General features: G+C 39.2%; 1 protein-coding gene across 1 annotated transcript; it reads left to right on the forward strand.

Moving 5' to 3' along the window:
* The first annotated feature begins 828 nt into the window (after window positions 1-828).
* Window positions 829-58,161, forward strand: LMNTD1 (lamin tail domain containing 1). The gene is made up of 10 exons (XM_066360245.1): window positions 829-951; window positions 8,019-8,134; window positions 10,325-10,560; window positions 14,102-14,300; window positions 16,375-16,555; window positions 17,059-17,178; window positions 22,727-22,941; window positions 23,554-23,724; window positions 54,958-55,096; window positions 58,045-58,161. Exons 1-10 carry the CDS (start codon window positions 829-831, stop codon window positions 58,159-58,161), a joined length of 1,617 nt encoding a protein of 538 aa, XP_066216342.1.
* Window positions 58,162-72,089: the final 13,928 nt, after the last annotated feature.

Genomic DNA, 72,089 nt, shown 5'->3' on the forward strand with positions numbered 1-72,089 from the left:
TACCTCGGTCTTGGTCTCTGGTTTGAATCCTTCAAAGTCCCTGTCTGCAAACAACATCAGGCCATAGCTTTTCCATGCCCAGTTCAAGGTTCTTCTTGTAACCTCTTGCCATGCCAAGTCAATAATGCATAAACATATCACTATGTTGTACTGATCTTTCCAAAACTCTTGAAGGGTTAGATTTGCATTCTCAGTCACCTGAAAGAAACGGCGGAACAAGTGCTTTGTGTAAAGCTTTTTAAAGTTGGAAATGGAGTGCTGGTCCATAGGTTGCAAGATTGAAGTTGTGTTGGGTGGGAGGTAGAGGACTTTCATGCATTTGAACTCATCGAGAATGTCATCTTCAAGACCAAGTGGGTGGGCTGGAGCATTATCAAGGATTAGTAATGCTTTCATTGGGAGTTTATTTTCTTGAAGATATTTCTTCACTACAGGACCAAAGACGAGATTTACCCATTCAATAAAAAACTGCTGCGTAACCCATGCCCTAGCATTGGCACACCACATAACCTGCAGTTTTTCTTTAAGGATCTTGTGAGTCTTAAAGGCTCAAGGATTTTCAGAATGATACACTAGTGGCTTTACTTTACAGTCACCACTAGCATTTGCACACAATGCAAGGGTGAGACAGTCCTTCATGGGTTTATGGCCTGGCAGCTTCTTCTCCTCTGTAGTGATGAAAGTCCTCCAGGGCATTTTTTTCCAAAACAATCCGGTTTCATCACAGTTGAACACTTGTTGGGGAATGTAGCCTTCCTTTGTGATAAGCACAGCAAAACGTGCGATGTACTCCTCAGCTGCCTTAATGTCACCACTCGCAGCTTCACCATGCCTCACCTCCGAGTGGATGCCAGATCTCTTCTTGAAATTTTCAAACCAGCCGTGACTTGCCTTAAGCGTATCTTCTGCTACCTCTTGAAGTTGATGGTTCTTCCTTCTTTTCAAGTCGCCGTAAATAATACGTGGCTTTTCGCATATTACAGACTCCGTCACTGTATCTCCTGCCAGCTCTTTCTCTTTCACCCACACCAGCAGAAGCTTCTCCATTTCTTCATGGATATTTGTCCTTAATTGGGACAGAATTGTAGTTCCTTTCACTGGATTTGCACTTTTGATGGCATCCTTTTGTTTAAGGATGGTACAAATTGTAGACGTATTGTGGTCGTATAGCCTTGCCAGTTCAATCACTCATACACCACGCTCATGTCTTTCTATTATTTCTTGCTTTACTTCTATTGACGTCATTCTCTTCTCATCACTGTCCTTTATACTCACTTTCTTCAGCCCCATGATAGCACACAAAAAAAATTAGTGAAGGCCCTGGCCAGTTGGCTCAGTGGTAGAGCGTCGGCCTGGCGTGCAGAAGTCCCGGGTTTGATTCCGAGCCAGGGCACACAGGAGAAGCGCCCATCTGCTTCTCCACCCCTCCCCCTTTCCTTCCTCTCTGTCTCTCTCTTCCCCTCCCGCAGTGAGGCTCCATTGGAGCAAAGATGGCCTGGGCGCTGGGGATGGCTCCTTGGCCTCTGCCCCAGGCACTAGAGTGGCTCTGGTCGCAACAGAGCAACGCCCCAGCGGGGCAGAGCATCGCCCCCTGGTGGGCAGAGCGTCGCCCCTGGTGGGCGTGCCGGGTGGATCCTGTTTGGGCGCATGCGGGAGTCTGTCTGACTGTCTCTCCCCATTTCCAGCTTCAGAAAAGTACAAAAAATAATGTTAGTAAAAAATGCAAAAATGATGCAAGAACAAGTACAGCACATGAGATTCGACTTAATTCTGTGGGTAACACGTGAGAAAGAATGAGATGCTGGTGTTGTGCTGCTGATACTGGACCTGTGCGCCAATGTGCCAACTAGTAACAGCTTTCTGAATCACAACTCACATCTCGAAATTTCACTCGGATCTCGAACAAAAATACGAACCAAGTCACAGCTTGTATCTTAAAAAAAAAAAAAATTGTATGTTGGTCTGCTTGTATCTCAAGGTACCACTGTACTTAACTCAAGTAGGAAATGTGGTAAGTGACAGCTAATAGTAGCAGCAGTAGTAGCACTCACTGTTGATTATGGCTGACTCTGAATTGTAAAAGCATTGACCCAGATACCTAAGAGAGGAACAAGCACAAATACGTAACAGCAACAACTAAATCAAGAATAATACAACGGCCAGGGAAAATTTCAAGCACATAAAAATGCCCAGTTTGTAGACTAGTCTACATGCAATCCAAGGTCTCTCAGAGAGTTCTGTTTCCCAACACTGCATGCATTTTCTCATTCCATCTCATATGTCTGGTTTCTCACCTTTTCTTAATAGAGAGGGTTTCAAACAAATGACACAGAGTTACTTTAAACACAGTATTATTCACCCCAGTCGTTTCTTTTCCGTTCCTAGTTAAAGGTTAGAGGTATTCTTCTCTTGCAAAAGACATAACTTGAAACTTGGGGTCCTTAATTGCTTTTAGAAGCCTTCCAATTTCTTCTGTTCTCCCATTAGCACATGAGGAGAAAAGCTGCTAACCAACTTAAATTAAATTTACCAACTTAAATTTGCATATACTTCAAAATCAGGAGATTAATGAAAACAGTTTCATTTATGTCCATAGTATAAAATTTCTCACAAATTACAAGTCCACCCTAGTGAGCTGTACTCCTCATTGTCTCCTATTGCCATCAATAATGAAGAATAGTAACAGTAGCTACCAGTGATCAAATATGTTATGTGTGTAGTAAGCAGAGAGAAAGAGAAGCCTGGGTTAGGCCCCTCCTTACCTGTTGCACTTCTACATTGAGCTTGGCTGGGCTCTAGGCAGTCTATTTGTGCCTGAAGACATGGGTAAGGCTTATGTGCAGGCTTCTAATAACTCTTTTTCATACTCCTTTCATCCAGTGCTTCTCACACAGTGTGCCTACCGGGCTCTAGTATTTCATAAGCTTTCGAGAGGGAGCGTTCAACTGTAATATTGAATAATGATTGCCTTTACCCTGTTTGCAGGGGGAAAAAGTTACTGGATGCTATTTTCTCAATTCAAATTCTTCTCCAGTAATTTTTTTACAAGTCTTTAGCTCCAGATACCACTTTTCTGCTAAAGGCTGCCAGTAGATGACAGAAAAAAAAAGGTTTCCAGTGGATAACAGAAAAAATTAAAATTGCAAATTCGTATCAATAAAAAAACTGAAAACCAATCATTTGTTCTTGGCTCAACAGTTTGTTGGGTGTTTTATTTTGTTTTAAGATGTGTGAGCTGTTAGTTGTGAATTTATATGGTGTATAAATAATAGAAGGTGGATTTCTCTTGACTAATATAAATATATAAAAATAGTAAACAGATGAAATAAAAATATATTGATTTGTATTCTAGAAGATATTCTGCAAGGATATGGTATTCTGCAAATAAGATCATGTGTTCTGGACCTCTGCATACCGAACAAGTCTGAGATGTCCTGTGTTAGAATAATGAATATTAAATCCCTCTAAAGAACATGGATTAAAACATTGATAGTTAAAGGCTAGGCCTAAAATGCATGTACCCCACATGTAAAGTAGCTCTCTATGCAGTTATTTATGAACCATTGCTAAAATTGTTATGAACATCTGAGGATTCAAACCACTGACACTTGGTATCACATATGGAGATCTAAAATGTTAGCATTATATTGTAACAGAATTTTTGATTGGGAAGTCTGCTGAATGTATTTGAACAAACTATCTGAAACTTGAACCTCCCAATAAAAGGTCCAATATTCTCTCTGTGAACATGTTCAGTAGGACCTTACCATGACCCTGACTTCAATGTAAAATAATAACATCTATGTTCGAGGCTGTGTTAGTTACTTGTGGATCTGTGTGAAGAAAATTAATAAACCTAGTACATTTTTAGACGGACAAGATACTTTACAACAGGAATTTATAATATATTTATGTGGGTACAAATGTGAAACTATATTCTAATATATACAAAGTCTTTGAATCTTAGATAGTGAAACATGTCATATTTTAAATTGTAATTCTCAACGGCATATTACTCAATTTCTCAATTTGGAAACTCCCACCATGGCCTGAGAAGAAGGGAAAATTCTCTTTATATATACAGCGTTCATTCACACAAGACATTTTATTTATATTACTGATTTAATAAAATCCCCGAGTGAGCAAATGTTCTCCATATGTGGAGACAGAGGACTAGAATGCATAAAGCCAGTTCTTTGTGTTTTTCAGTTTTTAAAATATTTTGTACATATAATGTTTTGCCTGTTTTATTTTATTGCTGAATATAATATTTTGCCACTTTAAACTTTTCTTAATCAAGGTAAAAGATTATAATACAAAACTTAGTTTTCAGAATCCTATTTTAACCTCTATCCACTTTAATGGGTCTTCGATTTCTCCAGCAACATTCTGGTGTGTATAGTGAAAGGTCATCATACCAAAGGTATATGAGACCAAGTCCTGGCTGTGCCACTTATTAACTCTATAACTGTGGAAGAGGTATTTTTCTCTGAATTTTCATTTCCTCATTTGGGAAAATGAGGAAATTCCCATATTCCAGAGATGTGTTGAAAAGACCTTTATAGAGACTATCCCACCCTATATAAGTAGTATTTCTGCTTATCCCTTTTAGTTGCTTGATCCAGTCTTTCCTGAGCAAGAGCCAGCCATGATGATGATGCTCTCAATATTGGAAATTTCTACATCCCAAACTGATTCTCCTTTTCTTAGTCTTTTTACTATGGAGAATTTCAAATGTTTACAGAAAAAATAGAACGTATAATGAACTTCCATGTACATATTACCCAGCTTCAAAAGTCATAGGTTACAGCCACCATTTTCATCTACATTGACTGCCCACCCTCTGTGTTATTCTGAAACAGATCCAGATGCCATTTCATCTATATGTGTTTCAATATGTAGCTCTAACCTACAAAGATTCTCTTTAAAAAAATAGGTGGTGCTATAATATACCTAAAATATTTAACAGTCATTACTTAATATATATTATCAAATACCAAGTATGCTTAAGTTTCTAATGTTTTTTACAATTTATGTGAATTAGAATATAAATTATATCCACAAATTACAAAGTTTGTCTTATATCTCTTCCTTCATTAGTTAACATGCTCTTCTGTTTTCTGCATTTTATGTAAATTAGAATATTCATCAGATTCAGGTTGATTTTGCTTTTGTTGCTACTAGTATTATGTACGTTAGATAAGTTACATCAACCACATAAATACACCAAGTAGTTTACTATTGGTGATGTATTTTTTTCAAACTGATAAAAAAACTCTTGGAAAAGGTCTGAACAAACCAATATAAAATTTCCATTCAGTGTAAACAGTAAATGGTTACTTCCTGGAAAATTAATATATAAAAAGCATGTAAAAATATTTTGTATTTATTTTATAAGTAATAGGGAGTTCAGCTTTAGGCTCAGAAAATTATAAACTATTCTTCATCTGTATGAATCTCTAGCAAATCATGTGATAGATGGGAAAATCCTTTCCAACTAAGATTAACTGCCACAGTACAGGAATCTAGCACTCTGGCTCCTGTCCACTGAATGCTAGTAGCACCCCACCAAATCTTTGTGACTATTACTGTTTCCTCATACTGACAAAATGCCCCCTATGGTTCACATCATCCCCTGTTAAAACCTTGGGCTTAACCCAAGTAATAGGAAAAGAGGAAATTAGTTTTAGTTGCATCTGTGCTATAATTTTGCAGAAGGAAATAAGGAAAATATCCTGTATGGGGAAGGACTACTGAAACATTCACACATTTAAAGCTTTGCAAAGTGTTTTTCTCAGTTGACAGAATTTTGTTTCTTCAAACTATGTTGGGAAATGTGAATAGGCTCTCTAATAAAACACATCTGGTCATAATGACTTCATGCCAATATATGTAGTTCAAGTACAAAAATTTTAACAGCTAGGAAACTACCCAGATAGGAAGAGTTAAAGGAACTGGGATAGTGACAAGAAATAAAAAATTCTTTTTTTTTTTTTTTTTTACAGAGACAGAGAGAGGGATAGACAGGGATAGAGAGATGAGAAGCATCAATCATTAGTTTTTTGTTGCGCATTGCGACATCTTAATTGTTCATTGATTGCTTTCTCATATGTGCCTTGACCCTGGGCCTTCAGCAAACCCAGTAACCCTGAGCTAGCGACCTCGGGTTCAAACTAGTGAGCTTTTGCTCAAAGCAGATGAGCCCTCGCTTAAGCTGGTGACCTCAGGGTCTCGAACCTAGGTCCTTCTGCATCCCAGTCTGACGCTCTATCCACTGAGCCACTGCCTGGTCAGGCAATAAATCCATTTTTAATTATTTTCTAAAAACACCTATGAATTTATACATCTCTGTTTTATTTTATTTTTGTTTTGCTTTTCATTCTTTTTTAAATTATAGTTTACTATAAATTTATTTGTGCTATGTTTACCTACTTGGCTCATAACGCTGATAAGAAAGTACACTTCATCTCTGAGGAGAAAATATAGACAAATGGTTAACCTCATCTAGCTTATTTGCTTTATTATGTGATACATTTCCTGTCTTTAGACTTATTAAAATAGTTAATTTCTTCATTGTCCTTGGTATTTAAATACTGTCTATAATTCTAAGATGAAAGTCATTTTCTAACTAAATTGGAAGATGTTTTATTCTTATTCCCTGCAGCAGGAACTGTTTATTCATAATATGTTGCTTGTCCCTGGTACATAGTAGATGCAATTAACTCATCCAGTAATCATTATCATTAATATATTGTATCATTGTGTACAATGATGTATTTTTATATATGTTCGTTTTGGGGTTTTTTCGTATTTTTCTGAAGCTGGAAACGGGGAGAGACAGTCAGACAGACTCCCGCATGCGCCTGACCAGGATCCACCCGGCACACCCACCAGGGGCGACGCTCTGCCCCTCCGGGGCATCGCTCTGCCGTGACCAGAGCCACTCTAGCGCCTGGGGCAGAGGCCAAGGAGCCATCCCCAGCGCCCGGGCCATCTTTGCTCCAATGGAACCTCGGCTGCGGGAGGGGAAGAGAGAGACAGAGAGGAAGGGGGGGTGGAGAAGCAAATGGGCGCTTCTCCTATGTGCCCTGGCCAGGAATCGAACCTGGGTCCCCGCACTCCAGGCCGACGCTCTACTGCTGAGCCAACCGGCCAGGGCCTATATATGTTCATTTTATTTTCATGCCCTCATTAACATGAAACATTATGTGTGGATCTTTTACTCACTGTAGAATCTGAATTCAGTGATTTCTTCTCAATCATACTGCTGGCATAGCTAGGGGAAGAATTTAAGTCTCCTGGCTTTAATTTTCTTTTCTACCAGTAGCTTTATTTTTGCCTTGAAAGTGTATGCTTTCTGTTCCTGCTGCCTGGCTCTTTCTATGTGTTCAGAAACTATTTGTCGAAACAAAATTTTAAAAAAGTACAAAAATTGTTTAGAAACAACATTTAAAAACAATAATTAACTCCCCAATACTTATTACATACTAACCTTGACCCTCAGAAATCCAAATTAGGATATTAAACATTTTAGTGACATAGTTTGTCTGGTGGGAGATCTGGCTCTCCTAAAAGCAAGTTACCTTATTTCATGTCTGCAAACTACAGAACAGGTGCAGCAGCCACATGTAACTGTTCAGAGATTGGAACTTTGTAACTATGGAGATGTTACCTCAGTGTTCTAACAGGCAGCATCGGCCAGATGAAAACAGTCATCAGGATAGCTAGACTGGATTCCACCTGCCTCTTGAGCTGTTTCCTACGAACGCTTCACACCTTCACCTTGGTCTCTCTGATAGCCTTAGCCAATATCAGTATTGGCTAAGTCAGGACTTACACTTTCCCATTAGAATCCTGGTCCTGGCACCAGCTTGGCAAAGAAATCATTAAATTTAGTAGGTGCTTTAAGGTAGTTAGATTAACAGGTGAGGTCAATTGAAAAAGAAAATCTGACTTGAGTCTCAGCTATATTGATTCCAGTTATATTCATTGCCTAATGTTATGATCTGTTTTCCCAGGAGAGAAAGACTTTTCTTCTAGTCAAGATGGAAGACATACGGGCCACTGGAGTAACATCAGCAATCCTGAAGAATCAAGTCCCTGAATACGAAGATAAACTAGAGGAACAAACCCAGTAAGAATAGCACAAATGAGTGGAGAGAAGGGATTGAGTTTTAGGGTTAATGATAGAGTACCTGACCTCTTGTCTCAAAACATCTAATGAAGTAATTAGAACTAAAATTGATTCCACACATTTTCTGAAATCAACTGTATCATGCAACTATTTTCCCAACCACTGTTTTAGAAAGGTTCAGTCCTTGAGTAATATAAAAATACACCCAGACAGATTTCCATCATATCAGACCTGGCTGAGGGTCCAAAACTCATACCTAACATGTTAAGGCAATTGACAGAAAATTTCCTTAAAACTGCTTTGCTGACCTGGGGAAAGAATTGCTAAAGAATTTTAGTTTAAGAAATGCCTGTGAGGATGTTAAATAAAAACTGCAACTCCCTACTTTCACTACTAATATACATTGTTCTATCAACTAAAGCATTAGCATTGGTTTTTCCATCTTTTCTTTAAAAAATGATCTATTGTATTGAATAGACACAATTTAAAACTAATGTTGCTTTGGATATAGATGTCTTATGTTTATTATTCAGTTCAAGTCCATTTTTAAAATATTTTATTGATCAAAATAAATATTTTAAATTATTTCTCAGGTCAACTGAGAAATTATTGTTGTTAGTATTACCAGTACAACATCTCCCAAAATAACATTAAAATCTGGAATTGAACTTTTATAGCTGCCTCTGGTTTAGTGTTAATCAATTACAGAGGGAGCAAAATATCAAGAAAGGGCTTGGAAAATTCCATATCCAAAGCACTAGGGAAAGCTAAGCACTAGGCCAAACCTCTCATCTTCCCAAAAAAGTCTAGTGGGTCTGTGAGTGCAGGGTTTCCAAACAATGGCCTGCGTCATGCACATCTCTGCCTGAAATGTTTCAGCTCTTCCAAAGCTGTGTGTAGCCATTAGAAGTTTCTTATTCAAATACAAAAATAAGAACACCCTGTGGTCCTAGGCCAAATTTCTTTGGTTGCAACATTTGCCAAGGCTCATTGGAATCTTTTGCAGAATTAAATTTATTTGGGAATGCTATTCTTTTACTGACGAAAAGAAAAAATTCAGACCTTATAAAATGAACATGCTGAAAGATAGATCCAGTTTGTCTGTAATGAAACCCAGATGTAAGGGACTTTGAAAGAGTAAAGGACTTTTGCTGTCTATTATAGCCAGTGTCAGGGAGAAATCATGTCATATGAGCCTGTCTCAGGTTGGACAGAGATGACATATTTGTAATTTGACAATCGATCTCTATCGTCTCCATTCCACTCTATAGTCACACTTGAGTTTTTCAGAACAAAGATGAGTGCTTGGAGTACTTGTGATGTCAGGGGAATGGCAAATGCTCAGGCTTAATAAATACTGGGCCAGTAAAAATGCAATTTTCAAAGCCAATGCTATTGAATTATAAAAAATAAATTGCCTAAGATGTCTGTACCTTCTGAAAGGTACACTTAGGGAAGTCTGGTTTTGAGTAAAAAAAAAAATCTCCAGGTTAATATTTCTGATGAAAGAACTTACAAATTATATAATAAAAAGATGGTGACTACCTCTTGATAAACAGAGAAATTAAGATTGACACTGGCAAGATGGCAGATTAGTAAGTGCCAGGTCTTTGTTTCCTTATAGAAACAATTGGTGGAAATAAACAACAACAACATAAAAGTGGCTGAAATAAATTTATAGGAACTCTGGAAAACAAAGGGACCGAAACTGAGACAATGCATGAGGGTAAAACACTTAGTTTCTAAATTACTGTGGATATGTGACCCTCAGAAAGGGTGTGTTTAAGGTGCCTGACCATTTATCCAGTGTTTGAAAAATAAGGTTTTGAACACCTCAGAACTTTGTTTACAACTTGAGCATTAAACACACACACAAAAAAAATAGCCTGGGAAAAATGGTACAATTCTTGTTTGATTTTTATTTTCTTTCTACTTTTATACTTTTTCAAAACTACTTAGAGTAAGAATTTAATTTTAAATAGAAAATAAAAGCAGGTTTTAACTTGATACTAAAGTGTTCTTCTAGATTGTTGAAACTAGAAATATAGGATCTTCTTGTGCTTACATCAGATGCACAGTACCTTTGAAGAGCAGAACTCTGGGTAATAATGATGGTTCATGCTTTATGTGTTTCTAGTCTATTCATTTTGACTTTCTTACTTTGTTTATTATGCTAATTTTTGTACACAGAGGAGAAGATACACAAGCTGCTCTCTCAAGGACGCCACTGTCTTTCTTCCATTGTACCCCAAATACTTCAGATTCAGGTAGCACAGCACTGCCATCACCACCGTGCTCATCCGTTGACATACCTAGTAATTGCCGTCTGCCCAGCCCTCAGATTAGTAGAGTAACTAAATCAACAATCACACCAAAGTCTTCTAGATCAACTGGAGTGGACCATTTCCAATCAGAAAGCAGGTTAGGTAAGCAAAATATATACCGATTTTTTAGACTATTTTTAAAGTATATAGTTTGATAAATTCTCTGTGTCTTGAAGCCAGAATGATGTTTTATCAATTGTGTCTATTAATACTAATTTCTTGATGTCCTATGTGGAGTAACTTGACTATGCTCACTATTGATCTTAGCACTGGAGTCATATTCTGGTCACATAATTTATGTGGCCAGGTATATAATCCCCATGATTAGAATATCTTGAGTTATCATAATAGTTAATGGGTTCACTGCTTAATTCTTCTGGAATTGCTAGATAATTAAAAAATTCTAATGTAGAACATTAACTGTCCTTCCTTTTAATGCTCCCAGAAAAATTAAGCAATGTATTATGTACTGTATTGTGCCTTTAGGAGGTTTAGAGCTTTGGTAAGGGAAAGACAGATAAGAGAAAGAAAAAAAATAAAGTAGGCAAAATGGTAGCTAGAGAAAGGAGAAACCATAAAGAATTTGTAGGAGGGGAAGATAAAAACAGTACAATGGTAGGAAGAAATAAAATTTTAACAGTTGCCAACAATGCACTTAGCAATACTTATACTGCAGGGTATTTGTTCCCTGTCATATACAGGAAACTAAGGTTGTGTTATCATAATTTACTGAAAAGACCACTGGCCTTGGAACAGAGGACTGAAGTCATAATTATCTTTCTACTGTCTACAGTGTGAGACATTAAGTAAGGTATTTAGCATCTCTGAGTTCCATCTTCCACAACTGCAAAATGGGATTAAAATATCAACCTCACAGGGCTATCCTAAGGATTAAATAAGATATTTATGAAAATAACCTAGTTCATAGAAAGTACTAAATAAAACTTCATTGTGAATAGGACCATATCTCTAAGCACCTTCTCATAGAATGGACTAGATTAGGGTTTATATCACAATTACCAGTCAACCAACAGGTCCTAAAACTGGTAGCACAAACACATTCTACTATTTGATTCCTCCATTTTCCTCTGCCATTCTGTGGACATTGATAGTCTGTCTGCTTCTCTATTTGGTCTTGTTTCTGGTATTTATGTAGGATTTTGACCTATAGCCATGGTTGTCATATTTTCTATGTTTCATTGTTTGTATACCTAAGATATATTTTTAAAGATGCCTCCTAAGTTCACACTGACCTTTAACAATGACCAAATCCATATGGTTGTCCCAGTAGAGCCTGAGCTCTATGTTGATCAGGCGTCCCAGATTTGACTTCCCTGCACAGTGGGACACTCCTGCTTAACAGCAGGGCTGGTGGCCTCTTTGGAGATTACTCTTGAGGTGACTATGAGAATTCTACTTATCAGTGCCAAGACCACCTGCCACCGGAGGAAAGACATGACCACATACAAGTTAGTTGCAAGAATCACACAGGCAGTTTATTACTCACAAATCCTTTTGAGGTGCCTGGGTACAGCTTAAGGGGGCCCTGTCTATGTGTCCATATTGGTTGTCCTTGGTCAAAGCAGCAGTGTGGAGACAGTCCACGTTCAAAGTTGGAGTCTGGCTGACTACCTCAGCAGGGGGCCTTTTCTGGTTTCTGCTTTCTAACAGGTGTCAATCTACAGGATTATCACCTCAAACCATCTTTTTGGGAGTTTCTCAAAGAGAGCCCTTTTTATGTTAATTTACTGAAATGTTATATCAAGCCACTTTTAAGGTGTTCCTAGGGAAGCCTCTTGTTTATGTTAACCTACAGAGTTATGATATCAAGCCACTTCTTACCTATGTATAACTTCACACACACACTAACTGGGCCTTGCATGAAAGGCAGAGTCTGTTTATCATATCTGTACACAGTATATTAATTCCTATCCAGATGGCATAACTTTATTTAATTTTCTTAATTACTTTTAATATTATATCCTAATTATTTTTATATATCTTCCATATATTTTTTATATTTCTATATATTTAATTACTATAACCTTATATTAATACAACATGTTTAAATGTGAAAACACAGATTTTAAATCTAGGGAGGGAATATTTTTTATCCTTAAGCACTGTATCATTGTGGTATATGTTCTATATTTGGGATAAACCATGAAAAAACCAAAAATATAATGGCTTCCTCTTGCAAGATGAGATTTGAGCAAGGATGTAGTCTTCTCCTTCAGTTACTGTAAATTCCACTTCTGTAAATAGATGTCTGAGTTTGCTGTGACTTGTTGCATTTGATTCGTTCTCATCTGTTCCTCTAGATGAAATAATTACTGGGGCTGAAATGAATGTGTCGTCTTTCCCTTTAGAATACAAAGGCTTTTATCCCTCAGGATGAGATATAAAAAGGGCTGTTATATAGTTTCCATCCCCAAAGTAATTAAACGATTAAGTAAATACTCACTTGACTGGGAATAAACAAATTGAATTCTAAACACTTCTTTAAAACAAAATATTTGTGGAATCCTTTTTAGGAACTCTAAATTTATTCTTGTCCAGCTTTTACCTCACTTTGGTTTTGTTAAAGAGATAAATAGATGATGATAGATAGATAGATGATAGATAGATAGATAGATAGATAGATAGATAGATAGATAGATAGATGATAGATAGATGATAGCAAACTCTAGATTGTGTTAATCCTTTGAGGATTTTTGGACCTAGGGTCACAATAATAACCATCATTTATTGAGTACCTGCCAAATACCAGACACTGCTAAACACTTTTCGACATTATCTTCAATTCTCATGTCACCTTAAAAAGGTAGTATTATTTCTATTTTATGTTCAGGAAAACTGAGAATTGGAAAGTTTAAATCAGTTAACTTAGTAAATGACAGAATTGGAATATAACTGCAAGTCTGTCTAAATCCAAGACATTGTTCTAGCCACTCCATCATAATGCCTCTCTGTCATGTTACTTTCTTTGCACTTATATTATTAGATTGATTCAGCATTACTTTCTATGCAAAACCATAAAACCTTATTTTGTTTGAATCTTAGTAGTGAGAATTCTAAAGGAGCATATTTCCAAGAGGATACTAGCAGTTGATTAAGCACTACTTTATCTTCTTTATAAAATATTTTAGTCAATGAGAGAAAACTTAAGTCTTTACCTGGCAAAAATACTAACCATTGGTAAAAAAGAACTCATTTGAAGATTTAATTTATAGATCCCAATTTGGAGAAAATTGATAACATAAAACATAATAAAGTTGTACTTATATATGACATTATTTAAATTTGAGAGACTCAAATGTTTTACCTACTCAAAAACATACAATATTTCTAGTAAAACTAAATAATCAAGTAATAGTCATTATGCTAATGATATATTTTATAGTTTAAGATAACTGAAATAATCTCTAGGAATAAAATATCACTAAAAAAATCACTTATTGGCTATTTTGTCAACTTTGGTTTAAAGCTTTTAACTATCTTCATTTAGTTTGACAGTAAGAGTAAAACTAATAAAGAATATAGTATTGTAGAAAAAAAGAATAAAGATAATGGCTTTGGGTCCCTTTAACATTCTTTTATTTACTTCTCTCTTTGTTGCTTCCCTCTTTGGTTTCTTTTAAAGGAGTCTACAGCTTCATAGCTTCAAAGAGAAATACCCTGTCTGTCAATGCTATTGAGCCAGCTGTGCTTGGGGAAGGGGAAGATTATTTCCTATCTTTGTTTGGTGATTCAAAGAAATTTACTGAACACTCATCCCATACCAAGAAAAATTTGAATAACTTTTCTATGTATCTTGAAGAACTGGCACAATCTAGATCCTGGTACGTATTTTATTTTAATTATTTACTGTCTTCTATTGGGATAAGAGCAAAAAGTCAATAGACAGCAAAATTCTAATCTGTTGTGCAGTCTATGATTTCATCTAAGGAATTAGATGGAATATAACTCTTTCATGTACTTAGCAATTAATAGGAATCAATATAACTTTTGAAGGAACCAAATAATGAACATTAATTCTTCAAAGATACCAGAGAAAACAGCACAACATTATCCCTACAAATAAAGTCAACTCCATTATTCAAGGACTTTTTTTAGTATTGGCAAGTCAGTTAGATGAACTTAGTATAGTATTTTTTTTCTTCTTCTAGGATCTTGAGTTCAATACAGAAGGGTAAAGGTGGATGTTTAACTCATTGATTAATATTTATGGTTGTTAGTACAGCTTAGATAAAGGACCAATATCACAGTGGCCAAGATATGGAAACAGCTGAAATGTCCTTCAATAGAGGATTGGATAAAAAAGATGTGCTACATATATACAATGGAATTCTACCCAGCCATAAGAAATGATGACATAGGATCATTTACAACAACATGGATGGACCTTGATAACATTATACAGAGTGAAATAAGTAAATCAGAAAAAGCTAAGAACTGTATGATTCCATACATAGGTGGGACATAAAATTGAGACTCATGGACATAGGCAGGGGTGCAGTGGTTATCAGGGGGAGGGGAGGGGAAGGGAAGAGAAGAAAGAGGTGGGGGAAGGGGAGGAGCTTAAAGAGAACCAAAATATAAAGTGACAGAGGATGATTTAACTTTGGGTGATGTTTACACTGCATAATCGACTGTCCAAATGATGTGATGTTTTCTCTAAATCCATATACTCTGGTTGACCACTGTCACCCTGTTAAATTTGTGTAAATAAATAAATAAATAAATAAATATAAATAAAATCATTTCTGGATGAAGAAAATGCTATAAATAACCTTAAATTATCTCTGCAATTTTTAATCTATAATAATAAACACTAAGTCAAAAATAACAAGGCAACAAATTATAAAATTTGACCAAAAACTAAGATTAAAAATACACGCACTAAAGCAGGCATAGATAATCTAGATATTACAGTTATCAGACAGGGATTTTAAAATAACTAAAATATTCAAGGGATTAAATAGCAAGATAAAATATTTAGCATAGAACTGAAAGCTAAAAATAAGACTGAATAGGAAACTTTAGGAATAAAAATATCTAATAATAAAAATTACTATTTTAAGTGGGTTCTCTATTTACTTGATGTGATGCTGCCCAATTCATGAATTGTTGAATAAAGTCAATTAGATATTAAAAAAATAGTTGGTTTCAATAATGTATTTGATGCAACAGAAAAGAAAATTATTGAATTGGAACATTCTCAGAACAAAATACACAGACTGAGAGCAAAAAATTTATAAAAATAGAAACAAGCATAAAAAGAAGGCAAGATTAAAAAAAATCTACTTATAACTGAGTCACTCAAGAAAGGAGAGAAAGACTGAATAATACAAAATTGGTGAAAATACAGCAGAGAATTTTCTCAAACTAATGAAAAGACATCATGCCACAGATATCAGAAGCATTACCAAATCCCAGCAATATAAAAGGAAAAGAAAACCCAGGTATATTATAAAAAAACAACAGCTTCTAAAAACAGAATTCTTTTAAGTACATAGTTGCTAGTCATTTTCATAGTAACTTTAGCAGACATAAACTAAATAATTTAACTTCTTGACCTATTTGAACTTCGGATCTCAGTGGTTTTGCAAACAGTAGGATTTAAATAATGATGATCACACCTTCTTATGGCATTTGTACCTTGATACCTAAAGTACTTTTAAATTTTTCTTTAATAATCTGTTGTAAAAGGACATTTTATTGCACAGATAAACAGACAGAACTAAGAATCAAGGCATTTGTCATAGATACCAAATACACTATCTCTACATAGAATTTGTTCAATAGAGTAGACAGTTTAGGAACACCTTTCAAAGCATATTTATTACTTAATTCTTAAAGTAATCTAAAGATGTGCTTATCTGAAGACACTTTATAGTCTTTATGTTTTTCTAGTGCTTTTGGACACATTAAAATAACTAACATAAAGGATTTATTCATGAAGCTCATTAACTCTTCCCTGGACTTAGCACTGGAGATTGGAAATCATACTCTCCAGCAAAATGTGAATGGAGAAAGAATTTCTTTTTACCAATTCCCTCCAAACATCTTAATGCAGGCCAATTCCACAGTAACAGTGAGTATAAGATAATACATACTATGAACCAAAAATGTACAGGAATGTCTCACTTACCCAGGTCAGATGTGGCTCAACACAGTAGTTTCTTCATCACTAGATCTCTATGCAAAATGTGGTATTTTCTCAGTGATGGCTAATTGATCCATGCGGTCCATCTCTGTGTGTAAATTAATACCCATAATTAAATTTCCATAGCTTTCTTCAATTTGTTGTACAATGCCTTTTGTTTTTATGACTAAACTATTAAAACTAAATGCCTAAAAATTAAGCAAACAAAATTCATAAAAGAGATTGTTTGCCTAGAGAACAGATAATTAGTTGATACTGGTGTGTTTTTACTCATTCTTGTGCTTTCCTTTAAACCACACAGAGTATTTCACATGATATATTATATAGTCATTATATTTAAAAACTTCATATGTTTGAGAAATTACCCTCTGACATCTACAAAACTGTTGAACTCCAATGACATTTGTTATTAATAGACTATTTTCTTAAAGGTCTGGACAGCAGCATCTGAAGCAAAGCATCAGCCCCCATCAAATTTTCTTTGGAAGGAAAACTATAAATTTAATACAAGCCCCAACTGTACAACAATCTTGTGCAAACCTAATGGTGAGGTGAGTATCTGGTTCTTCACCATAGTTTTTAAATGGATAGTCTCCCTGTGTTCTCCTTCTACCCTTAGCTCACTTAATTATTTTTTCATCCCTAAAATCTCAAAGAGAACCATCACTGACTGTCATAACAAATCAGCAAATCAACAACACCTTCTTCCCAAAGTGCCAAAGCTGCTTACAATTTGGCAAGAATAATTTTGATATTCCAAAATTGAAGCTACTTCAAATTTTAGAGTTAAGGATGAATTTTATGTATGGTATGTAGCCTGAAGAGCAGGATAAGAAAGGAAGAAACTATGTACAAACACTTTCTATTCATTTTTCAAATGTTTGTTGAGATTTTTTTATTCCAAGGCTTGTAATAAGTATCAGGAATATTATATAGAGTATCACACTTGTCTATCTCGTAAACAACTCTGGAGTTTCTACCTCGTATACACAGTGTTCCAGGCACTGAGAGTTGAACCAAACAGACTAGGTCTCTGAGCTCCTAAATTACACATTTTGTTTGGTAAATTGTCATTCACTGCAACTCAACTGAATTAGACTTTGAACTTACACTACCCTTTTATTGAGTGATTTATACTATTGTACCTTGTCCATACAGAATCAGATCATTTCTACAGGATGGTGCAAACATATAATTTTGTTTGCCAATAAAAGAGTGAATCTGACTGATTGATTCATATAGGAAATATTTACATATATTTAGTATCTGCCAAGCATTATGGGGAAAAAAAAGAACATAACTATTGCATAACTATTCCTGTCCACAGAAATTTCAGACTCTAGTAGTAGAAATTGATATGTAGCAATAAATAATTGCATTTGAGTAAAACAATGCTTTAAAAGAAGTATGTACAGAGAGTTTAGTAGCTCAGGTTAGAAATATCAACTCTGTAAAAGAAAGTGTGAAGAAAAACATTAGTGGGGAGGAAGTACTTCCTAGCCTACAGGAGAGCGGGAGTTCAACCAGTTGACCGGAATCATAGTGGTCTTATCCCTTTACTCCTCCCTCCCCCTCCCCCTCCCCACGCTTTTCTGTGCTCTCTGCTCAAACCACACTAGACTTCTTTTATTTTTCTTACATTCCAGAACTTCATTTCTCCCTCAAGCTGCAGGGCCTTTGAACACGCTCTTGCCTCTCCATAAAGTCTCTTTCCTCACCCTTTTTGCCTATTAAATCTTACCATCCTCAGACTTCAGCTCAAGTCTTTTTTTTTTTTTTTTTAATTTGAAGTCTTATTGGAATTCTTACCCAATGGTAAAGCAATCAGCATTATTGAATGCAAATAGAAAATATTTCCATTAAATACACTGAAATGTGACTTTCCATCAACCTAAAACCTTGATGTAAACATAGAGCTCTCCCTCACCCCTGTTTTTAACAACAGATTCATTTTTCTTTTCACCTCATCACTGGGCCTTCCTATCTGCAGTTGTCAGACAGATTGTCTTTGCAGAGATGGGTTGCTACATTCCACAGACATGCCAAAACACATAGAGACCCATGGTTTCATCACGATTCTGGAATTGCTTTCTATTTATGTAACTTGTAAAAAGAAAATAACCCATATCTTGTAGAAAAAGTTACAAAGCCTGCAATCTTCCACCTAAAACAATAGCCAGTCACACAAATTAGTATAAGTTCTGTTTCTGGACTAGAGTAACAAAGTTATATTATTGATCATGGGTCATTAAAAAAAAACTAAAATAAAGTGTGACAGACTAATCTTTTTAGTCATCACTAATAAGGCAATGGTTAATATTCAATATAGCTACAAATCATGTGATGTAATATAAAGGTAGATTTAGTCCTGCTCTGCCATGAGTTAACTATGTAATCTTTATTCTATTTTCTAATATACAACATAAGGGCTTATATAACATAATCACTAAGATTCTATGAGTCTGTAGATTTTTAAACAGGATTATATATTTTTTTCACCAGTTACATTGCTGTCCTATAGGATTTGTAGCCTCTGTAGTATATGTCAAAATAATTAATAGGTATATTATATTTATTCAATGCTTGAGACCTTCCCAATACAGGGGGGTCCTCAGGTTACTACACAGTTCTGTTCCTACGACAGTGATGTAACCTGAATTTTGGTGTAAGTTGAAACACACCCTAGCCTAAATCACTTTCCTATCCTAACACAGTTTAAAAACATAATCTAGAACATAAAAACAACTAAGCCACCGAAAAAGAATACTGTGCATTCTTCTGCCATGCACAATCAAACTTGTTTGCCCACGTAGTCCGTAAGTACGATGCTAACAACATAAGCCAAAACAATCATGTCTCCATTTTTTTTTTTTTTTTTTTTTGTATTTTTCTGAAGCTGGAAACGGGGAGAGACAGTCAGACAGACTCCTGCATGCGCCCGACCGGGATCCACCCGGCACGCCCACCAGGGGCAACGCTCTGCCCACCAGGGGGCGATGCTCTGCCCCTCTGGGGCGTCGCTCTGTCGCAACCAGAGCCACTCTAGTGCCTGGGGTAGAGGCCAAGGAGACATCCCCAGTGCACGGGCTATCTTTGCTCCAATGGAGCCTTGGCTGCGGGAGGGGAAGAGAGAGACAGAGAGGAAGGGGGGGGGTGGAGAAGCAAATGGGCGCTTCTCCTGTGTGCCCTGGCCGGGAATCGAACCCGGGTCCCCTGCACGCCAGGCCGACGCTCTACCACTGAGCCAACCGGCCAGGGCCATATGTCTCCATTTTTTAAAGTCTTTATGGGAGTGAGTGTGGTAAACTCAAAACGTTGAATGTCTAGACTGTCATAATCTGAGGATTCCCTGTACATTGTTTTGCATTAAAGATACAGATATGGGACAGACTGATCCTATGCTGTAGGGGCTCATTGACAGGCTGTTTATATGTGCATTATCTCATTAGATTCTTGGATTGTTTAAGTATTTACAAAGGAGGAAATGGGGGCTTGGAAAGTTTAATGGCTTACTCTAGATCACATGATTGGTAAAATGGCAGAACTAAAATAAAAACAGACATTCCAACTCCAAGAATTTTTTTGTGTGTGTGACAGAGACAGAGAGACAGAGAGAAGGACAGATAGGGACAGACAGACAGGAAGGGAGAGAGATGAGAAACATCAGTTCTTCGTTGCAACTCCTTAGTTGTTCATTGATTGCTTTCTCATATGTGACTTGACTGGAGAGCTCCAGCAGAGCAAGTGACCCCTTGCTCAAGACAACAACCTTGAGCTTCAAGCCAGCAACCTTTGGGCTCAAGTCAGCAACCATGGGGTCATGTTTATGATCCCACACTCAAGACAGTGACCCCATGCTCAAGCTGGAGAGCCCATGTTCAAGCCAGAGAAATCCGGGTTTCAAACCTGGGTTTTCTGCACCCCAGTCTGATGCTCTATCCACTGTGCCACCACCTAGTCAGGCTACAGAAATTTTTTTATTATACCAAAAATAGCCTGTAAGGTTTATGTGGCCAACTTTCCAAAGATATAATTAAAACCAACTCATTTTATTTTATCACATTGTCTTAACATTGATTTTTTGAGAGAGAGAGAGAGAGAGAGAGAGAGAGAGAGAGGAAGGGAGAGAGATGAGAAGCATCAACTCAGTGTTGTTCATTGATTGCTTTCTCATATGTGCCTAGGCTGGGGGCTCAAGCCAAGCCAGTGACCCCTTGTTCAAGCCAGTGACCTTTAGGCTCAATCCAGTGACCAGGGATCATGTTTATCATCCCATTGTCAAGCTGGTAACCCCATGTTTAAGCTGATGATACTGTGCTCAAGCCAATGACCTCGAGGTTTCGAACCTGGGCCCTCAGAGTCCCAAGTCAACCCTCTATCTGCTGTACCACCACTGTCAGGCTATCACTGAATATTTTTAAGTCCATATTATATAGGGGGAAATAAAATACTGCTCTTGTCTAGGAATATTTTACAACCTAATTAAAGAAGATTGCACTAAAAAAAAAGGAAAGAAAAGAAACATATTTTCAACACAGATGTCTCTGTTTGAGCTGCTAAAAGAGGAGAATCCCTAACTGGTGACCTGAAGACAAAGTGAAGCTTTCCTGCTATGATCCATGAAATTAAACTTTTTAGAAAAGAATTAATCTTCCTCTTTTTCTGCCATAAGCCTAAACTAGATGAATTTGCCTGGCATTGTCTTTATGTCGAGTTAATTTGTTAATCCAGTCAGAACAATATAATCAAACTTAATCAGTTTTTCAATGATAACACATACACTCAAAACTTCTATTTTATAAACTAAAAACAGATCACTTCGTATCATGTTATCAAGATCCCACCATTTTGCTGTAAATGTTCCGATGTCATCATTTCTTATGGCTGAGTAGTATTCCATAGTGTATATGTGCCACATCTTCTTTATCCAGTCATCTATTGACGGGCTTTTTGGTTGTTTCCATGTCCTGGCCACTGTGAACAATGCTGCAATAAACATGGGGCTGCATGTGTCTTTACGTATCAATGTTTCTGAGTTTTTGGGATATATACCCAGTAGAGGGATTGCTGGGTCATAACATGATACGAAGCGAAATAAGTAAATCAGAAAAAACCAGGAACTGCATTATTCCATACGTAGGTGGGACATAAAAGTGAAACTAAAACATTGATAAGAGTGTGGTGGTTACAGGGGGGAGGGAGGAATGGGAGAGGGAAAGGGGGAGGGGGAGGGGGAGGGGCACAAAGAAAACTAGATAGAAGGTGACAGAGGACAATCTGACTTTGGGTGATGGGTATGCAACATAATTGAACGACAAGATAACCTGGACTTGTTATCTTTGAATATATGTATCCTGATTTATTGATGTCACCCCATTAAAAAAATAAAATTATTATAAAAAAAAAAACAGATCACAAGAATAGTAGAATATTAGGACCCACTTTGGTGCTTAATATTCTAATGTAGAACACAAACATAATTGTTAATCTTACCATGATTTTCCTGAATAATTTATATATATATATATGTGGTACACATGCCACATATTCAGGAAACTAAAGCAAACTCTAGCTTTAGTGGTCATGGGCCTCTTAAATAGTTCTACTTAGGATCTAACCTGAAGAATGCAGTCTCCTCTCTATGTCTCTGGCTCTGGTTCTACTGCCAATTTTCCCATCTCAACTAAGATTTATACATATACATATAAATATAAACACACATATATACATATATATGCATGTACATAGTTTCTTAAATATTTAAGGTTTTAACTTAATATTATAATAACTTTTTGCAGTTATTTATAGTTATGAAATTTAATAACTTAACTAAATCTCAAAACACCTTCATATAGCAATTCCCCACCACCAGCTTCCTTATTTGGTGTATGAGGCCATTGGTAGATAGTAAGTGACTAACCTATCTGAGGTTATGTGGATTCTGATTTTTAGAATTGGAAACTAAGGCCAGGATGTTTTACTAAAATAGGTAAGTGACAATACAGTTAGACTTTGAAATTTTATTGCAATAAACCGATGACATATTTTTTTTAACTCTAACTCTCATAGTATTTGATATTAATGAATCATTTTTGTTAGGCTATTGCCTGGTACACTCCTATTCACTGGAAGCAAGTATGGGAGAAATTAGAAATGGACAATAAATTTGGCAGATGCTCAAGAGTACATCCAGTACCTCAAAGACACATGTTTCATTGGCCAAAAGTTACAACTGCAACTAAAGAAGAGCATAATCAGTTTAAGAATGATATCTTAAACTATCAGACGGAACCAGTGCCAGTTTTGCCTGAGAGGTAAAAGTTGCTTGTTTTTGTCTGTGTGGTTGTTTGTTTTTAATTGAGCCCTTTCCACAATTGCTAATGGAGTAGGGAGGAAGGACTGAGTGACAAGTAAATATGTGATGAATCGGTAAATGAATAATGACAAAAAAAACTATTTTGAATAAAACACATAATAATTTTCATACACAAAAACGCAGAGCAAGCAGGGATGGATGTGCTAGTGGGACAATAAAGCCCAGCAATTTCTAACAGGCAGTGGAGACGCCACCCCTACCTTCTGGCCATTTCACTTCTCCGCAGCACTGCTGTCAGAGTCAATGCTGTGGAAAGGTGAAGAGACGAAGTTATCACCACATCCTTAGCAGTGCAGAGGTGAAGGGACAGGTGCAATTTCTAGGGATTTTATCTTGGGTCAAAAGCTGGCTGTGGCTGAAGATGCAGAATATGCTATTCATTTGTACGTAAATGCTTCCAATGTTGTGAAAAAAGTGCTGACCACAAGGTCTAGAAAAGCTGTATTGTCTGGTTTTAAAACATGCTCTTTTTTAAACTGGGTCTTCATTACTAATGCCACTGCATATAATGCTGTTTGAATTCAATTTGGGCTTCATTTTTCTTGTACAGAGAAAAAGAAATCCCACCAAGGTATCTTCCCAATCACAGCCCTTGGTGCCGCAGTCCCAATGTCCCTCCACATCCCTACTGTTCCCTGATTGACCCTGAGAGCACCAGCATGGCTGAAAGCAGCTTAAAGAGACAGGCCAGTTCCTGTCAGCGAGACCTGATCCAGCCCTGGTAAGTCAAATAGATATTCCAGCAGAGAGTAAGGGTGTGTGTTGTGTGTGTGTGTGTGTGTGTGTGTGTGTGTGCACGCAACTGGTGAAAAGGGGTTATGTGGTAAAATATGCTAAGTATTAAAAACTATTCATATCCTCAAAAATGCATAGCTTCTAAAGGAAATATTGTAAATCATTCACTTACATTTTTTCTAGCAGTGTCTTTACTGTTCTTGATAAATATCTATCAAATGAATCAATAAATCAAAAGGACAAAACCATGTGGCCAGCAAAAATATGTAGTTCTTGAAGTTTAGTCTAAAGAACATTTTGTTTTTTTATTGGGCAGGATTAAGTGGTCCTACAAGTTACGCTGTGTTAAAAAATTTTCAAATACACTCTAATATTGATCCTAAATTTTATTATTTTTTCAACCAGAAGTTTCTTATTTAAGTCCTTCCAATAAAGCCTTTTTTTCATTGATTTAAATTTATTGTGTTTACATAGATTCAAGTGTCCCACTGAATACATCCCCTCCATCCTCTTTCCCCTCACAATCCTCCCGGTCCCCCTCCCCCAATGCCCTTCCCCCTTCTCTCCAGGATTTTCTGTTTTGCTTTCTATAACACTGTGTTATTTATATATAATTTCACTAATCTCTTTCCCTTCTCTGATCCCATCCTCTCATCTCCTTTCCCTCTGTATGCTTTCCCTCTGGTCCCTTTGATCCTGCCTCTCCCTTTATTCCTTTCCTCAGTTCAAATTGTTCATTGGATTCCTCAAATGAGTGAGGTCATACGATATGTTTTTTTCTCTACCTGGCTTATTTCACTTAACATAATAGTTTCGAGTTCCATCTATGTTGTTACAAAAGGTAACATTTTCTTCTTTTTCATGGCCCCATAGTATTCCATTGTGTATATGTACCACTGCTTTTTAATCCACTCATCCACTGACAGAAACTTGGGCTGTTTCCAGATCTTCGCTATTGTGAACAATGCTGCCATAAACATGGGGGTGCATTTCTTTTTTTAATCAATGATTTGGTATTCTTAGGATATATTCCTAAAAGTAGGATGGCTGGGTCAAAAGGCAGTTCGATTTTTAATTTCTTGAGGAATCTCCATACTGTTTTCCACAGTGGCTGCACCAGTCTGCATTCCCACCAACAGTGCAGGAGGGTTCCCTTTTCTCCACATCCTCGCCAGCACTTATTCTGTGTTGTTTTGTTAATAAGTGCCATTCTGACTAGTGTGAGGTGATATCCCATTGTGGCTTTAATTTACATTTCTCTAATGGTTAGTGATGTTGAACATTTTTTCATCTGTCTATTGGCCATCTGTATGTCCTCTTTGGAGAAGTGTCTAATCCATTTTTTGATTGGATTATTTATCTTCCTGGTGTTGAGTTTTACAAGTCCTTTATAAATTTTTGTTATTAACCCCATATCAGACATATTGTCGAATATGTTCTCCCAAAGTGTAGTTTGTCTTTTTATTCTGTTCATATTGTCTTTAGCTGTGCAGAAGCGATTTAGTTTGATATAGTCCCATTTGTTTATCCTGTCTTGTATTTCATTTGCCTGTGGAGATAAATCAGCAAATATATTGCTGTGAGAGATGTCAGAGAGCTTACTGCCTATGTTTTCTTCTAAGATACTTATGGTTTCACGACTTACATTTAAATTTTTATCCATTTTGAGTTTATTTTTGTGAATGGTATAAGTTGGTGGTCTAGTTTCATTTTTTTACAGTTAGCTGTCCAGTTTTCCCAACACCATTTGTTAAAAGACTGTCTTAACTCCATTGTATGCTCTTACCTCCTTTGTCAAATATGAATTATCCAAAAAGGTGTGGGTTTATTTCTGGGTTCTCTGTTCTTTTCCATTGATCTGTATACCTGTTCTTATGCCAGTACCAAGCTGTTTTGAGTATAATGGCCTTGTAGTATAATTTGATATCAGGATATGTGAGATTGCTGAGGCTATTCATGTTCTTTTTTGGTTCCATATAAATTTTTGGAATATTTGTTTTATATATTTGAAGTATGTCACTGGTATTTTAATAGAAATTGCACTGAATTTATAAATTGCTTTGGGTAATATAGACATTTTGATGATGTTTATTCTTCCTAACCATGAGCATGGTATATGCTTCCATTTGTTTATATCTTCCTTTATTTTTTTTTATCAATGTTTTAAATTTTTCTGAGTATAAGTCTTTAACCTCCTTGGTTAAATTTACTCGTAGGCAGAGTACTTTATTTTGTTGTTGTTGTTGCAATAGTTGAGGGGATTTTTTTCTTAATTTCTCTTTCAGACAGTTCATTGTTGGTACATAAAAATGCCTCTGATTTCTGAGTATTAATTTTATATATTGCCACCTTACTGAATTCATTTATCAAGTCCAGTAGTTTTTTGACTGAGACTTTAGAGCAGGGGTCCCCAAACTTTTTACACAGGGGGCCAGTTCACTGTCCCTCAGACCATTGGGGGGCCAGACTATAAGACTATAAAAAAAACTATGAACAAATTCCTATGCACACTGCACAGATCTTATTTTAAAGTAAAAAAAACAAAACGGGAACAAATACAATATTTAAAATAAAGAACAAGTAAATTTAAATCAACCAACTGACCAGTATTTCAATGGGAACTATGCTCCTCTCACTGACCACCAATGAAAGAGGTGCCCCTTCTGGAAGTGCAGAGGGGGCCGGATAAATGGCCTCAGGGGGCCGCATGTGGCCCTCGGGCCGTAGTTTGGGGACCCCTGCTTTAGAGTTTTCTATGTACAGTATCATATCATCAGCAAACAATGATAGTTTTACTTTTTTCCAATTTGGATACCTTTTATCTCTTCTTCCTGTCTGACTGCTGTGGCTAGGACTTCCAGAACTATGTTGAATAAGAGTGGTGAAAGGGGGCACCCTGCCTTGTTCCTGATCTTAAGGAGATTGCTTTAAATTTTGTCCATTAATTATGATTTTGGCTGTGAGTTTGTCATAGATGATCTTTATCATGTTGAGGTATGTCCCCTATATTCCCACTTTGTTGAGAGATTTGATCATAAATGGGTACTGGATTTTATCAAATGCTTTTTCTGCATCTATTGATATTATGTAATTTTTCTCCCTTTTGTTTATGTAATGAATTACATTGATTGATTTGCAAATATTGTATCAGCCTTGCCTCCCCAGAATAAATCCCACTTGATCATGATGTATGATTTTTTTCATGTATTGCTGGATCCAGTTTGCTAACATATTGTTGAGAATTTTAGCATCTAAGTTCATCAGGGATATTGGCCTATAGTTTTCTTTCTTTGTATTGTGTTTGCCTGATTTTAGAATCAGAATTATGCTTGCCTCATGAAAGAAACTTGGAAGTCTTCCCTCCTCTTAAATTTTTTGAAATAGCTTGAGAAGGATAGGAGTTAGTTCTTATTTGAATATTTGGTAGAATTTGCCTGTGAAGGCGTCTGGCCCAGGGCTTTTGTTTCTTGGCAGTTTGTTAACTGTTTGTATCTCATTTGTTGTAATTGGTCTGTTTAGGTTTTCTGATTCTTTCAGATTGAGTTTTGAAAGATTATTTGTTTCAATGAATTTGTCTATTTCACATAGGTTGTCTTACTTTTTGGCATATAGCTCTTCATAGCATTTTCTTACAATCCTTCGTATTTCTGCTGTGTCAGTTGTTACTTCTCCTCTCTCATTTCTAATTTTATTTATTTGAGTCCTCTCTCTTTTTTTCTTGGTGAGTCTGGTTAAAGGTTCATCGATCTTGTTTACCTTTCCAAAGAACCAGCTCTTGGTTTCATTGATCCTCTGTATTGTTTTTTAGTGTCTACGTCATTTATTTCTGCTCTGATATTTATTTCTTTCCTACTACTACCTCTGGGTTTCACTTGCTGTTCTTTTTCTAGTTCTTTTAGATGCAGGGTTAAATTGTTTATTTGAGATTTTTCTAGCTTCTTAAGGCATGCCTGTAGTGCTATGAACTTCCCTCTTAGTACTGCTTTTGCTGTGTCCCATAAATTTTGAGTTGTATGTTCATTTTCATTTGTTTCAAGGAAAATTTTTATTTCTTCCTTGATCTCATTGTTAACGCATTCATTATTTAATAACATGCTATTTAGTTTCCAAGTGTTTGAGTACTTTTCAGTTTTCCCATTGTACTTGATTTCTAGTTTCATGCCACTGTGATCAAGGAAGATGCTTGATATGATTTCAATCTTCTTAAATTTACTGAGACTTGTTTTGTGTACTAGCATTGGTCTATCTAGAGAATGTATCATGAGCACTTGAAAAGAATGTATATTCTGCTGCTTTAGGGTGAAAGGTTCTGAAGATATCTATTATATCCAGTTGATTAGTGTGTCCTTTAAGACTGCTGTTTCTTTGTTAATTTTCTTTCTTGAGGATCTATCCAGTGATGTTAGTGGAGTATTAAAATCCCCTACTATTATAGTATTGCTGTTGATATCGCCCTTTATGCCCATCAAAATCTGCTTTATATATTTAGGTGCTCTTATATTAGGTGCATAAATATGTATAATAGTTATATCTTTCTGTTGGATTGCTCCCTTTATCATTATGTAGTGACCTTCTTTATCCCTTACTATAGCCTTTGTTTTAAAGTCTATTTTGTCTGATATAAGTATTGCCACCCCAGCTTTTCTTTCATTTCCATTTGCATGAAATATTGTTTCCATTCCTTTATTTGCATGAAATATTTTTTCCACTCCTTTATTTGTATCATTTGTTTTGAGGTGTGTTTGTTGTAGGCAGCATATGTATGGGTCCTGTTTTCTTATCCACACAGCTACTCTATGTCTTTTGATTGGAGCATTTAATCCATTTACATTTAAGGTTATTATTGTTATGTAGTTGTTTATTGCAATTTTATTCTTTAAGTCTACATTCCTCTTTTACTATATTTTTCTCCCTTTGTTTTGTTTGTAGCAGGTCCCTTAACATTTTTTGTGGCATTGGTTTGGTTGTAATGACTTCCTTGAGTTGTTTTTTATTTTATTTTTTGCCTAGAAAGCTTTTTATTTCTCCAACTTTAAATGATAGCCTTGCTGGATAGAGAAGTCTTGGTTGTAGGCTCTTTTTTTGCATTACTTTGAATATTTCTTGCTATTCTTTCTGGCCTCTCATGTTTCTGTTGAGAAGTCAGATATCATGCTTATGGGTGCTCCCTTGTAGGTGATAGACTGCTTTTCTCTTTCACTTTTAGTATTCTTTCTTTATCTCTTAGTTTTTGTATTTTAATTATAATGTGTCTTGGTGTTGGCCTCTTTGGGTTCATCCTTAATGAAACTCTCTGTACTTCTTGAACTTGTGTCACTTTTACCTTCATCAATTTAGGGAAGTTTTCAGCTATGATTTCTTTAATCAGATTCTCTATCCCTTGTTCTTTCTCTTCTCCTTCAGGAACCCCTATGATGTGGGTATGATTTCTCTTCATATTGTGACAGAGCTTTCTTAGAGTTTCCTCAGACTTTTTGAGCCTCTTTTCTTCTTACTGCTTTGCTTTTGTGCTTTCGTTTATCTTGTCCTCTAATTCGCTGTTTCGATTCTCAGCTTCATCCATCCTCCTTTTAATTCTTCCTAGTGTGTTCTTCATTTCTGATATTGTATTTGTCATTTCTGACTAATTTTTTATTATTTTAATGTTTTTTTTTATGCTGCTATCTCTTTATTTAGGTACTCATTATATCCATTTATTGTTGCTCTAAGTTCTTTGAGCATCCGAACAATCATTATTTTAAACTGCATTTGGTAATTTGGTTATTTACGTCTCATTCAGATCTTTCTCTGGGGATTTCTCTTGTTGAACCATTTGGATTGCATTTCTCTGCCTTCCCATTTTGTCTCTGTATATAAGGGTGTGGCCACAGTAGTCCGATAAGTGTGGCCTTTGTGTTCCCTACATGTGGTCTGTCTGCAGGCCCACCATTCTGTCTGCCACCTTGGGCATTTGGGCATGGGTATTGCTGGAGCGGGGTTGCTGCAGCTGTCACTGAGGCTTTCGCCTCAGCTCCATGGGTAGACTGTGTTTGCGTGCCCAGGTTACAAGCCTTGGCCGGCCCAGCCTCAGCACCACCCCTGAGAGTGGGACTGTGCTCGTGCACTTGGGCTGCAAGCCCTGACTGGCCTCTGTCCTTCTCCCAGCCCCCATGAGTGAGACTGCATTCATGCATTTGAGCTGCAAGCCCTGGGCAGCCCCCTACCTCCACCCCACCCCTGCAGGCAGGCCTGCTCTCCTGAATCTAGACTGCAAGCCTTGGCCAGCCCCTGGCCTTTGCTGTGCCACCATGGGTGAGACTGCACACTGGGGCTGCATGCCTCGACCCTGTGGGCAGGGCTGTGCTCCTGCACCCAGCCACAAGTCTTAGCCAGTTTTCTGGGTGGGGCTGCACTCCTGTGACAGCCGCAAATCTCAGCCAGTTCCCCAGCTTTCACCTTGCCCCTGTGGGTGGGACTGAACATGGGACTGCTCTCGTGCACCTGGCCCACATCCGCGGGTTGGATTGCTTTTGTGTGCCCCTTCCACAGCCGTGGTCGGACTCCAGCCTCCAACCCACGTACAGGACTGCACTAGCACTTGGCCACAGTTATGGCCCGCCACCAGCTTCTGCCCCCTCTGATGGGACCACACTCCCACATCCCGCCGCTGACCACCCTCCAGCAAGCACTCAGCAGTTTGGGGGTAGCAATGCAGCTCAGACCTTAGCACTCTATACTGTATCCCTGATGGCTCCCTGCTTCTAAGCGATTCTTTGCTCTAACTGCAGCAGAAGAGCTTCTGTTTGGCTGGTGACCTGCTTCCCTTTGCTGGTATTGCTGGTTCCAAGAAAAATATTCACTTTAGATTTGGGGAGTGACTCAGCCCAGGGGTTGGAGTGGCTGTCCCTCAAAGTGTTTCTCCCTGTGCCTCCTAGATTATACTCTCTTCCTGCTACTCCAGTTGTCTCACCTCTTCCTGTTCCCTGGAGCCCTGGGTGAGTGGTCATGAAAGAGTTTTTCTGCACAGACCCTTTAAGATGAATCCTGGCTCTGAGAAATCTCTTTCTCACAAACAGTATCCTGGCTTATTTCGCAGCTAAATACTGTTCGTATGGCTCTTCTAGGCTCTGGGTCTGTTGTCTGGGGCTTTGTTCCTGGGGCCCAGGACCCGCCCTCTCCAATAAATTCTCTTCTCACCACATGAGTCCCTTCATGCTGCCACTTGCTCCTGGGAGCTGGGCAGCCCTCTCTGCATTTCTGCTTTTCCTACCAGTCTAAATGTGGCTTCTTCAGTGTTCCTTGGTTAAAGAGTCCTCTTAGTTTAGTTCAAACTTGGTTTTTCCAGGTGATTTTTCTTAAAATTAAGTTGTAATCCACTTTGGTTCTAGGAGATGGAAGTTGGAACATCCGCCTACTCCACCGCTATCTTTCTACCTCTCACAATTAAAATTTGAAAAAATAAAAGAAAGAAAAAGGTATTGGGTTAGGAATAAGTTTGCAGCATTTTTATATTTCCTTTTATTTTACAACGATTTGTTTGCTATTTGGCAAAGGGTAAGTATTCATTCGATAAAACTCTTTCTGCTCTACAAAACTATGTTAATTGTATTTTTGAGTTATTTAATTTTTTATTAGTTTTGAGGCTTAGAAATGGAATACCCAGGAGGCAAAAATCAACATTTTCGACACCTGCTCTTCTTTGCTTTTCATCGAGGTCGAAAAGCTGCTGAAGCAGCCCGGGACATTTGCGACATGTATGGAGAAGGTGTCATAGGCGAGTCTACAGCACAGAAATGGTTTGCAAAGTTCAAAAATGGCGACTTTGACGTCGATGACACGTGCCGCAGCAGAAGGCCTTCTGAATTCGATGAAGAACTGGGAAATGCTCGAAAAGAATGCCACGGTCAACAAGGAGCTCTACATTGCCCAGCTACACCGCATGAATGAGGCTATTCGACTGAAAAGACCTGATCGACATGGTCAAACCATACTCCTTCACGACAACGCCAGGCCCCATGTTGCACAAGTCGTCAAAGCCGCACTCCAAGAGCTTGAATGGGAGGTCCTTCAGCATCCGCCGTATTCTCCGGACCTTGCACCAACCGATTACCATCTTTTCCGCTCCCTGTCAAACCATATGAAGGGCGTTACCTTCGATAACAAAGAGGTCCTTAAAAACTGGCTCAACAACTTCTTTGACACCAGACCAGGCGATTTTTGGTGGAACGGCATTAACACATTGGTCGAGAGGTGGGAAGAGGTTGTAAACAGCAACGGCGAATATATAACTGATTAACTTATTGATATAATTATTTTTTGTTTAAATAAAAGTCTTCGGTAAAAACACTACAAACTTATTCCCCAACCCAATATTTTTTGATAGAATGTAGGATGCATTTGGAGCTACTCGTGGACAGAGGCAAAGTACTGACTACAGCATGAAAATAGCTCTTGGGAAGGTTAAGGACTTTTCATAAAGCAATTGTATTTGCATTTTGTTGGCACTATTGTTCCTAGACCTAGAGAGAAAGTACTTTCTTCTTGCTGAGATTAGCTTACAGATTTTGATAACTTTTTCAGTCTTCTTCTGTAATTCAAGTTAAATGACAGAAACTAGTCTGAAGATAGTATTCACAGACATAGTTTTAAGCTCTCACCATAGTATGTGCACACTATACTGCACATTGTCTAGTGCAGTGATTTTCAACCTTTTCTGAGCCATGGCATATTTTTTACATTTACAAAATCCTGGGGCATACCACCTACCAAAATGACACAAAATGACACTCTTAACACAGTACATATTATACATATAGTTAATAATATAGTTTCTAAATGTATTTATATTCACACCTGACCATGTCTCATGGCACACTAGTGTGCTGTGGCACACTGGTCTAATGCATGTTTTCTATATCTATCATCCATAGAGCACCTGCAGTAGGATTCATTTTAACCCTGAACTTCACAGTTGTTGCTGTCTTTTATGCAAATTATAGTAATGATATTAATAATATTGCTTTGTTTCTAAATGTTAAAGAACCACTCTATAAAAGCCAGCCTATTAATAAATAAATGAAAATAGAACATTGATAATATTATTCAGAATGAAACATTAAAGTCCCATCAATGTAAGTTATCTCTTAAGATCAATTTATGAAATTTTATGTTAGGCAGACTATAGTCAGTTACTCACTATAGTTCAACAGATCTGGTTTATCTTTCCTGGAGTCAAAATATTTTTTTTCCACAAGAACATGTTTCCAGGAAAAAACAAAGATGGTGAAAGAGTAGGCAAGTGTTCCAACTGCCACCTCCCATGACCAAATTGTATTACAACTTAATTTAAGAACAAGCATCTTTAAAAACCAACTTTGGACTAAACTAAGAAGAGTATATAACCAAGGATCACCGAAGAAGCTACACTGAGACTCGTAGAAAAGGCAAAATGTGGAAAGGGCTGCCCTGCTCCCAGGAGTGAGTGGCAGCTGAGGGTTCAAAGGGACTCTAATTACAGGGAGGGTCAGCCTGAGAGGTGTCGGTCCTCAGCCCCAGGCCCAGAGCCCCAGGCTAGAGCCCCAGAGCCTAGAAGAGGTACCCGGACAGCTGTCCAGGTTTCTGGACATGTTTCTGTCTGCAAGAAAGAGACAGAGCTCTCAGACAAAGACTTTGACTTAAAAGGCCCATGCAGAAAACCTCATTCACAACCACTTACCCAGGCTCTGGTGGGGGAGAGATGAGAGGACTGGAGTGGCAGGAGGAGAGTATAAAGTTGGAGACCCAGAGTGAGACACTGTGAGGGACAGCCACCAGAACCCCTGTGCCGAGTCATTCTCCAGTACTGCATTCACCTTCTTTTTTGGGTGGATCAATCCCCTCTAAGTGGCATCAGCCTGGGGAAAAGCAGCTGCTCTGCCCTCAGGAATCTCTCCTACCCCAGACATGGTGACAGTTTGTTCTGAGAGGCCAGGGGGAAGGAGGCACAAAAGTAACTCAGTTTTCTGGTGTTGAGACCGGAGCTCCACCCCACACTCTCCCTAGTTTGTGACTGGTGCTTCCACCTCATGGGAGACTCAGTTGAATCTATCCAGAGAGTGGGCAGACCACAGCTCTAGGTCTCAGCAGCCACACCCTACAGAGGTCTGTGAAAAAAGACTGGACAGACTAACATCTAGGGCCAAGGGGTAGAGTCACACCCACCACCCTTCCTAATCCCTGAATTGCCATAGGCTCTAGAATTTGCTAGAGGTTTTTTTCAGTGGCTGAGCTCAACAAGCAGACAGAGGCTCCAAGAGGCAGAACTCAGGGAAACTTGGCCATTTGAGTGGACTTTCCACCAGGACCAGAGTGGATAAAAGTCAGCCTAGGTGTGCAGCTTGGTATTTCCATATACACCTGGGCCCAGCAGAGGCAGCCATGAACTCTGAATTCCTTGTAGCTCCAAGGAGATTGCTGGGGGCCAGTAATGGACAATGTCTCCCATTGGTCCATGCTGGGTTCCTGCTAGGTAGGCACAGGGATGGCACATCCAGAGGCCAGCTGGAGAAAGCATTGGTTCAGGACCTGACAACCTTTGCTAGAGTGGTATCATAAGGAAAAACTCCTCAGAGTTGGCCCAGATGAGGCATGTTCCACTCTCTGTGATCACCACTGAGTGGCCCATTTGCATTGCATAGGGTGGAGCTTCACAGTCAGCCAACCTGGGCACTGGATATTCTGTCTTGCTAGGCTAGATTCCACATGGGAAAGGGAGAGAGGCTTGGAGCATGGACATTTAACATGTGGGTCCCTGTGAGTCTATTTTTGGATCTGGTTGAGGGGCTTAACCACCTTCAAGAGGGGCACATCAGCCCCAGGAGGGGACTCTCTTGGTCTTTCTCCCTAAAACTGAGGTCTTACCAGTTGAAACAACTTTTGCAGAGGGGACTGTTAGCTGCATTCAGTCTGAACATGCTGCTCTCCTTGTTGGTGAGAAATAAAATTTGAGTATTCAGCAGTGGCTGAGGTATCAAGTTCTGGAGTAGGGGCCATATTCTCCATACTAAGTTCCTGACCAAGAGACCCCTAAAGTAGGGGGTCCCACAAACATTGTATTCACAACCTCAGCCCTAACTCACAAAGCATGCAATCTGTAGAGGGGTTGGTTGGATGAGGTCAATCTGAGCCCTCACTACAGTCTTACTACAGAAGACTCTGTGGGAAGGCCAGGCAGCTGCAAGAGGAGGAGAAGCAGCTGAAAACTGGAAACAAATCTTACAGAGCTTGGGGCTGCTTTCATCTCTAAGCAGGAGGAAGCTGATCCTTATAGAAAGGTTGGCCCCTCCCCTGGCACAGCAAATGCAGACACAAACAGTGAAAAGAGTTGTAGCTACAGACAGGCAACCCATAGCTGGTTACAAAAAATAGATGATGCAACCAAAGAAGATCTAGAGCCAACACAACTGGTACTGTGTGGCAGACAGCAGCAACCCTAGACTCAGCTAGCTACAAAAGCAGCACACCCAAAAGTGGAGTATAGCAGGCACCAGACACTGGAGAATAAATACACCCAACAGGACAGACATTGCACAGTGTATAATACACATGATCAAGGTTGACTCATAGAGCCAGCTAGCCTGAAGGAATAACCGTGCCCCTGAAAGGACCAATTGCATCTCATATTCACATACAACAAGAGGAAAAATAGTACCCTCAAGAAGCATTCTTAGAGCAAGGAAAACAAGTGGCGTGGAAGACAGTACCACTGACCACATACTTTTCATAAAGACCACAAAAATTTTTAGTCAGACAGTGCAACCTAATACACAGATAAAATGGACAGACAGAGAAATGCAACCCAAATGAATCAACAAGAAAAATCCCCAGAAAAATAACTGAATGAGATCAAAGAAACCAAACTACCACCAGATGCAGAGTTTAAAACAATGATTTTTAGTATATTTAAGGATCTTAGAGCAACAATGGATGGACATAATGAGCACCTAAATAAAGACAAAGCAAGCATCAAAAAGGACATTGAAATCATAAAAAAAAAAAACCCAGTCAGAAATGACAAATACAATATCAGAAATGAAGACTGCACTAGAAGGAATTAACAATGGGCTGGATGAAGCAGAGAATTAAATCAGCAATTTAGAGGACAAGATAAACAAAAGCACTGAAGCAGAGAAGCAAAAAGAAAAGAGGTTCAAAAAGTCTGTGGAAACTCTAAGAGAGCTCTATGACAACATGAAAAGAACCAATATCCACATCATAGGTGTTTCTGAAGGAGAAGAGAATGAACATGAGACAGAGAACCTATTTGAAGAAATCATAGCTGAAAAATTCCCTAAATTGATGAAGGAAAAAGTCACTCAAGTTCAAGAAGCATAGAGAGTCACATTAAAGAGGAACCCAAGGAGGCCTACACTAAGACACATTAAAATTAAAGTGCCAAAGTTAAGAAACAAAGAAAGAATACTAAAAGCTACAAGATAAAAACAATGAATAACCTACAGAGGAGCCACAATAAGGATGACGTCTGACTTCTCAACAGAGACACTTGAGGCCAGAAAGGATAGCAAGAAATATTTAAAGTGATGCAAAGAAAGAAACTACAACCAAGACTTCTTTATCTAGCAAAGCTATCATTTAAATTTGAAGAGAAATAAAAAAGCTTCCCAGACAACAAAAACCTCAAGGAATTCATTACAACCAAACCAGTACTACTAGAAATGTTAAAGGGCTTGCTATAAAAAGAGTGAAGGAAAAAAAATTTGAGAAAAAGAGGATTGTAGATTTAAAGAATAAAATGGCAATAAATAACTACATATTAATACAAACCTTAAATGTCAATGGATTAAATGCTCCAATCAAAAACACAGGTCTGTGGATAAGAAAACAGAACCCTTACATATGCTCTCTACAAGAGACCCACCTCAGAACAAAAGATAAGGGATGAAAAAAAGTATTTCACACAAATGGATAATGAAAAAAAGCTGGGGTAGCTATATTTATATCTGACAAAATAGACTTTAAAACAAAGTATAGTAAGAGATAAAGAAGGTCACTATGTAATGATAATGGGAGCAATCTAACAGGAGGATATAACCATTATAAATATCTATGTGCCTAATATAAGAGCACTTAAATATATAAAGCAGATTTTGATGGACATAAAGGGTGAGATCAACAGAAATACTACAATAGTAGGGAATTTTAATACCCCACTAACATCAGCACATTCTCCAGACAAAAAATTAACAAAGAAACAGCAGACTTAAAGGACACACTAGATCAACTGGATTTAATAGAGATCTTCAGAACCACTCACCCCAAAGCAACAGAATATACATTTTTTTTCAAGTGCTTATGGTACATTCTCTAGAATAGACCACATGCTAGCACACAAAATGAGTCTCAATAAATTTAAGATGATTGAAATCATATCAAGCTTCTTCTCAGATCACAATGGTATAAAACTAGAAATCAACTACAATAGAAAAACTGAAAAACATTCAAACACTTGGAGGCTAAATAGCATGTTATTAAATAACAAATGGATTAACAATAAGATCAAGGAAGAAATAAGAAAATTTCCTTGAAACAAATGAAAACAAATATTTGTGGGACACACTCAAAATTTGTGGGACACACAAAAGCTGATAAAAAAGTGAGTTATTGGTCAAGGATTCGTTTGGATCAATATCCTTCGCTAGTTGACATCTTTGCTGCCATAGTCCATGACTGATCTATTTTATGTTTTCTTGCCCTTATTTTCTAACCAGTCTTTTAGGTTCATCACTTGAAGTAAGAGGAAAGCTACAGCCAAGCTCTAACTTGTTGGTATTCTAGACTCTGCTGGCAAAAACGGCCTAATTTTACTGCTTCAAACAGCTTGCTGATCTTTCATGGTCCCTACGACCCATGTCTGTGTACCAGCCCTTCAGTTTTTCTCAAATTGCTCAGATGTCTAATTTCTTTCAACTCAACTCTTTTTAAAGTTTTCCTTAATCATCGTTTGTTTGTTTTTTATTCTAAAGTTTGCTTACTCTTTTAGAAGTTTACTCTTTCCATTTCTATAGCATCATTATTCTTTAGCTTCCAACTTCCTAAAATGTGGTGGTCACAACCTCCCTATTATTCTGAGAAACTTTTTTTCTCAGGCATTTCTTAATAGTACATTGGGGCCATAAAGGGATTTATTCCAACCACTTCATTTTAGAACAAAAGAAACTGAAGTCTCTACAAACAAGTTCCCAAAATTCACCTAGTAATTAACCACACAGCCAAAACAAAATCCAAGGTTTTTTTTAACTAAAAACAGAGAATCTAGCCTTGGCCCTTACTGATATAATTCCTGTTCCCAGAGGTTTTAGAGTTGTATCTACACTAGAGTTCATTTCCTCAAGTTGGTATAGACATATGCAGGGTGTAGTTGAAATGCAATGAATAGTATCTGAAATCCGCCAAAGACATTAGCAACCAGCACTTCTACAATTCAATTACCCTTTACTTTCTGTAGTCAGAAGGGAATTATACCAAATACCTAATCTGGATACGAGTTGGGAAGGAGTCATTTCATTATATACAAAAACAAGAATTTTTTGTTGTTGGTTAAAGTTGGGAAAATGTTTTGAATTCTCTCATTAAATATTGAATAACATAACCTTGGCAAAAGTTTTTAGTTTTTTATTGATTCCCTCAGTTATTACTTTGCTTAACTACTATGGTCACAAATTTGTTCATTGATCCCCTCTGTGGGAGATTCTTTGGTAGGTTTAACTTTTTTTTTTCAACACACCGTTTTGAAAAGCTTCAGTCCTCTTGAAATAATTTAATTCTGTCTTCTCTGAGCTCCCATCCCCATCTGCTGGTATCTTTAGGACTGACCATCAATGTGCCCTCAGAATATGTCTGAAACCTTTACTGGGAGCAAAATTTTACATCTATCAGTGAATGATTTCTATATTGCAGTCAGCTCCTGAGTCTGGTGGTCTGTTCACGGACAGTTGTTCAGAGATTAAATCATGATTCCGTTCTGATTGGAATTCATGATCATTCATTGGTGACTTGTAATGCTATGCACTGATATAGAATTTCACGGTTTTCCCATGAGGTAGGTAACGCTAACATTATCTCCACTTTATGGCTGAAAACAGTTTAGCTCAGATATACTCAGTCACTAAACTAAAGTCACTTACATAGTAAATGGCAGAGTTAAAACTAGAAGTCTAGCCTAAAGCCAGTGCTTTTCCACACCACTCTGTCAAGCAAGCATTGGCATTTGTTTGTCTTTGTCTTGATTGCTCCACTCCTCACTTGCCCGAAAGGAAAGACACCACACATTTCGAAGTAGGGCCAAGGAAATATATTTTTATTAAAAACAAAACGAGTTGGCTACCATGAGAATCTTAAGACTGCTTCAAACAGCAAAATGTTTTCAGGTCCTATTTCCAAAATTACAAAATGACAATTATTAGCACAAACAAAATCAAAGTTCAATCTCTGGGTCTTTGATGGCTAATCATATTTCTGTGCTATTACTAATTAAAACCATGTAGTTGTACTTGAGAGTCATAGCTCTCATAGACTCTCTTTGTTCAGTACTTTGTAAGTATTGGGCAAACAAGTTTGTAAAAAGTGTTTTTTAGGTTTGCTTGCTTGTACTGGGGCAGTGCCATTTATTCTATGGAAGGCTGCAGGGCAACAGATTGCAAATTGAAGATTGCCTTCCTGCTTGGTGAGGGGCCATTGTTTGCTATTGTTTGCTAGGGAGTACAGAGAGAGTCCAGAAGGTGAGTCCAGAGAATGAGTCTGAGTTGTGGAACCCGGACTGAGGAGAGGCATAAGAGCCCAGAGATTTTAGCTAGGCCCATTTGGCTGAGTCCTGCTGAGGCTGGTGGGGGTCTGTGAATCCAGGTGAGTCAGAAATGCTGTGAGGCTTGGAAGCCCTGCCTGTTTGCTCGTTCGCTGCCATTACAGGACTCTAATAAATGGAATAGCCTACCATTTTTTAGTTCCACAGTTCCTTTACCATCTGCTCAAATCCAATGAGAAGCTACTTGGCCATGGTGGTGACTGCTGGCCTTACAGGAAGGAATGTGTCGGAGGTCCACTATGTGACTAACCCACAGTGTAGGTAGTTGATGCCACAGAATACTACAGAAACAGAACTATCTACAAGTTCAAGTTAGAGAATTCTGGAAAATCCAGGTAATTTCCCTTTGTGTCTTCTACCTGTCATAAACTCTCAGGCTTGCTGGGAGAGATTCAAGAATCTAAGATAGATTGCACAGAGGGAAGAAAGAGCAGAGGCAGAATGGAACCTGTGATATATCACCACCACTGAGATTACATACTGGGAAGAAAGCACCAACATTGCGAACATGGGATATTCGTAGTCAGTAAAAGTTCTTATACCCAGGAAGCACTCCTGTGTATTGTCTTAGGCACTCCTATAAAGTGCTGGTGATGGAGTCCTTCCATGAACTGAGCTATGTTCACACATCTCTTACTGTTGTCCATGGTCCAAACTGGACAGTCCAAACATGGGGTGTCCTTCTAACTTTTTGAGACCCTAACAAGATATTCCAAAACAATATCTCCTCCTGGGGCCATTGTGTGTGTGTGTGTGTGTGTGTGTGTGTGTGTGTGTGTGTGTGTGTGTGTGTGTGTGAGAAAAATCAATATTTAATAACTCAGAAAGATAGGCTAATATTTTAATACATTTTAATATGAAATATCACTGTTGAGCAGATAAAATATATTATGCTCACTTTGTTAAAGATGGCGCTGCTCACATGGAAGTCCGTCGCCCAGGTGATATTAGTTGCCCTTCTTGCTTGGGATGGGTGTGATTATATTAATGTGTGTTGGGGAAGGGCTTTTTTATGCCAAAATGTTTTAAAAGGAGAGATCACGTTGTTCTGGGGAAGAGGGATTACATTCTAGGAGGATCCCATGCTAGAGGAGAGCAGAGAAAGGCCACGTGGAGAAGAGGAGGGGCAGCCAAGATGGCAGAGTGCTGAAGGAAAAGCCAGTTTGTGCAGAGTTTGTGCAGAGAGAAGGAGATGGGGACAGAGGTGAATAAGGCTGGTGAGCTAGAAACCTTTGATTCTAGGAAACTCGGATAAGTCAGTAGCTTTGTGAGCACTGAATGAGTGGCTTTTGGAGCCCAGTGTGTGTTTTTACTTGCCCGCCATGTGCAAGCTAGAATTAAAGGCAATGCCCACCAGTTCATGGCTCTGTTGTTTCACTACTGACTGTCTAAATCTAATGCGAACCTGCACTGGCCAGGCAGCTGTCATGGTGGCCATGGCTACTGGCTTTACATTTGGCGTAGTCTGTGGCAGGATTCAATACAGATTAGTATGGAGCCGCCACCACCTTTGAGCGGTGAAGTAGAGGACTGGCTGCTGTTACAGTTCCTCATGGCTGTTCTTTTGGGGACAATAGGCTGGCTGACTTTTACAGCCATGCATGAGAAAACTGGGAGTTCTGTGGAAGAGGCTGCCCAGGACCTGCAAACTGAGCAGCAGAAGGAGCTGGAGCAAATGTGGGAGAAACAGATGCTGACCCTGGAACTGGAGGAAGTGCTGGAGGAGGAGGCCGACCAGGTTTGCAAGATTTGCCTGGAAATGGAGCAGCCGTTGGAGAAGGAATCCCAGGTTCATGAGTTGCAGCTTGCCCTGGACATTGTGGAGAGCCAGCAGTGGCAGTAGGCCGGGGCTAAGGCTGGGGCTGGAGCTGCAAGGTCTGCAAAGCAGAAGGCAGAGGCAGCCCGGGGTTTGAGCCCAGCAGCGGGAGATGGTGTTTTCAGTTCGTCTTTGGAGGATGAGGAGAATCAGTATGGAGTTGTGATCCGCAGTCTCCAGAAGGTAAGAGCCCAGCAGCAAGGAATACTTACTATGTTCCTGGTAGGTCTGCAATTTTGGGACATAGGGGTGAATGCCATCATGGTCTCCAGAGCAGAGATGGAAATGCTGACTGCCATTGCCACGTGCTCCTCTTTGGGACAGTGTAAGACCTGCCAGGACAGCAAGGATGAGGGGGTTGGCTGAGGCCCCATGTGCTTAGACTGATTCCTGGACTACAACTGGAGTGGGCACTGGCTCCTTTGTTAGATGGACTTACAGATTTTGGACAATGTGAATACCCTGATGGAGTGAGGGGCAGCTTTGCTGGAAGCCCTCCCCTGCCCCGGGGAGCTTTTCCCAGGGCTAGAAAGAAGGCCAAGGACATTGTGCACTTTTGGCAAAATGCTCAGAGACTGGTGAAATGTACCTTTGTAATTGTTGAAATTGTATGGATTGTCTTGTTGTTGTAATTTGTGTAATGTGCCAAATTTCCTTGCACAGGGATGCTGGTGGTGTAGATTGTGAGTAGTAAAGTGAGCATAGGGGTGGATTGTTGGGCAGATAAAATATATTATGCTCACATTGTTAAAGATGGTGCTGCCCACATGGAATCCCATCACCCAGGTGATATTAGTTGCCCTTCTTGCTTTGGATGGGCGTGATTATATTAATGTGTGTTAGGGGATGGCTTTCGCGCCAAAAAGTTTTAAAAGGAGAGATCATGTTGTTCCAGGGGAAGAGGGATTACGTTCTAGGAAGAGCCCATGCTAGAGGAGAGCAGAGAAAAGCCATGTGGAGGAGAGGAGAGGCAGCCAAGATGGCAGAGTGCTGAAGGAGAAGCCAGTTTGTGCAGGGTTTGTGCAGAGAGAAGGAGATGGGTAACAGAGGTAACTAAGGCTAGTGAGCAGGAAACCTTTGATTCTAGGAAACTTGGATAAGTCAGTAGCTTTGTGAGCACTGAATGAGTGGCTTTTGGAGCCCAGTGTGTGTTTTTACTTGCCCACCGGAAGCAAGCTAGGATTAAAGGTTCCAGTTCATGGAACCACCAGGTCATGGCTCCGTTGTTTCATTACTGACTGTTTAAATCTAATGCGAACCTGCACTGGCCAGGCGGCTGTCATGGTGGCCATGACTACTGGCTTTACAATCACTAAAAAAGTTTTGAAAGTCTTTGAGTTAAATTTTCTGGTGTCGGCATTTTCTATCTATACTTTGTTATATATTCCTTCAACCTATGTAATAATATAATTTTCCTCGCAGTCCTCAAAGTGATGTTTCCAAAATTCTTCAGTCAATTGAAATTTCATATTGTTTCCCACAACCTTGTTTCTGTAAAATTTGTCAGACACCCTGTTCTTTGACTTCCCAGCACCACCCTTACTGTGTCACACTTAGGATGTGTGGAAGGAATAAGATGACATTAAATCCAGACTCCCCACCCTGCTGGCTCAGAAGTATTTCATAGTTTAAAGAAAACTAAATGCCTGTGTAATGTCTCTAGTTTCACTTCCAAACCATCTCTACTGGGAGGCCTGCTGCTAAACAATCTTTAAAAAGATTCAAGCCAGTTACACACAGAGAAATGAAGCTATTTTTAATTATATTTTTAAGTGTGTTACCTGGTATATTTTAATTCCAGGGTATATTTTATATCTTTAATGGAAAAAATAGTTAGGTTTTACTCAAGTACCACCAAGAAGGACATAAAGGACTGAATCAGGAGGAAGTACAAAATCTAAACAGACTGTTAGCAATGAATTTGAAGCAATCAAAAATCTCCAAATAAATGAAAGTCCAGGAGCAGATGGCTTCACAAATGAATTCTACCAAACATTCAAATAATTAATACCTATTTTTCTTAAACTATTTCAAAAAATCAAAGAGGAAGTAAAATCTCTAAGCTCATTTTATTAAGCCAGCATTACCCTGACACCAAATCCAGGGAAAGTATAGGTCAATATCCTTGATGAACATATATGCAAAAATTCTCAACAAATATTAACAAACTGGGTTCAACAATATGTTAAAAGGATTATACACCATGACGAAGTGGGGTTCATCCCAGAGATGCAAGGATGATTCAATATCTATAAATTAATCAACATGATACATCACTTTAACAAAGTAAAATATTAAAACCATATAATCATGTCACTAGAAGAAAATCTTTGGCAAAATTTAATATCCTCTTATGATAAAAAAAAAACTGTTAACAAAGTAGGTATGGAAGGAATATTTCAACATAATAAAGTCTATGTGTGACAAACCCACAGCTAATATCATGCTCAATGGTGAAAACTGAAAATTTTTTCTGTAAGATCAGAAACAAGAAAAAAATGCCCACTCTCACTACATTTATTCAACACAGTATTGGAAGACCTAGCCATGGCAATCATGCAAGAAAAAGAAAAAAAAGCAATCAAATTAGAAAGAACAAAGTAAAACTTTCATTTTTGTAGATGCATGGTACTATGTATAGAAAACCTTAAAGATTCCACCAAAAAAACTATTAGAACTAATACATGAATTGCAGAATACAGAATCAATATATGAAAATCTGTTGTTTCTAGATACCAACAAATTATCACAAGGAGAAATTAAGTAAACCATCCCATTTACAACTGAATCAAAAAGAATAAAATACCGCCCTGGCCTGTTGGCTCAGTGGTAGAGCATAGCCTGGGTGTGTGGATTTCCCAGGTTTGATTCTTGGCCAAGGCACACAGGAGAAGTTCCCATCTGCTTCTCCAGTTCCCTCCTCCTTCTCTCTATCTCTCCTTTCCCCTCTCACAGCCAAGGCTCCACTGGAGCAAGTTGGCCTGGTCACTGAGGATGGCACTATGGCCTTGCCTCAGATGCTAAAATGGCTCCAGTTGGAATGGAGCAATGGCCCCAGATGAGCAGACCACTTCTCTCTAGTGGACTTGCCAAGTAGATCCCAGTCGGGTACATGTGAGAGTCTGTCTCTCTGCCTCCCCACTTCTCACTTCAGAAAAAAAAATTGAATAAAATGCCTAGGAACCAATTCAATCAAAGAGGTGAAACATCTGTAGTCTGAAAACTACAGGCTCCGGAAGAAATTGAAAAAGTTACAAAAAAATGGAAGGATATAGCTTGCTCATGGATTGGAAGAATTAATATTGTTTAAGATGTCCTTACTGCCTAAAGTAATATACAAATTCAAAGCAATCCCTAGTAAAATACCAATGGTATTCCCCTTAAAATTAGAATACCAAATACTATAATATATATATTTGGAAGCACAAAAGACCACAGATAGCCAAATAAACTATAAGAAAGAACAAAGTAGAAGGTAACAAATGCCTTGAAATCAAACTATACTACAAAGCTGTAATAATAAAAAAGTATGGTACTGCCATAAAGACAGAATCAGAGATCAATGCAATTAAACAGAGAGGCCAAAAATAAACCCTTGCTTATATGGTTAATTTATAACAAGGAAACAAAGATAAACAATGAGGTAATTACAGCGTCTTTAATAAGTGGTGTTGGGAAAAATAGACAGATACATTCAAAAAATAAAATTTGACCACTTTCTTCATCATATACACAAATGAATTCAAAATGGATTAAAGACTTAAAAGTAAGACCTAAAACAATAAAAGATAGGAAACTCTTTGACATCTCTTTTAGCAGTATTTTTAAAATATGTCTCCTTGGGTAAGGGCAGCAAAAGGAAAAGTAAACAAATGGGACTACATAAAACTAAAAATTTTTACAAAGTAAAGGAAAGCATCAACAACAACAAAGGCAGTTTACTAAATAGGAGAAGATATTCACAAATGACACATCCAATAAAGGGTTAATATCCCAACTATAAAAGGATCTCATACAAATTAACATAAAAACCCAATTAAAAAATAGAGGACCCAAATAGACATTTCTCCAAAGAGGATATAGAGATGGCCACTGGACATATGAAACCATGCTCAACATCATTAACCCTGAGGGAAATGCAAGCTAAAACTGCAGTGTTATAACACCTCACCCTGTCAGAATGCTATTATCAAAGACAACAAATGACAAATGTTAGCAAGGATATGGAGCAAAGAGAACCCTTTTACACTTGTGGTGGGATTGTATATTTGTACTGTTACTATGGAAAACTGTAGAGATTCCTGAAAAAATTAAAAATAGACCTTCCCTATGATCCAGCAATTTCACTGTGGATATTTATTTGAGAAAAACAAAACACTAATTCAAAAAGTTATACTGCTCACAAAAATTAGGGGATATTTCAAAATGAATATGAAGCAATAAAATATCCCTTAATTTTTGTGAACAGTGTATATACACCCCATGTTTATTATAACATTACTAGTAATAGCTAATATATAGAAGTAATATAGATGTCTACCAGTAGATGAATGGATAAAGAAGATGTTATACATATAAATATATATCTAAAATATATAATGTATAAAATTTATGTTATATATAAATGTAATATTACAAAATATTACTATTACGAAATACTATTTAGCAATAATAAAGAATGAAATCTTGCCATTTGTGAAAACATGGATGGACCTAGATGGTATTATGCTAATACTGTATGCTTTTAGTTATATATGGAATCTAAAACAAACAAATGAATAAACAAAATAGAAATAGAACCGAATGAATAAATAAAATAGAAATGGACCCACAGATATAGAGAGCAAGCTGATACTTGCTAAAGTAGAGGTGGGTAAGGAGATGGAAATAAGTTAAAGAAGAAAAAAATAAGGTGCGTGAACATTTAGAAATTGGTCATTAAGCGGGTTGCCTCAGAGCCATTTTGATCTTCCTATTTAAGACCAAAAGTAGACAGTATTTGTAGGAGCCAAAGAGCTCCACACATCGTAAGTCACCATTAAAACTGTAACCCAGCCCTGGCCGGTTGGCTCAGTAGTAGAGCGTCGGTCTGGCGTGCTGAAGTCCCGGGTTCGATTCCCGGCCAGGGCACACAGGAGAGGAGCCCATCTGCTTCTCCACCCCTCCCCCTCTCCTTCCTCTCTGTCTCTCTCTTCCCCTCCTGCAGCCAAGGCTCCATTGGAGCAAAAGATGGCCTGGGCGCTGGGGATGGTTCCTTGGCCTCTGCCCCAGGCACTAGAGTGGCTCTGGTCGGGACAGAGCAACACCCCGGATGGGCAGAGCATTGCCCCCTGGTGGGAAAGCCGGGTGGATCCCGGTCGGGCGCATGCGGGAGTCTGTCTGACTGCCTCCCCGTTTCCAGCTTCAGAAAAAAAAACAAAAAACAAAAAACAAAAAAAAAACTGTAACCCAAACAAGTGCATGTTACAGAATTGAGTTGGAAGGATTTAAAAAATGAATAATTCTTTCACTTTGGCAAAACTTGAGGTATCACAGACATTATTTTCTCCCTCTAGTTATTTTTCTGCATCTATGTGTTCAAGGTCTGTTGCTTCCAGGTCTTAATTTAAGATAAGTGTGATGAAAGACTCTGAATATCTCCACTTTATACTGCTATAACAATATGATTTCACCATATTAACAGTCTGCATTATATTTCACCATGAATTGCATTTTATTTAATTTTTTTTGTCCAGGACAGTGATACCCAAGTCTAGAAAACATACGGATGCCTGACATGTCATAGCCAGCTGTCCTCACACAGGAGAGGAAGGTAGCAGCAAGAAAGAAGTGATTTCTTTTAGAAAAGATAATTCCCCAGGACTTTACCATAACCATTTCTTAAAGAAGAAGGTAGAGTTTGCGGACAAGGTAAACCATTTTTTCTTAGGCTGTTGAGAAGAAAAACACTGTTCGAAAGCAAAATCGCCACAGTCTTCATTTTGTGCACATGAAGTTCTTCAATCAGTAATTTTAGTCTTTTATACCCTGCCCACCTGTGAGGTCTACAACTTCTGTCATTTCTGCAGGTGCATTTTCCAAAAGCATCTGTTTCAGGTATTCTAAATCTTGTGGTCTCTTGAGTCACACTACACTTTGAATCTCTCTCCTAAATGTATGGATTAATTTAGCTTCCTAATGATTGACAATAATAAATGAAGTTTCTATGGAGTAAGTGGTTGGATGTTTTTAAACCTCCCTGCACTCACCTCAGATCCAGCCAAGATAATTTCATCTTCCAGCTTGTAATAGTAGGTACATGGGGTTTTTCCTGTGGATAGGAAATGAATGCCAAAGGCCAAGTATGTTTTGATTAAATAATCTGATAGATTTCCTTTTCTAGAAAATCATTCTAAAAAAACAAATAAGTAAGCATTTTTATTTCTTATTTTTTACCTTATGCTTAACCTATCAAAAGTATAAAAGTTGAGAAATAACAAAATATGTTCATTTTTAATGATTATGTTCTCTGTAGTCAGAAGGTATGATAGCTTTAATTTCTGAGAAGAAATCCTTTCTACCTATGTAACTCTGTTTAATTTAATTTGAGTTGATTTATGTGTATTCATATAGCATATACAGGAAGATGGGGCATTTATAGTCTTAAAATATAAGGAGTGGGAAAAGTAAACATTTCCCCCCATATCTATTTTTAAAAAATAAAAAAGCATATTAACCCAAAAATCAGCAGTGACCATTGAGTTTTATTTTAATGCATAGAAACACCAAGAGATTACAGATACTTTATTTTTAAAAAGTTATCTATCAAGGGATTCAAACATATACTTGTATACCAATGTTCATAGCATCATTATTCATAATAGCCAAAAGGTGAAAACAACTGAAATGTTCATCTAAAGATGAATGGATTTTTTTAAATGTGGCATATACATATAAAATAATATTATTCATCTATTAAAAAGTAAAATTTTAATATATGCTACAACATGGATTATGCTTTAAAATATTATACTATGTGAAATAAGCCAAACATAAAAAAAACATACAATAATGTTTAGTCAGGACTAGGGGCAGATAGAATAGGGAGTCATTGCTTAACAGGTATAGAATCTGTTCTCAGGATGATGAAAAGGTCCTAGTTATAGCAAGTGATGATCGTTACACAATATTGTGATTGTACTTAATGCTGCTGAATTATACACTTAAAATAGTTTAAATAGTTGGAAATAATTTCAATAACATCTGATTAGTATTTTTGAAATGAAAAAAAAAAGCGATATGTCATTCTAAAGCATCTGTGAATACATATATTGCATGACAAAATAATTTGTCATATACTTTCTGGTTTTATATAAAAAGGATTCACATTAATTTCTGCACAGTATTTCTTTTCTTTGAACACTTAGAAGTAGACTCGAACATTTTCAGAAAGTTGTCAATAACACCTATGCCACTTTGAACCGTTAAGTATGATCTTTGAATCACATGTTGGCTAATTTGTGTGGGCTGTTCTGGCTTTTTCATGGTTACTATAGAGACTTGGTAGTTATAGTGTTGTGAAGAGACTACAAGGGCATCTGAGAGTATAACTTATTTCATGGTTTGTAATTTCTTCCAGCTGTCTCCATTTTTGATTATCATGTTCACCTTGGGAATATAAACATACAACTGAAAGAGCTCTGGTAACTGTAGCCAATACACAACCTCACCCGTGACAGACTTCCCTCCCAACCTCCTTCCTGCAGAGATCTGTATAGAAACACTTGAAGAAGTGGTATAGTAAAGTTCAGATGTTTCCAATTACTCCCCTTATGAGCCAAGGTTTCCTAAATCCAAAACATATTTCAGTTCCAGTAATGTTTCTTATATTTGGAGATTGTATAGTTTCAAGAGAATTCCATCTACATATCTATGATTCATTGACACTTCATCAATAACATAAGATTTCTTCTGAGCTCTTCTTCATGATCATTTCCTTTCTGGGTGGTAAAAAATGTGGTACATTTCCAAATTGCTTTCTTTTGTGAAGAGCATTCCTAGAAAATGTGTAACCTTTTGCCTTTGCAAGAAAAAGAGAAATAAATGCTCACTGCTGGGATTTGTAGTAGATTACTTGTCAGTTATGTCACCACAGAGTGTTCTAGCATAATGCCTCCACTATCTTCCTCCTCAAGGACTGTCAGTCTCTCTCTAGAACGACGTAGTTGGGGAATAATAGACCCATCTCTGATAGTATAAATCATTACTTGTATAAATGTTAATGCTCAAGCAAGACTATTCACGGTTTGGAGCATTTTGATTTCCTAAGTTTCTCTGAATGAAAGTTATGAGATTGATCCTGTAGGCTTCAGCAGCCTTAGATAGCAGAGAGTTTCATTTTATGGCTTCAGAAATTTGATACTTCATTATTGCCCTCTGCAAGTTAGTGTCAGCGTTTGAATAATGAGCATTGTTAAATAATATTTACTGCTTAGGGAAACAAATTCATCTACAAATAGATGAACTAGATGAATTACAATGCAAAAGAAATCCAAAACTTTACCTACTGCTGAATACTCCCCAAAGGATGTAAATATTTTAAGCCCTACCCTGTACATACATTCTCTCTCTCTCTCTCTCTCTCACACACACACACACACACACACTTTATGATTTTGGCAAGGCATAGTGAAAGATATTGTGAAGGATAAACGTTGTTTTGATGATGAATTGTGTCTGGTTAATTGTTATTGGACTTTGAAGAGGAATCCAAACTTTTAGATCAGTATCGGGGCAAGAGTTCTTTTAAGGGGTAAACTCCTACTGTTGGTGCTTTATCCTTAGTCCAATAAAGGATGCATTACATTATAATCTAACCATCTGAGTAAGTTTAAAATGTACAGTAATTATATGAATTTGTGCATAAGAATAGTATAAATGGCCTGTGGTGGCACAGTGGATAAGTGGACCTGGAATGCTGAGGTCACCGGTTCAAAACCCCACACTTGCTCAGTCAAGGCACATACGAGAAGTAAAATTGGTGCTTCCCACTCCTCTCTCAGCTCCTGCCTTTCTCTCTCTCTCTCTCTCTCTCTCTCTTTTCTCTCTCTCACTTTCTCTCTCTCTCTCTCTCCTCTCTCTAAAATCAATATATAAAATCTTTAAGAAAAAAAACAAGAAAGCCTGACCTCTGGTGGCGCAGTGGATACAGCGTCAACCTGGAATGCTGAGGTGTCTGGTTTGAAACCCCAGGCTTGCCAGGTCAAGACACATTCAAGAAATAACTATGAGATGATGCTTCCCACTTCTCTCCCCCTTTCTCTCTCTCTCCTTTCTCTAAAAATAAATAAAGTCTTTAAAGCAAGGAATAATATAAATGGTTACCACTCAATTATCTATGTTTCTAAAAATACTGACTTAAAATATACCTATATACATTTGTTCATAATACATTTATATTCTTTGGAATACATTATAAGAAAAAATAAATATTTTGTTTTCTTTTTAGAGAAAATTTACCTTTTTAATATTTTACTTTTCTTAAACCGAAGACAGTTCGAGTATCTTGAATGCCATGAAATTGCCAGTTCATTGTTTATGTTTTACTACAGTTATAAGAAAGGGTAAAACTTTTGGAATTTTTTGAAAACAGTATTGTCTGTTCCAAACAGGTTATATATGTGCCTGTATTGTGATCCTGAGAAAGAGGGTAAAAGCCTTCTCTAAGAGAGGTCAATATAATTGCCAGGTAGTCAAATTTTGCCTTAATATCAGTAGATTGCGAAGGTAGTAATAATAATCTTCTTTGCCTTCTACCTGCATCACGCATCATATTTTATATTACTCAACTAATAATTGATTTGAGTTCAGGTCCAGAGGGAACATAGTAACCATGAATAGAAATACCATAGAAACTGTTTTTCAAGTCAGAGAACTACAAGGCTTTTAAGGATGAGTGTGGGTTGAGATGACATCCACCTTTAAGATGGCTCATTCACATGGCAGGCAAATTGGTGCTGACTACATCTTTATGTCCACGTTGGCCTCTCCACAAGGCAGCTTGGGCTCCCCCATGCAAGGTATCTACATTCCTATAGCAAGTGGCCTAAGAAACAAGAAGTGGAAGCTGCTTATTTCTTAAGATCTGGACACAGAAACTGGTATAGCATCACTCTGCCCTGTTCTGACTGTCAAGCAGTTTTAGAGCCTAGATTCAAGGGGAGGAAATATGGATTTCCACTTCTCAATAGGATGCCTATCAAAGGATGTTGGGGCCTTGTTTTAAAACCACCACTATTTGTAAGTTACCAGGAAAATACATACTGCTTTCCAACTTGATCTTGCCTTTTAATCTAAACTGAAAATGTCTATGCCAGTCTTAGAAAATAAAGAAAATCCTCAGTTTGAGTTGATGGACTGATAGAAGTCTGATATCTCAAAGAATCACAACAAAATAGGCAAGAAACTGTGACCCCTTATCTTTATTTGGGCTATTTTGTAAGTGTAATTAAAGCAAAGAAAAGCTGTTTGAAATGTTGCCCTGAAGCAATAATTGGCTTTAGAGATTATGAACAACCTCTTAATTTCTTGTACTACCTTTCTAGGTCTCCTAAACATCTTTCCCTCTTCCTTAAATCACGAAAACTTTTGTGGACTAGCTGGAGATATATCTTGAAAGGTTTGTAGTTATCTGTTTAGCTTGTATTTTGCAAACTTATTTTGCCCTATTGTGCATTCTGAATCATCAAATAGTTTTTGAGCATCTATTATGATATGCTAAGCACTGCAATCTTAAAAAAATGTGTGATTCATGCCTTTATGGGAGTCGTAGACCAGTGGGACATGTACTTGTAGCAAAATTATGAAAGAAGTACTACAATAATGTGAAATACAGAGTCCTGTGGGGTTTTCAGAGAATGAAGAATTCCAGATAATTGCCATGGAGATGATTTTAAAAGAAAGGACAAGAAGCTTCTGGCAAATAGAGAAAAGAAAGGCTAATCAGCACATGTAACAAATAAATGAGAGGCCTGGGTGGTTTTGAGAAATGGTCATTTATATTGGTGCGTTTAGACTATGGAATGAAAGAAGGAACAGGAAATGAGGCTAGAACAGTAGATTAGGCCAAATCATGAGCTTTGTGTTCTGGGCCAAGTGTTTAAACTTGCCCCACATGTTAGAAAGGGAAATAGTAATTCTAGATTCTCTTTTGGAATTAGACCGCAAGAGATGGAGATAGAATTTGTTCCATTATAATGTGGTTATTTTTCTAAGAAACCTCAACTTTTCCAAATTTGCTTTTTATAAGACTTGTTCTTTAAAAAAGAAAGAAACAGAATAAAGACTTTAATAGAGTACAATATTTCTAACTACACATATGCAATGATAAAACCTAAAAATCAATGAGCAAGTGTGGTATTTAATCACCTCTAGCTTTAGCTTCCAAGTAAAAGTCTGTCTTTGCCATCAGCATCAGCCTCTTAAAATGATTACCTTCAGCATCTACAGGTACAACAAAGCATGCAATCAAAGAAGACCACCATGGTTTGTTGATAAGTTCCCTACTCCCTGCTCGATATTCAATGTTAAGCCAGTATCAATCTGTACAGTGTAACTCATGTTCCCTAATTAATAAAGGACATATTATCCCATCTCCATTATGAAAACATAGTATTGGGAAGTTGCCATGTTCAAGGAGCTGTCTCAGGAAGTGAGGAAGGTATCCTATTAAGGGGAAATGTTGGAGTTGTGGACCTCAGTTGAAAAGTTGAATTATTGTAAGCACACATTATAAAAACATCAGGCAAAAATTCTTGGGGGATGAAGAGATATTCCAATTTTAAAAAGACCTTTGAAAAGTGTGCTAATAAGATTGATCAATATGCTTTTCAAAGCCTGTCCCAATAGTTTTGCCAATGTGAAAATCTGCACCACCAAGCTCACAGTGTTCACTGCTCAAGATCATGCAACAACTCTTACTGCCTATAGTCTGAACTCTAAACTGAATTCTAAAGGACGAGTCTTCTGGTTGATATCGGGTCACATTATTTCTCTCCTATATTGTCACAATTACTATCTTAAATAGCACCTCATTTTTATGTGAATTGTCATTTCCCTAAATGTTCCTAAGGACTCCAGTTATTCTACCCCCATTATAAGAATCTGCCCCCCAATCTCGCATCTAACAATATCTCTGGGTTGTTGACTGTCACTAGTGACCTGCTGCTGAATTCTCCATGAGCCATTCCAGTCTTGCCTTTTGCATGTACTGTCCTTTCCCTGTATCACATTACTACCCAGAATTCTCTGTACCCCAAAGCACTTCCTGCACAGGGCTCTATGTGTCCAGCATACATTGACTTAGGGCAACAGAGAAGATTTATGTCCTGCAGTCTACAGCATGGCAAATAACTTAGAATTGAACTTTCTGAGGTTTTTCAGGCAATCTTATCTCTGAGTACTTCTTGTAATGCTGGTGGGCAAGGTCAGGCAGGTCCATATTGGATTTGGGCAGAGCCCAAAAGCATTGGGTCGTTCCGTTTAATAGAGCCTCACAATGGCAGACAAACACACAGGCCGGGGGAACCTCTTCTCAGGCAAACAAACAGCAAAATGGCCCCTCACAGTGGTGGGCAGGCAATCTGCCATCTGCAATTTTCCATCTTTCTCTAGCATAAGCACCCATAGCCTTACATAGACCATACCCACAAGGCACAGCCACGCACTCACGCACCAATCAGGCAAAGTGCTTGCAGCTGGTAAGCCCGCGAGCCAGCCTAACAAAGCTGTCCCACACTTCTCAAGGACTTTTCCTTCATATAAAGCATGTGGCTCCATCAATCTTCCTTCTTAGCCCTATTTCCTTAGATTCATGGTTCAGTTCTGACTCTCCATTCAACCCTCCACCACACTTGACTTCCTGGTTACTTCTCTTATGCTAAGTTAATCTTTCTAGCTTTTTTGGTTCAAGTGACTGTGGGGCAACTGTGTTGGGCTTGCTTGTGGGGATACCAGCTGCAAGCACTTTACTTAATTAGTGCATGGGCATGTGGCAGAGTCATGTGTGCATAGCTTATATAAGGCTATGGATGCTTGTGCTTGAAAGAGATGAGAGACGGGGGATTGTGGATGCACAGATTGCCTGCCCACCACTGTGAGGGGCCATTTTGCTGTTTGTTTGCCTGAGAGGCGGTTTCTCCTGCCTGTGTGCTTGTCTGCCGTTGTGAGATTTTATTAAATGGTAATGGCCCAATGCTTTTTGTCTCCACAGTTTCTCTACCATCTTCCCGAATCCAATGTGGACCTGCCTGGTTTTGGCCACTGTCATTACAGTGACTCTTCCAAAGAGAATGCTAACTTTAGATGTATTAAGGAATGTCTTCTGCACACTACATTATACCCATTGATCTCTTCTCCAATCAGCATTTTACTTTATCAGCATAAAATAATAAAATGTTATTTGGTTTCATTCCCTAATAATTTCACTTGAAAATTATGTATATAGAAAGAAAAAGAAAAAAGTTATTGAGCACCTACCTTCCACCAGCCATTGAACTGGATGCTTTATGTTTTTATTTTATTCTCAGGCAACACTGGGCCCCCAACACCAGCCCGCAGCTAGAGCTCAGTCACAGCTGCTCCACTGACATCAGGCCAAGTGCTCTACAGCTCACCTTGGCCACTTGTCTATTTAACTGTCACAAAGGCATGCAACTTCGCTTATCGGTAGTCTGGAGGATCACCTAGGAGCTTCTTTGAAATCTATCACCTTCAATCCACCATACACCTACTCAAGTAGAATCCTCATTTTTAATTCTATCCCTAGGTGGCCAGTAGGCACATCAAAGAGAGGAACTAGAGTACTCAGGATGTTGCCGAAACCCAGAAAGTTCACTAATACTCATCGGTTAAGGACTGTGTTCAGCTAGGACTGTGGCTCAGCGTAACAGGGTGTGGATGACGCAGTATCCCCAGAAGAAAAAGCACAGTAGTTTACTAGTGCAAAAGTAAAGAGAAAGGAAAGGCTTCAGTTCTGAATTTAAGCTATTTTCAAAAACTTAAGTGATTTTCATGTTTCTAGTTCTCTCTCGTTACCCCATAAAATCAAGTTCCCTTTTTTCCAAACCTTAGGTGTGCTTCTTTTTTAACTTTTATGAATTTATTCACTGCAGCTAGATAATAGATTTATTTGTCTATTGAAAACTAAAGAATAGTCACCTTGTTAAGATTTGTAATGGCCAAGTGTTTCAGAGATGATGTCTATGAAGGAGTTATTACAGTTTAAACTTCACTGATGTCGGCCTAGCGTGCGGAGGACCCGGGTTCGATTCCCGGCCAGGGCACACAGGAGAAGCGCCCATTTGCTTCTCCACCCCTCCGCCGCGCTTTCCTCCCTGTCTCTCTCTTCCCCTCCCGTAGCCGAGGCTCCATTGGAGCAAAGATGGCCCGGGCGCTGGGGATGGCTCTGTGGCCTCTGCCTCAGGCGCTGGAGTGGCTCTGGTCGCAACATGGCGATGCCCAGGATGGGCAGAGCATCGCCTCCTGGTGGGCAGAGCATCGCCCCTGGTGGGCGTGCCGGGTAGATCCCGGTTGGGCGCATGCGGGAGTCTGTCTGACTGTCTCTCCCTGTTTCCAGCTTCAGAAAAATGAAAAAAAAAAAAAAAAAAAAAAAAAAGTATAAACTTCACTGAAAAAACTTTATGAACATAAGCCCTCTTTGAACTTGCCAAAGGTTGGTTTTCCTAGATCTTCAGCCAGTAACAAAAAGTACTATAGATGTCTGTCATTATCCATAATGTTTCTTTGCTAGCTGTAGATTTGTTTCCTTGTCTCTTGCTATCTAAAAAGGAGAGATAAAAAAGAAAATGAAATAGAGTTACATGTTATAGTCTTGTTCAAAACCTTTAAATGATAAACAAATTGGGGGTCAGAGGATCACAGAGCTCATAAAGATATTTGGGGAACTGGTTTTTATTTAAACTCAAATGGTTTAAAAAGAAACTAAACTTCCTAGTTTCCTTTAGATTTTATCTGCAAAGTTTTTATAGTCTCTGGTATAAAAACAAATCTTTCTTATATGTTACTTCAAATTAAATTAATACATTTATAGCTACATCATAAAGATTTTGAAAGCTATAGGAATAAGTATACTTGAAATCAATATTTGTAATCTTCACATTCTGGCTTTTTTTTCCTTTCTATTTTTCAATAATATCATTGAATTTTCTCTTGTCATTTTACTATAAGCATAGTCCATGTTGCTTTAGAGTCTTCATAACTATTTAAAATGGTCATTGGGTCAAATTTTATTAGTTATCTATTCACCTATGGGACATTTAAATTTTCTAAGTGTTTTCTATTGTAAACAGTGTTTCAAGAAATACATTAAAAATCTGTAGTTACAAAATAGTCATGGGAATGTAAAGTACAGTACAGGGAATATAGTCAATAATATTGTAATAACTGTATATGAGTACTGAAAATATCAGGGGATCACTTGGTAAAGTATATGACTGTCTATGCTGTACACCTGAAACTAACTTGAATGTAATCTATAATTGAAAAATAAAATTAAAAAACATACATGTGGGGCAGCCATGTCAGGCTTGCTCGCGAGTGAACCAGCTGCAAATACTTTACCTGATTAGTGCGTGAGCACATGGCAGAGGCTCGTGTGCATAGATTATACAAGGCTATGGTTGTTTCCCCTGGACCATGATTCTCCCAGGTCACTCTCTCACCACCCTGAGATGCGATTTTCTTTGCTCCCTTGCCCTTACTGCGAATGGTAGATTTTCCTTTGTTCATTAGCTCTTTCACTTTTGTTGTTTATTTGCTTGTCTGTCTTTGTGAGCCTCCAATAAATGAGAATGGCCTGACACTTTCCTGCTCTGCAGTTTCTCTACCATCTGCCTGAATCTGCTTGTGGCAACAGACAGCACACTCATCCTCCACCTGCCTGGCCTCGGCCACCGGCATTACAATACATATTCATGCATATTGCTTTTCTATACATTGGATTATTTAGTGTCCAAAAAGGCTACTGAATATATTTATAATAATAATAGTAAGTAATTTAGAATTTAATTGAAAACTCTAATTGAAAAAAATATGAATATTTTCTAAATCTGACTTCCCTAATCTCAATGCCCCCCAATTTTTCTTTTATTTCTAGGGGGGAAAATAAAACAAAAAGTAACCATCTCAGCAACAACTACTTTTACTTTTTTTCTGTTACCTGGCATGTTTGAGGTTAATTCCCTTCCTGGTTGGATCTTGCTCTGTGTAAAAAGCCTTTAGGGTTAGTCAGTCCAGTTATAATACTATTTAGCCCTTCAGACGATGTCAGCAAAGAAATGTCTTAACCACAAGGTTAAATGGTTAGAATTCTGGGGCAGCTGTGTTAGGCTTGCTGGCAGGGTTAACAGCTGCAAGCACTTTGCCTGATTAGTGAGTGAGCACATGGCTGCTCCATGTGTGTATGGCCTATATGAGGCTATGGGTGCTTGCTCTCAAGAGAAATGGGGGATTACGGGTGGCGATTGTCTGCCCGCCACTGTGAGGGGCCATTTTGCTGTTGGTTTGCCTGAGAGGTGGTTTCTCCTGCCTGGGTGCTTGTCCGCCATTGTGAGACTTTATTAAACGGAATGGCCCAACCCTTTCTGGATTTGCAGTTTCTCTACCATTTGCCCAAATCCAATGTAGATCTGCCTGGCTTTGGCCACCGGCATTACATCTGGCATAGTGGGCAGGGTTTGGAGCAGATTAGTAGGCACCGCCAACACCCTTGAGGAGTGCAATAAAGGAGTGGCTGTTCCTGGTGGCTCTCCTGGTGGGGACCGTGGGCTGGGTGTTTTTTACTACCCTGTGAGAAAAAACCAACAGCTCTGTGTGAGGAGCTGAGCGAGGTCGAAACCTCCAGGATGAGCTGCATACTGAGCGCCAATGATGGCGTGAACTAGAGTGAGAGCTGGAGAGGGTGTCCGAACAGGTCTGAGAGCTGCAATGTGAGGTGCGGGCTGAGCGCCAATGGTGCCTGGAACTGAAGCAGTCTCTAGACAAAGAGTTACGGGTTCACGAGTTGCAGATTGCCCTTGAAGCAGAATGTTGGCAGCGACAGCTGTTGGAGAAACAACTGCAGGTTCAGGAGCTCCAGAGTCAGCTTCAGGCCAAGAGCAGGCAGCTGCAGGGGCTGAAGATGGAGCTGCATTCCTGACAGCAGAGCGGCTCTGAGTTGGTGGGAGCAGGTGTTTCCTACTCTTCTGAGAGGAAGGCTCAGGCTACAACTGCCATCCTCAGACTCAGAGGCCAGCTGGTGCTCACCCAAAAGGTAAAGACCTACTAGCCAAGAGTCCCTCAGGGCCAACCACAGCCTCCTCACCAGGTAGTGGAGCACTCTGTGGTCTGGCCCTACACCCAGGCAGAGCTGATGGAGTTGGGGGTGAAATTCAGGCAGAAACCCACTGAGCCCCTGTTCGCCTGCTTGCTGTGGCTGCGGGACATTGGGGTGGTTGGCATCATGCTGTCTGGAACAGAGATGGACTGTAAGGTTATGAGGGCTGCTGCTTATGCTCCCCCCACCCCACTAGCAAGAGAAATGAGCCTGCTAAAGTTACCTGAACACAGATGTGGGCAGATTTGATTGTGGCCGGGGCAGATTGAGAGAAATTAGATGGCAACCCTAATAAAGTCTTATTGGAGCTTTGGCAGCAGCTTGAGTCAGAACAGAGGTTCCAGCTGCTGATAAAGCAGGGGAAGTGAGTGGCTCCAGCATCTGACAGGAAGATGGCTGGTGTTCAGGTTACAGGATCCCCAAGACCCATTGTCCCAGTTTGAATAGGGGGAAGGGTGAGGGACCCATCTGACAAGGATGGCCGGGTACCAGAGGCCCCATGTGAAATTGGCAATCCACTGGTCCCCTTCTAATGTGCAGCAGGTGTTGGCATTAGAAGGTAATAGGTATTTTTTTTATAGTAGTAGCAGCTAAGAGAACTAACTGTTAAGGTGACACAGGCTTTGAATCTGTTTGACCCCGCCAGGCCCTGTGAGCTTGTTGAGAGGTTTGGATGGGCTTGTGGCAACATACAGCACATTATGGAAAGGTACTGAGGTCATTAATAAAGAGTTGTATGGCTAGTTGCCTGTAATGGACATTTACCTTGGTGATTCGCAGAGACAGCTGGGCTATCATGAACTGACTCTTGAACTGCAGCCAGAGTGGGGCACCAGCTCCCTTGATGGATGGACGCGTCACTCGTGGACAGTACTATGAGAGACCCTGATGGGGGTGGGGGACATGGCATCTGTGTCCTCCTGCACTAGTTCTCATCCAGTTGCAGAGGTGCACCAAAGAAATTTTATGGCTTCCATGGACACCGCCCTGGAATATACAAGCCCTCCCACGTACCATGGAGTAGGGGCTAGAGAAGAGCCTCCAGTTTACACCTTGGGCAGAGTGCTCAGGGAGACATGCGAAGGGCACTTTTGTAATTGTTGAGTAACTTTTGCTGTCGTTGTAGTCTCTGTTTCCTGTTGTATAGACTGTGAAGTGAGCAACCCTAAAGGGGTGGAATGTGGGGCAGCTGTGTTAGGCTTGCTCACTGGTTTACCAGCTGCAAGCACTTTGCCTGATTGGTGTGTAAGTGCATGACTGTACCTCGTGTGTGTGGTCTATGTAAGGCTATGGGTGCTTGCTCTCAAGAGAGATGGGAGATTGTGGACAGCTGATTGCCTGCCCACCACTGTGAGGGGTCATTTTGCAGTTTGTTTGCCTGAGAGGTGGTTTCCCCTGCCTGTGTGCTTGTCCGCCATTGTGAGACTTTATTAAACAGAATGGCCCAATGCTTTCCGGCTCCACAGCTTCTCTAGCATCTGCCCAAATCCAATGTGGACGTGCCTGGCCTCGGCCACCAGCATTACACCCATTAACTCTTCATTCTTAGAGGACCACACTGGTATATCTTATATCTATTTAATTCTCTGCTGTTTGTCTTTTATCTCTTAAGGGGCATGTCAAAATCCAAGGGGGAAACATTCTCAAACAGATGATGAACAAATGCTTTAAAGTTATGAAAAGAAGATTAGTGAACTGTGTGGCAGTAGTTTTGCAAAGATGTTTCACTGCTTTGAAAACCTTAGAGACTTGGCCATGCTAGACGGGCATTGTTAGTGATCACACACTGTGAGCGCAATGTGGGAGGGTAGCTCTCTGTGAACACGGAACTTCCGGGCCTCAGAGTGCTGCTGATGAGTGATTAATTTAATTGTGAACAGCTGTTTTCTGTCTGTGCCTCTTCAGGAGAGGGGGGCGAACATGCACATCACCCAGCGCAGGCTCCAGGTGGATGGAGTTCAGTTAGCACGCTGTGCTGGCGCTGGAGACCTGACAGGGGCGTTTACTGGAAAAACTGGAATTGTGATAGATTCCACATTACTTCCTGTGTCTTCATTTTAGTAGGAGAACACTTTTCTCTGCCTCTTGAATTTTACTACTAATTCTTTCCTGAAAACATGAGCAAAACTTCTGTCCAAAATTTAACTAATTTTGTTCATAAGGAAAAGGGATACCCCCAACTCATTGTCAAAAAGCATCATGAGGCAATATTTAAATATTAATAGTTCCTTATTGGAGCAGTGAAATTTGTGTTATATCCTGAGTTTTAATTTTTTTTTCTTATGAAAGTAGATTGCTTTAGAACAAGGTAGTCAACCTTTTTATACCTACCGCCCACTTTTGTATCTCTGTTAGTAGTAAAATTTTCTAACTGCCCACCGGTTCAGTTCCACAGTAATGGTGATTTATAAAGTAGGGAAGTCACTTTACTTTATAAAATTTATAAAGCAGAGTTACAGCAAGTTAAAGCATATAATAATAATTACTTACCAAGTACTTTATGTCAAATTTTCGCTAAGTTTGGCAGAATAAATCTTTATAAAACAACTTACTATAGTTAAATCTATCTTTTTATTTATACTTTGGTTGCTCCGCTACCGCCCATCATGAAAGCTGAAACTAGTGGGCGGTAGGGACCAGGTTGACTACCACTGCTTTAGAACTTCAAAATTAAATTATTGATTTGTTATAACTGTAAAATAATTACTAGAAAATGTAAAACTGAAGATAATGGAGACTATTGAGGCTAATGTGGTTTGGGGATTGATATGTAGTGTTAAGGTACTTAGTCTCAAAATGTTACCCTTTGTTGACTCAGCCAGTTTATCACTTTATTCATAACTATCACATTTACTGCTGACGGTTATGGCCTAAAGATTAGAATATGAGAAATTATTTTCTGTTGTTTATTTTGCCTCCATTTTATTCTTATACTTATTCTGAACTGTTTTCCAAATTATTTCACTTCTATCTAATCATCTATAATCAGCTATCTTCCATTATCAAAATGGAAAATACTAATGAGGAGACTTGGGTTTTCATAAAACATATTACTTGATTTAGGGCTTTAAATAGAAACCCAGAGGAATTTGCTTTCAATTTTCTAGATAGATAGATAGATAGATAGATAGATAGATAGATAGACAGATGATAGACAGATAGATAAAGGATACATACATACATAGAAAGAAATAATATATTAATATATGTTGGTAACTTAAGTATGTATCCACTGACCTATTAAATAAACTATGTGATTACTTAGGTTTTGATTTGAAGAAGTTTTAAGAAATCTGACTGTTAAGAATTTCTTTACTGTCATACCAGATTCTTTTTTTAGGGTTTAAATGATTTCTATTAGGATTTGGCTTTCATTTATCCAGACACAATTTAGCCATAATGAGTTCTTGATTTTACAGGACTACCCTGATTTCAAATCATTGTTCTGTTGTCTTTGAATTATCAAAATGTCTCCCCAAAAATGAAGCATAAGTGCTCCAACTCTATGTCTCTGGTTGCACAGAAATCTGAAAGTGACTTATAAATATCAGATCAATTTTTTGTTTGGAAAGTACTCTGATCATTGTACACATATCTAAAAGTAATATATTAAGCTTTTTGAAAGCATTATATTCAGCATAGAATTACTGTCTGCTCTGTCATTGTCATTGAGGGACTATTCTCAATGCTAGAGGTATCCTGGACCAGGGCAGGGGGCAAGAAACAGACAAAAATTTCTACCTTCACAGAGTTTATATTTTAGTGGCAAAAAACTAACAATGAACAAAATAACTACATTAATATAGCATGTTAGAAAGTGGTGGTGTGTTGGAAAACAAACCAGGAAGGTGTTAGGGGAATTCTGGAGTGGGTTTATAATTTCAAATAGGTTGCACAGGGAACGTGTCACCTAGAAGGTGACATTTCAGCCCATTCTGAGGAATATGGGGGAACAAGCCACATGGACACATAGAGGACAGAGTTTTAGCCCTTGAGGTGGCAAGCACAGAGACTCCGGGTAGAAGGGTACCTGGTGTGTACAGGGAACAGGAAAGAGCATCACTGAAACTGGCGGGTGTGTGAGGAGAGCAGAATGGCACAGAGGCAAGGGGTTGAGCCATGTGGAATAAATTACCTTGGTGCCTAAGGACTCTTGATTTTAAAGAATTTCACAAGCCTCAGATCTTTGGGCAACAAAGTAGATGAGTTGTGAAGTAGGGGCTCTCTAGCCCATGGTTGACCAACATGGATCAATGGCAGCTCAATGGCTCAGCTATAACTTGCCTGTTATTTGTTGATTTCAAATCATTTAGGGAATATAAGGACACATGCATCTAAAAATACAGTAATTCAAGGTAGTACCTTATGAATAGCAGGCAAAGTGCTGGCAAATAGACTATAGCAGATAAATAAATCAGGCTTTGAAATCAGGAAAGGATTTGAGAAAGATGGGAAAATAAGGTTAGGTTTTCAACAACCCTATTTTTAAAAGGGCAGCACAAAGTGGGACATTTCTCCATCTGCTAAAGCAGAAAATCACATGTCTGTTCTGCAGAAGCCTGACCTTTTTGCTGCAGCGTAGGGTTCGAGAGCCTCTATGCATCCCGTCACCCACTGCCTGACTTCTGTTACCCCTCCATGCGCAGAGCTGTGCTAGACCATACAGCACCTCTCTGCCAACTTGAGAAACGCTCTCCCTTTTTAAGACACTTTACTTCCATCTGTAAGAAAGTTGTTCCACATGGATTTTGAGAAAACAAGATGCTTTACTGCCATCTGCCAGAGAGTCATGATAAAATACATGCACCTCACCTACAATGGAAGCTCATCCTCTGAGGGTGTGCTCTGCACAGACTACACTACACAACCATGTGTGGAAGCCATACATTTGCATGTAGGATGAGTTCTGAATAAGGCAAGGCCTCTTTTTCTAGTCTGAGACTGATCAAAATGACCAAGGACAATCTCAGGACTATACTGGCTCCACCACAAATCCACATTCTTCCAGCCTAGCTGGACTTCCGTGCAGTTTGCACCCCCCAAGGCAGCTTTTCTGGACCTCATCTACTTTTCTCCTATCCCTAACCTCAGCCCTGATCTCTCACTTTTAACCAGTAACTTATTTTTCAACTTTTTTTTACTTCCAAATCAGTATTTTCTATCTTCACCACTGCTCTTTTTGGAGGAAAAGCTGTTGCCCCTGTTACTTTCTACCACAAATCTGTTCCCTCGATTTTTATCCCCACCCATCTCCATTAGAACACTGCTTTATTGACTATTTTCCTCCATGTCTTAGTTTTTCTCTCTGTGGCCTTCGTCCCCTGACATCAAATATGCCCCAGGCTCCTTTACACGTTAAAATAATTTTCTGTCCACACCATTACAGTGCTGCAGTGTAACTTGTAATTCCAAGAATATATTTTACCATAAACTTTTTTTTTTTTTTTCATTTTTCTGAAGCTGGAAACAGGGAGAGACAGTCAGACAGACTCCCGCATGCGCCCGACCGGGATCCACCCGGCACGCCCACCATGGGGCGACGCTCTGCCCACCAGGGGGTGATGCTCTGCCCATCCTGGTGTCGCCATGTTGCGACCAGAGCCACTCTAGCGCCTGAGGCAGAGGCCACAGAGCCATCCCCAGCGCCCGGGCCATCTTTGCTCCAATGGAGCCTTGGCTGCGGGAGGGGAAGAGAGAGACAGAGAGGAAAGCGCGGCAGAGGGGTGGAGAAGCAAATGGGCACTTCTCCTGTGTGCCCTGGCCGGGAATCGCACCCGGGTCCTCCGCACGCTAGGCCGACGCTCTACCGCTGAGCCAACCGGCCAGGGCCCCTTACCATAAACTTAATGTGTTCTTCTTAAATAAAAATAGCTGAATATTTTTAACAATATAAGAATTTATTTTAGCAGCATACAAACAAGCTCATAGCAGCATTAATTGTAACCACAAAGAATTTAGAATACCCTAAATGGTGCGACATCAGAATAAAGACTCTGTGGTACATGCATAGGGTGGAACATGATATAGGGTAAAAGTGAGCAGCTACACACACATTGGTGAACTCACAAACACAAGAGAAGCCAGATGCAGAAGTACAATTATGTCCTCTTCAAAAGTAGACAAAACTAATTCTTATGTTGGTAGTTAGGAGTGTAGCTTCATTCGTGGGAACCAGTAATTAGAAGGCAAAATGGGACTTCCAAGGAACTGTTAATGTTCTATGTCTTCAGCCTGTGCTCACTGTGTAAAAGTGGTAAGTTCATTTTATAAAATTTCACCTAGCTGTTTGTTTATGCCTTTCTGCTTTTATGGATGTAAAATGTACTTTACAGCAAAATTTTTTTAAAAAAACACAACCTGATTCTGAATTCCTCATCCTTGCTTGCGGAATTTAGTTAAGAAGTTAGAATTTTTACCACGCTGCCTTATTTCCTGCACTAGGATTTTGAGTGACACAGTAATTATCTCTTCTCCATCCTTTGTCTTCCCTGGATGGCCTCATATTTTGAATGAAAATCACCTGGTTCCTACAAGTTCTTTTTTGTATCCTCTCTCACTTCTCCTCCAGGACCACATTTGGAGGATTATTTGAGGAATCTCAAATTCTAGGTTTCCTCCCATCCTGTTTCTTCTCTTCCTATTTTTTCCCCATTTGCTCCCATAGCAGGCAGAGAGCCTCCACTGTACTTTCACCCCCATCAGCGGCATTCCCAAACAGTATCTGTGCAGCCATTAGTTGTGACAGGTGCTGGCTTTAGCAGTACATAGTCTGGATGACAGATCAATGCTGCCTGCATTATCCTAGCAGGTTATTATACTTGGAACTATCAGTTTAGATTAGCTCATCTAGAGAAGTTAAAAAAATTTACTGTATTCTGTTATAACCTTGTCTTTTAAAGGCTATTATTATTATTATTATTATTACTGTAAATGTTCCTTGCCCCTTGCTGCTTTTTAATAATTGAGAACAGACCTCTAAAAGCCTCCAGAGCCAGGCCCAGAGGACCCTCTAGTCAGAAGAACATAACGTCATCCGCGGCAGCGTTCTCAGCAGCCTCAGGACGCTGGCATGGTGTTGGAAAGGACAGACCAATAGTGCCTTCACTACACCATCCGTTTTTCAGGAAATGAAGAAAAGACTTTGGCCTGCAAAGTTCTTCCAGGGGGGTACCCTGATCCCCACATAAATTCCTCTGCTGACAAAATCCATGGCAAAGTCAGTGATGTGGTTGATCCGGGTTGATACTGTGGAACAGAGTGTGGAATGCAAACCTTTCCTGACTTGGAAACCCTTAGGCAAGTACATTTAGGTAGAAGGGGCCATCCAGTTTAAAGGAGCCTTACCACTTGAGCTGCCCCCTTCCCATCAACAGCCGATAAGTGGACTCTATAGGGTCTCTTGGACCCACTGTACTGAATCTTCATCCTCATGAAAGGATATAATCCACAGACCACTAAAAGAACCCATCCCTAATCTAATTCTCCAATGAATGCCAGGCTAGCAGCATAATAATCAGTTGGGCAGTTGGTCTGATTTCAGATTGCTATGCCTGATTACATTCAGTAGTGGGTCCTGGGAATTTGTGTATTTAACAAGGTGATACACAGACAAGTTTGGAAACCATGGTTGTGGCCTGGACAAAAACCTACCCCCATGTTCTGAAGGTGAGGACTGAGGACCATCTGCATCAGAACCACCTGCATGTCTGGGATGTGCACACTGGGACATGGGAAACTACCCTGAGAAATGGAACATGGGAGTTGCTTTATTCAGATCTTTAAGGTATTGAAAGCAGGATGTTATTGGATCTGAAAACTTTTCCATGTGGTTCTAAATTCCTACCCACAGTTTCTCTGATAGGGATTCTGAACTTAGAGCAGGGCCCACTTCCCCTTCTAGGAGACCCACCAGTGTCATACTCTGTTTGCTTACTTCTCTCCTTTTGCCCCATCCAGGAATCCTTTATCCAGACTTAGGATTAGAGAAAGCAGCACAAACTGATCCATGTTCTTACAAATCTCTCATCATATTCCTGGATCCCTGTCAAACCATAACATTATTTTTCTCTGTGGTAAGTGGACACCTTTTCTTCCAGAACATGAAGGTGGAAAACTCTAGGTATTGAGATAGAAAAAAGGACTCAGGGTACAAGTAAATGCAGAGGGAATACACAGCGGTCTTGATACCTTCTTATTCTTGAGCTGGTGTTAGTCACACAGGTGTGTTCAGCTTACAAAAACACGTCAATATGTGCATAAGTATACTTATGATTTGTACACTTTTCTGTTTGTGTATCATACTTCAATAAATGTTATGAAAAGCTGGTTAATATCCCAAAATATTATTGTGGTAATTGGTCAACTGGCAGATCAGTAAAGACAAAAACAGAGATATAGATATGTTCTAAACAAAAATTGTTAATAGAAAGTCATCTCACTATTGTAATTACAAGTAATTTTTATTTTTTTCAATCCATTTATCCATATCCTTCAGATTGTCTAGCACAAATACCTTTACATTTTTTTCAATTACTTAATGGTTCTATTCTAAACGAGGACAATATTTGACGGCAAAAGCAATTTTCCGATCATGTTATCTGAAGATGACCTTCGGGGGTTTCCCTAGCAGTGATTTTGAGTACTGTACACATCTTTAACCAAACTTCGTGGTTCTGGAGTTCATTTGCACAAGAACAACTTCCACCTCTGGATATATCTGTACACACTTGCTGACGCCAAAAAAAAAACCTTAAAAGAACTTAAAAGAGGTAGAATGCTTTTCAGAGACCTTTGCAAAGTCCGAACTGTGTAAGTATATATTTACATAAGAAGCCAGTTAATGTCTACTTGACTGATGGGACCTTAAATTGCAATAAGACTGTTGCTGAATAAGAAATAAAGTGGGGTTTTTTTGTTGTTTTTGTTTTTGTTTTTGATTTTATACAGACACAGAGGGAGTGTCAGAGTGAGGGATAGACAGGGACAGACAGACAGGAATGGAGAGATGAGAAGCATCAATCATTAGTTTTTTGTTGCACATTGCGACGCCTTAGTTGTTCATTGATTGCTTTCTCATATGTGCCTTGACCGCGGGCCTTCAGCAGACTGAGTAAACCCTTGCGGGAGCCAGCGACCTTGGGTCCAAGCAGGTGAGCTTTTGCTCAAACCGGATGAGCCCACGCTCAAGCTGGCGACCTCGGGGTCTCGAACCTGGGTCCTCGGTAAAAGTGTCTTTAAAGACGAAAGACATAATGTTCCTGTATGTTGTCTCCCAGGGGTCAGCATTATACACCAGCCACACCAAGAAGTCATTATGAAGTTCTCCTGAATGGCATTTCCAAGGCTGGCTTAAGGGAAATTGGAAGCAGGCATAATTGTCTCTGGTGCCCAACTAGTTTCTCCCTCACAGCCCCATTGTCCCACTCCTTTTCTTTTGGGCCCCCCACCTTATACCCAACAACACACACACACACACACACACACACACACACACACACACACACACACATATACCATTTAGCTTCCTGTTCTTTTTCCCTTTCTCCCTTCAACTGGATGACATTTTTTTATTATTATTATTTATTTATTTATTTATTTATTTTTAACAGAGACAGAGAGAGAGTCAGAGAGAGGGATAGACAGGGACAGACAGACAGGAATGGAGAGATGAGAAGCATCAATCATTACTTTTTCCTTGCACATTGCAACACTTTAGTTGTTCATTGATTGCTTTCTCATATGTGCCTTGACCGCAGGCCTTCAGCAGACCGAGTAACCCCTTGCTCGAGCCAGTGAGCTTGGGTCCAAGTTGGTGAGCTTTTGCTCAAACCAGATGAGCCCACGCTCAAGCTGGCGACCTCAGGGTCTTGAACCTGGGTCCTTCCACATCCCAGTCCGACGCTCTATCCATTGTGCCACCGCCTGATCAGGCCAACTGGATGACATTAATGAAAGGCAGAACCCGCAGGCCGAACTGAAAACATGAGGCTAATATGTTCAAAGAGGAAAGTTTATTTTAAAAGCAACTGGGTGCAATCAGGCTGAGACCAGCAAAGGGTGTCAGCTCTGAGGGAGGGATAGGGCAGAGGTTATATAGAATAATCAAAGGCCTGGGGCAAATATGACTGACTGTTGCTGCATCTGCTGGTGCAAGACCGATTCCTCTATCTGTGGATTAGGTGGTGCCACAGCTCTTCAAAATCCATTTGTACCCTGATATCGCAGGCAGCAAGGGGGGTTTGGACTGGGTTACTAAGTAAGTTAGTCCTTCTTCCGCCTCCAGGCCTGCATTGCTCTTGAGGTGGCAGCTGGGTAGCTATTTTATCTATCAATTAAATTCAATCTTTTCTAATCTTTTCAACAAATACACATAAAGCAGCAACTCCAAGGGGATTAATGATGTTACCTGAAGACAATTTAACATGCTCTCTGTGTCCTTCCCTTTGTACACAGGGAATTCTGAACACGAGGCTTTCAAACTGGTAGGATGCATATTTCTGAGCAGAAAGGAGCCCTCTTTGCCTCACGGCGATGTCGTACTCAGAGGCACATTATCCATGAAGCCGGCTACATCCTGTCCCCTTTCTTTACCAGTTCACAGAATGCCAGTTGCCTGAGGTATGATAGTGTTCCCCTGTCGTCTCCCCTGGTAACAAGCGCAGTAAGGTGGACTCTTGTGGCAGTGGTTTCCAGCTGAGAGGGTAAGGATGTGGCTGGCATGCATTTGCCTCTGCCTCCACTCCTCTGCTCCCCTCTCTGCAAATAAATAAGGGGATTTGCAAACTTTTAGTAACCCACTCTCCTCTCCCAGACCAGGCTACTGCCTTCCAATCCACATTGCAGCATGTGAACACTATGCTTGAGTGAGCTCTGTGTCCCAAATCACATCCGTTTGGCACAAGGAGGTTAACTAAATGCTCAAAGACACACAGCTACTAAATGGCAAGACCAGGATCAGAATACAGGCAGCCTGGCTCCATGTCTTAGCGACTCTGCTGTGTCATACTGCACTGCCTACCATGGGCCTTGGGTCAGAGGCTGCAAAAACAGCTGGTGGTCTGAGAGCAGGTCTAGCTATAACAGGTCAGCTTTCTGCACTGATCCAAGCTTGCACTCAAATGATGGCCAAGTGATGGAATGTTTGATGTTCTGCATGTTTTTGAAATTTCAAATATTTTAACATCCATAGTCTGTAAACATTTCCCTTAGACACTCAGGAATAGAAATAGTATAGTTTTTTAATAGAATACTTTTAGCAGTTGTTAAGAAAGAAAAATAATCCCCCCCTATTGTTCTAGGTTCTGTGTCTGAGACACCCCCACACACACACCCTCCCCTAATAAAAGACAAATTAACAAGTGAGGGGGAAATCCAACACTTTTAAGAATGTGTGTGCAGGAGCCTTAGAGATATGAGACTCTAAAAGTGACCCCACAATTGAGGCTTAGGAACCACACTCTAAGGAAAGAAGTAGGAGACCAGGGCTTCGAAGAGAGGAAGAGAAAACGTTAGGTAAACCAAGTTTGTCCTGCCTGGCAGATAAGTGTCTCAGGTGAAAACGTTATCTGATAGCAGCTCTCTTTCTGGTACAGGCCCCCTTTCTAATGTAAATTTCCCTTTAACTTTGTTTTTAGAGCTTCTGTGTCTGCAAGTTTCTCAAAATAATCCTTATACCGAAGAGGCAGAAGAGGCATATTTCGGGATGGCAAATTCTGTTTTCACAGTTAATGTTTACTAGGAATTAGGCTAAACCCTTTACAGGGATTCTATCACATAAAAACAGAAAACAAAACAAAACAAAAACCTCTATGAGATGGGAATTGTGACTCCACTCATTCACACATTTTTACAGGTGGGCCTCAGAGAGGTTAAGTAACTTGCCAGAAGTCACACAACCAGTGATGGCACCTACCTGGCGGAGGAGTTAAGGGACTAAATGAGATACTGACAGAAGCAAGTGCTTAGGAGAGAGCCTGGTGTGTTATTTGTGTTGTTCGCAGACTGTGCCAGAGTCTTTGTCTCAGTCTCTTAGAACACACCATTCTGGCTCTGCCACGGGAAAAGAGATCTTTTCCAGCTAAAACAGCCACACTAGTTACCAGCAGGGAGGAAGATTTTAAAATCAACTGCCTATGAAAAAAAGTCTAGATTCATCAAATTCTCCTTTTATAAATTTTTTATTATTTATTTATTTATTTATTTATTTATTTATTTCAGAGACAGAGCGAGAGTCAGAGAGAGGGATAGATAGCAACAGACAGACAGGAATGGAAAGAGATGAAAAGCATCAATCATCAGTTTTTTGTTGCAACACCTTAGTTGTTCATTGATTGCTTTCTCATTATGTGACTTGACTGTGGGCCTTCAGCAGAACTGAGCAACCCCTTGCTCGAGTCAGCGACCCTGGGTCCAAGCTACTAGTGAGCTTTTTTTTTTTTTTTTTCCTCATACCAGATGAGCCCGCGCTCAAGCTGGCGACCTCGGGGTCTCGAACCCTGGTCCTTCCACATCCCAGTCCCACGCTCTAGCCACTGCGCCACCGCCTGGTCAGGCCAAATTCTCCTTTTAAATGAAATTAACTTTTGGCTCCCCAACTTATTCAATTTAATGTGTCTAAAACTAAAACTCTTCTGGGAAAATCAACTATAGTCAGAACCACATCAGATATTTCTTTTTTTCTTTCATTTAATAATATTCTTGCTTAAAAGTTTAGGGGGGCCCTGGCCGGTTGGCTCAGCGGTAGAGCGTCGGCCTGGCGTGCGGGGGACCCGGGTTCGATCCCCGGCCAGGGCACATAGGAGAAGCGCCATTTGCTTCTCCGCCCCCCCTCCTTCCTCTCTGTCTCTCACTTCCCCTCCCACAGCCAAGGCTCCATTGGAGCAAAGATGACCCAGGTGCTGGGGATGGCTCTGTGGCCTCTGCCCCAGGCGCTAGAGTGGCTCTGGTCGCCGCAGAGCGACGCCCCGGAGGGGCAGAGCATCGCCCCCTGGTGGGCAGAGCGTAGCCCCCGGTGGGCGTGCCGGGTGGATCCCAGTCGGGTGCATGCGGGAGTCTATCTGTCTCTCCCCGTTTCCAGCTTCAGAAAAATACAAAAAAAAAAAAAAAAAGTGTCATTGCTCAACACAGCAAGGGCACTAAAAAAAAAAAAGTTTAGGGGAAATTATATTTTATTTCTTGAAATAGTCAGATCCAACAGGACAGATACTTTCGTGACATGACACTGTTTCCCTGTCTATCCTCTGCCCACTCAATGGCTGTAGCTCTGTCCTCCTCACCCCACCTCTCCAAAGCCAGTCAGACCTTCGCTCCTGTTTCTATTTGGGGATG

Source organism: Saccopteryx leptura, chromosome 1 (genome assembly GCF_036850995.1).
Source record: "Saccopteryx leptura isolate mSacLep1 chromosome 1, mSacLep1_pri_phased_curated, whole genome shotgun sequence".
Lineage (NCBI taxonomy): Eukaryota > Metazoa > Chordata > Mammalia > Chiroptera > Emballonuridae > Saccopteryx > Saccopteryx leptura.

Excerpts from the sequence above, each read along its gene's own strand:
- LMNTD1 (XM_066360245.1), top strand. The coding sequence starts at position 829 with ATGCCTCACCTCCGAGTGGATGCCAGATCTCTTCTTGAAATTTTCAAA. Across the intron at positions 17,179-22,726 it reads TGTGCAAACCTAATGGTGAG|GCTATTGCCTGGTACACTCC; the intron begins GTGAGTATCTGG and ends CATTTTTGTTAG. Across the intron at positions 22,942-23,553 it reads GTGCCAGTTTTGCCTGAGAG|AGAAAAAGAAATCCCACCAA; the intron begins GTAAAAGTTGCT and ends TTTCTTGTACAG.